Source organism: Neltuma alba, unplaced genomic scaffold, assembly GCF_004799145.2.
Source record: "Neltuma alba isolate B1F8T4 unplaced genomic scaffold, ASM479914v2 tig00002446_pilon, whole genome shotgun sequence".
Lineage (NCBI taxonomy): Eukaryota > Viridiplantae > Streptophyta > Magnoliopsida > Fabales > Fabaceae > Neltuma > Neltuma alba.
The window spans coordinates 310,341-372,636 of NW_021632864.1; the positions used below are offsets into that span (position 1 = coordinate 310,341).

Below are 62,296 nucleotides of genomic sequence, written 5' to 3' on the forward strand. Positions count from 1 at the left end.
AGTAAGTTAAGTTGGTTATTTATAATAAATAAGTGTTGTTATTCCTAAAATATCCTTGCTAATTAAGTAAATTGGCTAAAACTATCATTATTAGAAGGATTATCTTGGAAAAAAATGCATAAATATAAGAGAGAAAATGGATTGGGTCTTATAATTAGGACCAAATAAAAAGTCAAATTGGGTCTTATAATAAGGACCGGAGGAGTATATCATTTGGACTTTAATTAATCTTCATATCACTAAATAAGTTCGATTCATTGCATAGTTCATAAAGAAAGAATATTAGTAATAAATTTAGGTACAAGTGTTCGGCTTTGTTGGAACCTCCAAATCATATTTCTGTGGGCGTGTGGCAGAAGGACGAGATACGCAATCATCTGGCGATGAATACTACTCTAAATTCTTAATATAAGATTTAGTTTATAATTTAATTAAAAATAAGAGGTAGTGTATTATATAACTTTTTTTTTTCCGAACCTTTTTAATTTACAGCAGCCTTTAGAAAATTGTTTTATTCTTTTTAGAGGAGATTTTACATGTTTTTTGTAAGTACTGAATACTTATTTTTTTCCTAAATATCTTTAATCATGTAAAGAAAAATAAGATTACATCGATTGAATAAATTTCATTGAGAAAGAGTAATTTTCGAAAATGATTAAAAATATGAACATATTTAGTGAGAATAATTAAGAACTTGTTTGATTCTGCTATTTATTTTTATAATTGTAGAATAAATCTGTAGAGTAAATTTTTTTCCAGAATAAATTTCACTATGAAAAAACATAACAGCAGTAGTTATTCTGCTGTACTTGTAGAGGTTATTATTATAGCCGATATGCATAGCGCTTCTGACAAACGCTATTAATACGATCCTGATAAATGGTTCTGTAGAGATTATAATTATGGATTTATTTTGAGTCCTCTTCTTGTGAAAAAAGAAAAATTAAATGGAGTGGCATTTGGGGCGCATTTGGCACAAATGGAAATTTTGTGGATATTTTACTTCTGTTAGCTCAATGATTTTTTTTTTTTTACATGCATAGGTATCTTTTAAATATTGTCAGACACTAAATATAGTACTTTTCTCCTGAGCTAACCCTATTGGTTGTTGACCCAATAAATTCTAACACAATGAGATGATGGATCTCAATTTAATGGCCTAAGAAAAAAAACATGGAATTAAAAATCGGACTGGCCGGTTCAGATTGACCGAAAATTAGCGACCGGTCCAGTTCTTTTCCTAAACTGGTGAAACTTTGAACCGGTGCAAACCGTTTTAGACCAGCGTGGCTTGGATATAACTTGGGGCAACCTGCTGGGTTGGGCAGGCCATCGGGTTAAACTCTTTTCCCCTTTCCAATCCAAGCACCACGCCATTGTAGGGACGGAAAAAAAAAAAAACAAACTTAAAAAAAACTGAGAGAACAAACTTAAGGAAAAAGAAAGAAAGAGGAAGAAAAATGAAAGAAATTACCAAGTAATATAGTCGTTAATGGAAAGTAAAATGAGAAACTAATTAGCTGAGAGGAAAAAGGAAAAAGACACCGCTGACCTGAAAAAGATGGAAGAACAAGAAGATGAAGAAAGGGGAAAGGAAAGCAAGGGTGAATAAAGGACCTTGTGTGTGGGAAGACGAAGAATGCTAATGTTAGCGTCAAGCATTGGGAAAAGACAAAACTGAAAAAGTCACATGAAAAAATTAAATGCGAACAAGAAAAATAATTTACTTTGTTTATAATTATATTTAATGCATAGACATATGAGTCTAATAGATATCGACAAAGGACACATGTCTAACCCCAAAAAAAAAAAAATCTAATTTTCAATAGTTTATTTTTATGAGAAAAAATTTATATATATGATATTTTTTTTTTTAAATCACAAGACTGTGAGGTTGTTCATTTTTATTAATAAAAAATTTAAAAATTCATTAACTTTAGTGTGATTATATTAATATATCTTGCCTCTTATTTTTATTATTATTTAAAAATTTTATATTATTATTTTATCTAAGATATTTAACATATAATTAAAAATTATATTATTTTAGTTATGGCTGGTCTGACTCTAATCTGACCCACTAATTTTTAACCTACTGTTTGATCAGTTTATTCAACAGTCCGGTTTTTAATACCTTAGAAAAAGAACAAGACACTGAATGGATAGACAGTAGAATTGGGTTGGGTCGGCCCAATTCAGAGGCCCATTTTAAGCACACAAAGGAGCACCTGGACAAATCAGCCCAATTCAGAGGCTCCATGCATTGGAGTAAAATGCTTTGGGACGCTGGAACAGCCCGTCAAATCCATTTTGGATGAAAGCCCCGTGATTGCCTAAGAAAACTGCACTCTGGTGCTGGCCCAAATTTTTTTTAATAAAAATTTAAAGACAAATCTAACCTATATCTTTAAATTTTAATAATAATATTATCATCAATGTGAGATATGAGATGTACAGAGGGCCACATTTTTACATTTTATAAATAATGCTACTTCACTTTTTTAGTGTTTTCCCCTATTCTTTGAATATTTGTTTACATTTTTCCTTTGAGTTTTGTTCAACTTTGTTTTGATTTTTTTAGTATGTATTCATATATTACAAAAGAATTTACATGTTAAATAGATAACAACAAATTAAAAAATATATTAATTTAAATAGTTCTCTTGAAAGTCAAAGCGAATTAAGAAAAAAAAAACAATATAAACGAAGATGTAAGCAGGGAAACATGTATCATGGACGCCGCAGGATCTTAGATGAAGAGACAGTGGCCGTTGATCAAATAACCGCAGATAAATAAAGAAGGAAATAACGAAAATATAGTATCGTTTCCGATCTTTCTGCCGCCAACGGGACGACCATAGTCCACACTCCACAAGCAAGCGAAGAATAAGAAGAAGACGGAGCTGCAGAGATAATTGGGTGAGCCATAATGGCACTACCAATTTCATCGATGAAATCCCAATACTTTTCCCAAATATGCCCTCACCTCAAGCAGCCATTACTCTTCTCTCCGGCTTCAATCTCATATCCGACTCCTAATTTCAATTCGAGCAGAGTTCGGGTTATCATATGCTGTGCCTCCAAGTCGCAGACCGAACCGGTGAAGAAGCGTTCTTCTTCGGCGGGCAGTAGGAGGAAGAAGAAGAAGAAGGGCAAGGATGGGGCTGATAATTCTCGGGCGTTGGACTTGAGTGATGATGAAATTGTGGATGATTTTAGCGTCGTTGAACACGGGCCTTCTAGTTCCAGTTCCAGTCCCAGTTCCAGTTCCAATTCCAATTCCAATGCTTCTTTTGCTTACCATCCTACTTCACTGCCGAAACCACCAGCTGGCTTTGTTGTAGACGATCAAGGCAAGGTTCTCCTGGCTTCCAACAAGCGACTTGCGACTTTGGTAAGTTTTAATTTTTAATATGATTTGCTATATTTCGCGTTGAATTATTGTTTTCTTTTAGGAATCTAGCTTACCATTTTCTATGTGCGAGTACAAGTAGTTTGCCTTATGCTAAATAGTCCGAGAGGAAGTAAGTAGGGGCAAATAACATATATGTGGCTGTGTCGTGACGCCGAATTCTCATCACAATAAATTGATAGTTAATGACTCTGTCATGCCCCAAAAAGAATAAAAAAGAAATCTAGTTTGGCGAAAGCATTCGATTTCAAAAACCAGACAAAGAACCTTAACATTAAGTTCGTGTCATAGCATTAGTGCCCCTAGTACTTATTACTAGTCAATGTAGTTGGCACTTTGCTAACGGTTGAAAGTTGTCTTTTAATTTTTTGGGCTGGGGTTTCACTGCACTCCTTATATTACATATAAAATTTTTCAATGACAGGTTGATCCTGCAAACAACTTTCCCTTAGAGTGTGTCATAAGAAGAGTGTTCCGAAGCTCTCAGGATGATGAATGTATGTTGCTCTGTCCTGTTGATACGTAAGTGGGGGGAAAAAATTCCAAGCGGATATCTGGACTTGTATGACTTATCTAACATTTCCTTCTACTAATTTCTTCATATTGGGCTATGCATATTTACCGCAGGCCTGTTCAAATACTAAAAAGCACAAATGGTGAGGGATGGTCAGCGGTAAGTTTGTATTCTGCGGTCAAAGTCTTAATTTTTGTGTATATTTATCTGATGTTCCTATTATTCAGTACTGCTAACTCAAATTTGTTGTGTATGATTCCTTTTCTCGTTTTTCTTGGCGAAACATTTTATAACAATTCATATTGTGCTCGTGTATTTTTAGATCAGTGATGAGGAAGTTGAATCTATTCTTCCTGCTGCAGCTTATGCACTAGCTAAGATAAACCTGTATCTAGTTTATAGCGGGTACGTTTGTATATTACCATCATCTAGAAAGCCATGAAATTAATTAGGGTGTTTGATTGGTAAAAATTTCTGTTTTGTCTTCATCAGATTTTGTTATACAGCACGTGGTGGTTTTTGCTACTCTGAAGAGGACATATTTGACTTTCACACAGGCAATGCCCTTTTCCCTAAGTTACTTCCGCAATGACACCTAATATTTGTGTAATCTGTATAATCTTAGGAGTCTGAGAAACAAAGTTATATTCAGTTTATTACCGAGAAACAAAAGTTGTATTTCATGATTCTGATTTTGACAAGGAGACCTAAAAGCCTGTAACTACTAATCATCGCCCCTCACTTTTCACTTATCCCATCGCCATGCATGTCTATTTAACAGAAGACTAAATTAATATGTTCTTAGCTATTATTGAGTTATTGCCTAATTTTGTCTTTCCTTGAGCCGTTGAGGATGGTGATCTCCTCAATTTCATTAGTCAGTTGCTGCTAAAGGGGCAATCTGTTGCAGAACTAATTTTGATGCTTGGCTAAGAATTAATGCAGGGTGTTTATTTCGCAGATGATGGTAAAGAAGTGGATGGCTTGCCAACAGAAGGTGTTGAAATTACTTGGTTCAATATGGTAACTTGACCAGACCACCTTAAATTACTCAAATATGTGATCGTGTTTTCTTTTTCTCTTTATGCATGATTCTATTTTCTTTTTCTCTTTTGCTTATTAGCATGGTGGCAAAGGTGCCTTGCTCTTGCTTGCCTTTCCAGAATCTAGAGATGTTTAACTTGTTATAGTTATGCATGATAACTTTTTTTTTTTTTTTTTTGGGTGTGCTAGTGTAAACGCAATGTAGAGCAGCATTCTAAATCATTATGTATTTTTTTCCCCTAAAGAGAGCGTTGCTAACGCCTCTAGAAGCAGGAAGAATGAATAAACTTATGAAATGAACATACAGATGCATGCAGTAATTTATGAGCATTTAACATGATACTGCTTGTTGCTACCCATGCAAAGGCTTCTCTTGGTTTCCAATCAGCTAGCCTCTTGTGATTTGTTTAATGTTTTTGCCCGAATGCTGAGTTTATTTGATCATGCATGACTTATGCATTGCTTTTATCGATAAGAATCACGCCTTTGTTATAAATAAGATTCATTTAATGTGCTTTTGTTCATTTACTTATCAATAATTGCTGAAGCAATCTTTGGCCTGATTTAGTTATTAGAGCTAAGAAATAAGTTATCACGTTTTTCGCTTGTTGACTTGTAGTCCTTTGGTTGCAGGATGGTGCGCACTACATGATCTATACACCATCTGATCCACTTCTTTTTGTTGCTGTGAAGGTGAGCTTCTGTGCTTGAGAGTTTTTGAATAACTTCTCCACTGTTTCAAAAGCAGCTGCATTCAATCTTATTTGTGATAGTTGTTCTCTTTATAAAAAGAAATTGAGTGTTTCCCTAGAACTATCGTCAATATGCTGCTAAAGGTTTCTGGATTGCCAGAAGAAATCTGATTGGCAGGAGAACATGCCTTTTGAAAGCATAACCAATTGAATTTTATTCTTCTTTGTACAGGACAAGAATGGGATGTTGCAAATTGCTGATGATGTAAGTGGATATATACATTGAACTATGCAACTTGGTCATTGCTTTATTTCTCAAATTCGATTTTATGTTCTATATGTTGGAAGTTCTCGAAAGGTTAGAACGCCACATCGAGGGATTGTTTTAAGATCTTGTCTTTGATGTTTCCTATAATTTTATCTGCGGTTTCAACTCTAATAATATCATGTCCATTCTCATCCTCTTCCAAATAATCTTGCTTGAATATGCTTACATGTGGAGTCATAATCTGAAATTTATTATTTTCCTTCCCATCATTTAAGGGTTTAGTGTTTAATGTGAGTGCAAAGCATGAGATATAAGTTTTGTTTTTCGTAAATGCTAGAAGTTTCTAACATCAAAATCTGAGAACAGGAACTGCTTGAGGACCCAGCCATCATTAGCGCTATAGATGAGGAAACTGAGTTCAATGCCTTGGTGGTATGTGATTTATTCTTCCATACCATCATTGTCTTTGGCAAACCTTGAGTTTGACCTTTTAATTTCTCTGTTTGGTGTTGCCATACTAACAGGAGGAAGAAGCTGCCCTTCTTGATTCGCTGATAGGAAAAAGATAACCAGGCAGGCTTTGGCAGTCAAAGCTGTGTCAATGCTTATAAAGTATTTTTCCTCTGAATAGCCTCATCCTCATCTAACAGAAAAATTTCTGGGGACTGAATGGCCCCTTTTCTAGATATGATAAATTTTGTTTGTGTGATGCTAGTTGCTGAGGACGCCATCTATTTAATGTTGTATGTTAATTGGTTATTCAAATAATCATATGATCAAGTAATATAAGCGCTAGTTTTGCATTTAATTTAATCCTAAATATAAGATTTCAATTCACTTTGTTTTTCATATTTCTCTTTTTTTTTTTTTAAAGTAGTCTTTGTAATAGTTGTATATATATATTAAATGTTTCTATCCAATAATAGTTTTAGTTGATACTTATGATTAGTAAAGGTATTTTAGGAAAGATAATAAGTATTATTACAAATAACTAGCTTAACAATTTTTTTTAATCTACTCAAATTAGTCAATTAGCTCTTATATTAATGATTAGAGATAAGATATTTGTATATGCTCTTATTATCATTTCATTCATGTGCGTATGCTAGAAAGGAAAATGCAGCTATATTTGTATCGTCTCTTTTAATCCATGAGAGTTATACTCCCTATTAGTCATATGATTTGGGTGCATGAGATTGAGGAGACTCTAAGCATTTGGTATTGATATCTTACATTTTGTGTAGTGTGGATATTTGAATTTGATGTCTACGGTAGGCCCTGATAATTTTTTCCCCCAAGAGGAGAAAAAAGGAAAATTCCATTAGAGTTTTTATTACAAGACTCTATTCATTATGAAGGATCATGAAAGTTATAAATGAGACGAAGGATTTTTAAGGATTAATTGACTTATACTGGAAACTACAATTACCCTTTTTTTTTGGCAACAAAAAAAAAAAAACAATTACCGCGAGGCAAATTGAATCTGAGATTCATTGGGAAAATATGAGCATATGGCCAGTCTTATTTTGTACAGGAGAGGTGGAGGGTTTTACCTCCAGAGGGCCAGTTTGGCCTCCTTTCCAATTCAAAAACAAAAAAATTCAATGAATGTTATGATAATTTGATCATCACAAACAACTATATTAGATCAATTCATGCTCTTGGACGAGACTTTTGTAAATGGAAATTATTTACAACTACACAGTTCATGGAAACGAAATAAGATCAAAAACACAAAAAGCGAAGTGTTTTTAAAACTCTTTCATATGCTTACCTTTAAAATAATTTTAAAAAGCTAATTCAAACACTCTCAATTTAAATTATTCACTTAAATTTGACATGTTGGTGATGGCTTAATTAATTTAACAGAAAAAAAACCTCTACCTCCAAACCTGGCCATACATGCTCTCGCCCAGTTGCTCGCTCTTTTTCCCTTTCTTTTCTTTAATTCCCCCCCTTTTTTTCCATTCATAAATAAGGGACTATTCATTGAGCCCAAATAAAAGCCCAAAATTCATAAGGAACCCAGATTAGCAGCCTTCGCATTACAAGTGCCAAGCTAGTTGAGCTCTGCTTCCCCTGCCTTCACTATCGGCACATAGCCACATTTGTTCATTTCCTACTTTCTTGGTCTTCAATTCATTGCTATGTTCTTCAGCTGCCTAGCACCCCGATGAGAAACTTCAATCTCCATCTTCTCCTCCTTCTCCTCCTCGGTTTGCATCTGAGCTCCGGCCTCGCATGGAAAAAGGATGAGTTTAGAAACTGTAACCAGACCCCATTTTGCAAGCGAGCTCGAGCCCGCAAGCCGGGTTCCTGCTCTCTTGTCGCCCGCGACGTTTCCATTTCCGATGGCGACCTCGTCGCCAAGCTTGTTTCCATAAACCCAGAAATTGTTGAAGGTCAAAGTGAAACCAAGCCCTTGATTCTCACCCTTTCTGTGTACCAAGATGGGATAATGCGGCTCAAGATTGACGAGGATCATTCTCTGGGGACACCAAAGAAGCGCTTCGAGGTTCCCGACGTGGTTGTGTCTGAATTTTCGAGCAAGAAGCTTTGGCTCCAGAGGCTTTCAACAGAGACAATCGGTGCAGATCCTAGTCCTTCTTCAATTGTGTATTTATCGGACGGCCATGAAGCGGTCCTTCGTCCCGATCCATTTGAGGTTTACGTGCGTGATGGAGCTGGTAATCGAGTGGCTTCCTTGAATTCTCATGGATTATTTGATTTTGAGCAGCTGAGAGAGAAAAAGGAAGAGGATGATTGGGAAGAGAGATTCCGATCGCATACAGATACTAGGCCGTATGGCCCTCAATCGATAAGTTTTGATGTCTCCTTTTATGGGGCTGATTTTGTGTATGGAATCCCCGAGCATGCTACCAGCTTTGCTTTAAAGCCCACGAGAGGTCCTCAGGTCGAGGAATCAGAACCCTATCGATTGTTTAATTTGGATGTTTTTGAGTATCTTCATGATTCGCCATTTGGACTTTATGGGTCGATACCTTATATGATTTCACATGGCAAGTCTGGGAGAACATCGGGGTTCTTTTGGTTGAATGCAGCTGAAATGCAGATTGATGTTCTGGGAACTGGGTGGGATGCAGAGTCCGGGATTACCCTTCCTTCGTCCCAAAGCAGGGTCGATACCTTTTGGATGAGTGAGGCTGGTATTGTGGATGCATTCTTCTTTATTGGTCCTGAGCCCAAGGATGTGATGCGACAGTATATATCTGTGACCGGTGCTCCAGCGATGCCACAGCTATTCTCAACAGCATATCATCAATGCAGGTGGAACTATCGGGATGAAGAGGACGTTGAGAATGTTGATTCAAATTTTGATGAACATGACATTCCTTATGATGTTTTGTGGCTTGACATTGAGCACACAGATGGGAAGAAGTATTTTACCTGGGATAGTGTTCTTTTCCCACATCCTGAAGAGATGCAGAGAAAGTTGGCTGCGAAAGGTAGGCACATGGTTACCATTGTGGATCCTCACATTAAGCGAGACGAGTCATTTCATTTGCACAAGGAGGCCACCCAGAAAGGGTATTATGTAAAGGATGCAAGAGGCAATGACTACGATGGTTGGTGCTGGCCTGGTTCATCATCATACCCTGACACATTAAATCCGGAGATACGGTCATGGTGGGCTGATAAGTTCTCTTTGCAAAATTATGTTGGCTCAACTCCTTCACTATATATATGGAATGACATGAATGAACCCTCCGTCTTCAATGGTCCAGAGGTATGTAAATGACTTCAAAGATGCAATTTTTTTACGGCTTCATCATTTCATGCTTCTTATCATAGTATACGTTTACAAGCTGCTTTTGCAATGTTTTCCAAGATAAATGCATCGTTATTTGCTTCATTCTTAATTAGCATAGAGACATTCTTCTTTTTTTTTTCGTTTTATAAACTGAAAACATGAAGCAAAGGTATCTAATATATAATATCGATGCACATAGTAATTATAAATAAAATTGCATCATGGTCTTGAGTTTTAGGTTGGGATTTCGTCAATGAAGTGTTGTGCTGGCATGAAAAATCCCATCTCTTAACATGTGATGAAAATTAATATCTCTCATGATCCTACAGGTCTGATGAACGCCAGCATAATACTGTAGTCATTTTCTTCTTTTCTTAATAATACTGTAATTTTTAGTGATCCCAATTCTGGTTAATTCCTGACCTTTAACTAGGAAATGCCATATGCTATGCTAGCATAAGCTTCATGCTGTTCTTAAATTTCTAATCTCTAATCTCAAACAATAACAGTTGGATAGTATCTCCATGCAATTCTGTAAGTTCTTATTTTGATGTCTGTTCTGTCTGATTAAACTCTTGGATGATGTATGTACTTCTGAACATTGAATCATTAACGCGTATAGTATTGCTTCTACTGAATGTCGGCTTTAAGGTTATATGACAATCTGGATGCGGATAGCAACTTTTGGTTTATTTGTAATACGCACAAGGGAAGAGGGCTTATCTAATTTCCGAATCTTGAGCATGTCACTTAAATGTTATCTCCACTTCTAGATCAGAAAACCAAATATATGCTTTGCTTCTTGACTTGTATCCAGGTGACGATGCCTAGAGATTGTTTACACTATGGAGGTGTGGAACACCGTGAACTGCATAATGCCTATGGTTACTACTTCCACATGGCAACATCTGAAGGGTTAGTGAAACGTGGGGAGGGGAAGGACAGGCCATTTGTTTTGTCAAGGGCATTCTTTGCTGGAACTCAAAGGTATGGAGCAGTCTGGACTGGGGATAACTCAGCTGATTGGGATCACCTTCGAGTTTCTGTTCCAATGATATTAACCCTTGGACTTACTGGACTGCCAATCTCAGGTTGGGATTTATAGTCAATGTGCTCTTGCAGTTGCCGGCGTTCTTTTTTTTTTTTTTTTAAATTATTATTATTATTATTTTGAATTTTTATTTTTACTACATGCTTATATCTCATTTACATCTTTCAGGTGCTGATGTTGGGGGCTTTTTTGGGAATCCTGAAACTGAGTTATTGGTTCGCTGGTATCAATTAGGAGCTTTCTATCCTTTCTTCAGGGCCCATGCCCATCATGACACTACAAGACGAGAACCATGGCTGTTTGGGTAGGATATGTATTACTTTAAGATTTATTCCCTGGTACCAACCCAAAATTTCCATTTCTGACTTTTTATTATACTCTTCTATTTTTTTATTTGTTCAAAGAAGCTACAAACGTTTAGTACCCTTTTCTTTCCCTTATCAAAACCTGACTGCCCTATCTTATGAACTACCTTTTAGGCAACTGTTGTCATGATCTTCTTCTTCCCCTTTCCAGGATATATTGAAGATTTTATTAAAATAATTAAGATTAAGATTACTTGTGAAAAAGACATGATATTGTAAGTCAGCACATTCTGAAATAGGTAAACCTGTCCCCTGATGTGCTATACCAATTTCTGGTGTAAATTTATTGCTGTGTCTCCACTCTTGGAGCTATTTTCTATCTAAAACATAGGTGCTAGATGGCTGAAATCCATTATTTGCCACCCCTGCGGCCCTGCCACATTAATAATTGACAGAAGTTGAATTGCATGTCCCAATATTTACCTTTTCATCTCTTGATTTTGAAATTTAGCCTAGTCATGCTAGTCTTTTTGTGAAGATTGTTCACTAATGGTCCCTGTGTTACTGCAGAGAACAAAATACAGAAGTTATAAGGGATTCAATACATGTTCGTTATGCCTTGCTTCCATATTTCTACACTTTATTCAGAGAGGCTAACTTGACTGGTACTCCAGTCCTAAGACCATTGTGGATGGAATTCCCGTCTGATGAGGCTACTTTTAGCAATGATGAGGCTTTTATGGTTGGAAACAGCCTTTTAGTGCAAGGAATTTATACTGAGGTGCTCTAGTCATTCACTGACTACTTCTTTAATTTCTTTCAGTTGTTTGCATATCCTTTTCATTTCATTTATTCTCGTCAGCAGCTCTTGAATTAAGTTTTATGTTTCTTCCTTCCTTCCAGCGAGCTAAACATGTATCAGTTTATTTACCTGGAAAGCAATCATGGTATGATCTAAGAACTGGAACTGTGTACAAGGGAGGATTGACCCACAAGTTGAAGGCTACTGAGGAGAGTATCCCTGCTTTCCAGAGGGCTGGAACCATTATACCAAGAAAAGACCGATTCCGAAGAAGTTCCACACAGATGATAAATGATCCTTATACTCTGGTATGTGTTCCTGATTTGCTGCAAACCTTACGCATGAATGGGTGGGAGTCACATGTCTAACTTCATCTCTGAAATTATTTTGTCTTACCCTTTTCTGTTTATATATAGGAGGTCTTGGACTTTTGGCTTTTCATTTAAACTCTGCATTCATATATAGGTTACCATGGAGTTTGGTCCTGTTAATTACCTACCACTTTTGAACACTCAGGAATGTTTGCAAAAAATGTTTGTTGTTGTGTTATATTTCTGTCGCCACCTGACCACAGTAGAATTATGCTGATGAACAAGGATGTGCGCAAGTGTATGGTTTGTGTATTTTGTTGTAGAATTAATGGGATAAGGAGCATGAAGAATTTGTATTACTTAATGTACTGCATGCCTATTCATATAATTTCGTCATTTAAGTATTGAGCAACTTAAGTGGACTTTGATCTTATTTTTTTTATCTCATTTGAGTTTGTCAGACAAACCTGAGTAGCTTGTTTATTAAATCCTTCGAGCTTGAGTTCCTTGGCTTCTCTTGTCTTATTTATACTCCTTTGCCAGTACCTTAAGGAGACTGCTGTCATGGAAATTAGACTGTTTGTTTGCATCATGATAGTTGGTGACATTATTGTTGTCACTTCACTTTGATAGGTCATAGCTCTGAACAGTTCTCAAGCAGCAGAAGGTGAACTCTATATTGATGACGGCAGCAGCTTTAATTTCCTGCAAGGGGCCTATATCCACCGCCGTTTTGTTTTCGCTGATGGAAAGCTTACCTCTGTGAATCTTGCACCTGCTTCCCAGGGCAGTGCTCGATATCATACAAACGCTCTCATTGAGAGGATTATCCTCTTAGGATACTCCTCACGCTCAAAGAATGCACTGATTGAACCATCCAATGAAAAGGTTGAGATTGAGAATTCCCCTCTTTGGATTCAAAGGTCTCATGGGCCACTTGCTATGACCATCCGGAAGCCTAATGTTGGCGTTGCAGATGATTGGACGGTGAAAATTTTGTAAAGCAATCCAATTTCTGCCTTGAGGAGGAAATATAGTCTTCAAAGCCACTGGTAGGTGAATTGACATGAGGTTCAAGCAAATAGAGTTGGGGCAAGAAAAGCATCTGTAGGAAGACTTGAATGTGGTTTGAGCTGATTGTTTCACGCTAGGATTTTGGAAATTGTAACTCTGCCTACGGCAATTTATAATGATGAGGATAATTTTGTATCATCTAGATGGTATCTTTTTGTTGTGTTAATTGAAGAGAATAACTTGCTATGAAATACCTTATTAAAGGAATGCAAAAGGACAAACATGGTAAACCATTTTCAAATTGACTGCACAACTACTGTTCTTCTGGAATTAAATCTTTAAGCGTTGGGTACAACTGGATTTAGATTTAGTTGAGACTTGAAAGTCGTTAAAGAGAAGTCATGAACCCGCGGGGGATGTGGTTGAGCGGTGAGGACTCATCTTCCCTTAACCAAGTGTCGAGGGTTTGATCCTTGTCTTGGGCATGGAAAAGTTTTAAAATCCTGGGCCAATTGTCCCATCCATTAAGGTGCCTACAAGCTAGTGAAGGGATTAGTCACCGGGTCTGTCGGTGGATATCCTGATGTTTCATCAAAAAAAAAAAGAGAAGTCATGAAAGCATTATGTTTCGAGTCCAGGCAAAAGCATATAAAAACGATTGGGTGTAATTGGGTGGATTCTTGTTATAATTCATGCAAAGCCACTTTTTCAAATAGTGAGCTGTGATTTAAAACAGTTAGTCAGTTGGATATATTTTTGAGAAAAAAAGTCAAATTAACAAACTAAATTGTTTAAGCGGTTTAGACATAAAATAACTAAAAAGATGAGTTTTATTAAAATACATATATATAATGAGTAATTTGATAACTTTGAGAGAAATATTAAAATTAAAATTATAAAAATAAAAAGAGTTTATGTATTGTTGAAAAAATGTAAATACTAAAAAGAATATTTGGCTTTTATAATTTGTCTTCATTTTGGTTATAGTCCCTCTAATTTCAAGTTATAGGTTTTAGTTTTTCAAATTTTATTCTATTTACAACGTTAGTCCCTGTAGTTTAATAAGGACTTGGACTCAAATTTAACCGTGTTAAATTTGTTATGTTACAAACGCCATTTATTTTGTTGACATGACGTGCTGATTGTGCATGTGATTTTAATTACTAAAAAACATCATCTTCTTTGTAAAGTTACTGTAAATTCCCAAATTCCTCAAGTGAATCATCTTATCTTGATTGTAAATTTTCATATTTTACCAACTCCCTGATTTATTGTGGATGTTGACTTCACTTATAAATGGCTTCACTCCAGATGTAAACAGTCTTAAGTCCTCTTGTGAATTTATTTTTTTGTTTTGTTTACCTCTTTGCAAGAGTATTATTGTCTTTACATCCACAAAATGTAATTTCCTTTTGACCCAAGAAATGAGGTGAAATTCTAGGATTTTGTGGGGTCGGTTGGAAAATAAGTTTATTCTGTGGCAGCTATTTCTCGAAAAATTGATCGAGACTGTTGCGGATAAATTCTCCCGAGTAGTTGATCCGCAGTTTGACTTCTGGCTTTCAATGGCTTCACCAAGCGATCTATTTATAAAGTCAGAGTTAGTTTCATGCAAGGAAAGTCAGGAATGAATGTTTTTAGTTATCTACTAGTTATTCTCTCAACGTAAGAAAACAATTGTTTTGAGTTTTGACCGAGCATCACAATATTTAGGACTATTAAATAAAATGACTTAAATCCGATTAAATTTTCATTTTGGTGAGTTGAGACTTTTTTCCCTACAAGTATATTCGACTCATTATTTTAATCCTCAAGTTAAACAAGTCAACTGAAAACGTTAGGTATATTTTGACAAGTCATCGTAACACATTATAACAGAAAAATTGTGAAAATTGTTCTAATTAAAAGATAACTCCGGCCAGTATATCTCTTCTTGCTCTTTCCCGATCCTAGTCAGATTCTGACCTAACCAATCTTCCAACCCACACGTAAAAATTCTCCTTGTCTCTCCCAAGTCACTAGTTTTTTCCACAGATTCTTAGCAACTCGACAGTCCCGCAACACATGTATATGAGATTCTTCTGCTAGCTTGCAGACAGTACAGTAACCTCGTCCTCCATCCCAACGACTAGTTACTTGCTTCGTTGGAAGTCTGTTGTGTTTTGTTTGTCACACGAACAGTTTGACTCTTTCAGGTACTTGTAACTTCCACAATTTAATCCACTGTTTCAAGCACTGGCTTCCATCTCTTCGCTGTAGAAACTTACAAGCAGAAGCAGCGGTACAGTCTCCATCCTTAGTCCTTTTCCATTTCACAATATCTTCTCCATCCCTTGGAATTTTTCCTGCCAATGAATGCAGGTTCCATACTCCTCTTTCGTCTACAAGCTCGTACACTTTTAGGTCCTGATCAAATGGTCCCTCTTGCAACCTAGCTATAGTTCTTCAGCTGTTCTTCCTCAACACTCCATCGATCTCGCCAGACATCAGTGTCTCTACCATTCTTCACTTCTTTTCTAATGCTAAGTAAGTACTGCTCTTGTCCTTTAACTAAGGCTTTCCATAATGTTGAATCAGTGCTTTTGGCTATTATCTCCATATTTCCATCCCCGTCGCATCTGTAATATTGCCCCATTAGCACTTTCACCCACAAATCTTCTGGGTTCTTCTTATTCTCCACAGCAGCTTCGTTAAAAATGCCTCATTCATTGTTTCCAGCGATTTCATCATTTCATCCCCACTCCCCCTTCAGCCTTGGTTTAACATAACATATCCCAAGCTACAGCGTGCCATTTCCTCCTTCCGTCTTGTTCTCCCCGAATAAATTTCCTTCGTTCGGTCTCCACAACTCCTTTCGGTACTTTATCACGTTGCATTTTATAAAAGAGAACTCGCGGGTTGTGCATTTAAGGAGGTCGCAGACGTGGTCTCCTGAGGTTTTTTTTTTTTTTAAGCCTCTTAAAATTAGTCATTCTATACCATAAAATTTCCTAATGTACTCTTTCTTGATCTATAAGAATTGAAGAGATAAATCATCATTTTAAAGATTTGAAAATATCTAACATATCACAAAAATAAGGAAAGACAATATTAGCACTTAAAGCTCAATAATCTCATAATTGATTCTAAATTATATTCTTTCATAAAATTCGCTGTTGCTCTAAATATTATTTGATAAACTCAAATTAGCCTAGAATTATTATTATTTTTATTATAATAATAATAATAATAATAATAATAATAATATAATTGTGTTTTATCAGTGGACCAAAATGAAGTCAAATTTCATAAACTAAAAGTACTACCAAGATCAAATTTTAGAGACTAAAGATAATATTGACCTTATAACTATAATAGATTATGGATAGATGGAGAATAGGCAATAGGGATAATATATTACCTTTGGTCCTTAATACTCTTCCGATCCTTAATATAGGACTCAATTCTTGAGTTAGTTTTGGTCATAAATATAAGATTCATTTATCATATTTATTAATTTTCTCTAAATTACCCCTATAGATACTCCCTCAACCATAATTAAGTAGAAGAGGGAGAGGGGGTATTAAGAAAGATGATTATGGTATTTTAGGAAAAATGTGTCACTTTTCTTATAATTAACTAACTTACCTAACTTTCTTAATCTAATCAAATTATTTAAATGGGTCTTATATTAAGGACCGGAGGAGTATAAGATATTGTTTGACTTTTATTTTGAACTTAAATATAAGACTCTAATCCACTTTGTCTTTCATATTTATGTATTTTTTTCTGAAGTAATCCTTCTAATAATAGTAGTTCTAGTCAATAAACTTGATTAGTAAGGATATTTTAGGAAAGATAATAGTTATTTATTATAAATAACTAACTTAACTTATTTTCTTAATCTTCTCAAATTAATCAACTAGTTCTTATAATTAGACCTAGAAGTAATTTATTATAATCATCATCTTTCACCTGCCGAGTTGATTCGCTTCTTTTTAATACACGTCTCCTCCATTTATATATGTTATATATATTCTCTTTTATACTAAATCTTATATTTCCGGCAAAAATAAGAAGATACGAGGAGATTTTTTTTTTGCGAAATTTTCTTTTTAATTTTGTATCTTATAATTGATTTTTTTTTTAACAACCGTGGATTTAAAAGAAGGAAATGTATGAAAACCTATTTAATTAGGAAATATATAGTTATAGCCCTACGTTGCCGCCAGCGCAATCATCATTTTAAATTTCTTAATATGCTCTTTCTTAACTTATAAGAATTAATGAGGTAAGTCATCATTTTAAAGATTTGAAAATATTTAACATATCACAAAAGAAGGAAATACAATATAAGCAATTAAAGCTCAATAAACTCATAATTGATTCAAAATTATACTCTTTTCCAACATTATCTGTTATTCTAAAATTATGTAATAAACCCAAATTAGCCTAAGATTATGATAAAAATATATGAATAAGATGAGATAAATATATATATATATATATATATAAATTGTGTTTTATTAGGGGAACAAAACGAAGTAAAATTTCAGAAATCAAAATTGTTGTTTTTAAACTTTAGGGGTTAAAATTAAGAGGAGATCAAATATTAGAGACTTAAAGTAGTATTAACCTTATAAATATAATAGATAAATACATAGATGGAAAATTAGAGAAGAGATATAATATTATTATAATCATAATCTTTCACTTGGCAGTGATTCACTTCTTTTTAATACATACATCATCTCCTCCACACACATATATATAGTTTTATTTTATGCTTTGCGATCTCATCACTATATATATATATATATATATATATATATATATATTCTTCTATATGTCCTGCAAAATAAGAGTAGACGACCTTTGTAAATGCATATTGAACCTTAGGATAGCTGATGCTAGGAAAGAATGGGCCTAGCTTTTCTCACTTACTCTTTGCAAATGGCCTTTTATTGTTCGCTCAGGCCTCTAAAGAGCAGATGACAGAATTCCTAGTATCAGCTACACACTGCCTCCACTGCCAGTTTCCTAATTCACCCAGCAGAACACAAGTTTTTCTTGAAATTCTCTTCATTCAATTTTATGACACACTCCTTTTTGTTCAAGCATGCCTGCAAAAGCAATAAAACATATAAAAATAAAATAAAATCTTTTAAAACAGGGGAAAAAAAAGAGAATAAAGCAAGCATGATTACAAGTTAATATTTCATCCCTTCACATCCCAATAAATAATCAATAGGCAGATAGCAGAGTTAAAGTTTCAAATCATGTAACACTACAGAAATTATTATCAGTTCACCAACTGATTTGATAAATGCACACATCAAGTTATCTTAGTAGATGATGCCTAACAGAACTAGTTGTATATTCAACCTCAAACCAATAAAATCCTTGACATTCTTAATTGTGCAAGTAGCTTTAGAACTGAAGATGTCATCAGATGTCTGAAGAGAATGACTTACCCTACATTTGGCATGAGAGAATGATTTAATAAGCTCAATTTAAAAAATTAGAGAAGCAAGGTTTTAAAATTTTAATAAAAAGATGTAAAATAAAAGAGTAATAAAAATTAATTAGAAGCTTTTAACTTTACTTTTTTCATTTTTTTGAATCAATCTCATTAAAAAAATTTCTCCTCTCCATTTCCTTCATACCAAATGGACAATGTAAGGAACAAATTCCAGAAATTGATACCTTTTCAACAAGTATACTGGAATTTGGATCATGGCAATCTCCTATGCTGTAGGATCCGCATGTTCCTGAAGGAGTTCCAAAGCTAGCAAATTTGATAGCAGATATGCGAGTATCTTTGGGGCATGCTAAACGGGCAAAAGGTGTGTTTTTGTAATTCTCAAGTTTATTTTCACCGTCAAGATCAAGTCCAAGGGAAGGGTAATCCTCTGCCACAAGGGCACACGCACCAGAAACTTTGCGTCTTAAGAAATTAATTCTTGTTGGATCACCACCCGTCTCTTCAAAAATAACAAGAACATTTCCAGATGGCTTGAACCAAGATCTTGGAACATGATACCTGATACATAGAAAAAAAAAAAACACAATATTTTATGAGAAGAAGAAACAGATGATAACTGAGTCTGTATAAGCTACAATAAGCACATAATATGTTAGCAATTTGTAATGGATGATTTCTAATCTAAACCACTTGTAAGATTAGGATAGTTAAAACACCACACTAGTAACTAAATCTATGAGACTATACCTATCATATAAATTGTTCATGGCTGCTGAGGAAAAGGCAAAGCTTCCCAAAAAACCTGACCACAACGTACAAAATTTAGTCAGTTTTCAATCGTTTCCTCTTATATCTACTATTCATGAATAGTATTTTCGCTTTTTGATCAATTATAGAATCTGTTAAGGATTTCAGTTGCTTTGTGACCTAGACCAACTTATACACAAGCGGAAGTTTTATTACGGTACTCTTCCAGGCCATACTAGTGTTGTGCAGTTTGGCAAGAAACTTTACTCCAGCCACTTGTAGTTACTACATCTCTAAAGTAAGAGAAGTCAAGGAAAAAAATTGAAGAGAGGTTACTACATGTCTAATTCCTCAGCTTCGATTAAACCATTAGCTCACAGTTTTACCATTTCTGGGTGGGTTCTCCACAGCCAGTATCACATTTGTCCTGATTGAATGGTCCTCTGTAGTCGCATTTTTTAACACACTCTTGATCTAAATTTTTCCTAGGCCAATGTCTTCCAATTTCTTCTCCATTTAACCAGGCTAGACCTTTTCCCATATGTAACATATCCAGTCCAACAGGTTCATTCCCTGGAGGAGCATCGACAATTACCTGCATGATCAAGAACTTCCTTTTTAAGATTTTCCACCACACAGCAGGAGACCAACAACACGCTATTTGTTAGAGAAATCTCATTCAGCCTTATAAATGCTTTGAAATCTCATTACTAATTCCTTGTTACTTCCAGAACGCAGGCCCATAAACTTTAAGCAGGAGACCAACAACACGCTTCTAGACAAGCCATTCAATAAGGCTGAATGTTCTAGACAGAGTAACACACTCACTGGGAGGCCAACAGTCATGCTCAATAAATGTGTATGATGAATTGGTACCATCTCCAGTTGCAGAACCTATAAAACAAGAAGTTAAGAAACTGAAATTGAAAAGTAGAGAAAACAAGAAAACATTTGTAATAGAATATTAAAATGTCTGCATCACCAATCACCAAGAAATAATAACATCTGTATGCATGTAAATCACAGAGAAACTAACATAACTATAAACATTGAGTGTTTCATCCATGATGATTAAAGAGAACAACAGAAGGAAAGTTGCTACAGCTAAGCAGTTTCATGAGTTATTATACATGATCAAATGTTTCATTCAATAAACTGAGAATCAAAGCACATAACATGATTGTAGCCGATGTCCAAAAGAAGATGGAAAGTGCGCGTAATTTAATGAAATAGCATGAAGTCACTTTTACTGCTGGATGAGAAGGAAAATATGTTGCTGAACCACATTATATTTTGTTTACAGGTTTGCATATCAGATGTTTGATAAATAAACAAATCCATGAGATCAAAAATTCAGAATAGAAGGGTAGGTAACCTTGGTATTCCTGATTCAAAAAAGCATGGAGTGCATGACCTTGGGATTCTATCAGAAGAACTGGTTTACTTCCCTTCTTTAAGAACTCTTCATTTTCACCAACAAATACACTGCCATAAATTAAAAAAAGAACAAAAAAAGTTTAAGACAATATTTTAACTGCACATCTATAATTTATGCATGTTTCAATTTCTTATACATTTCCCTTCCATCAAATGTAATGGAGCTTATAATAATCTATGGAGTTTGTAAAATGACTAGGAAGCGGCTTGATAGGCTGTAGCAAATGCCCGAAACTTAAAGCATGGCAACCCAACAAGGTCCTTCGATATGCATTGAACTCAAATTATAGAATATATAAGAATCGAGCACTTCAGCTATAATGATAAAACAATATTTTAACTACTTACTGCTTTATTGTTACAGCAGATAATGTTAAGTTATCTTAGTAGCTGCTAATCAAACAAAAGAAAAAATATGCAAATGATTCTACTTCTCATGTCAAGAATAGTAAACTACGTGCGTGTTTCACTGTTTATTATTTCTAGATGCTACAGGAGGAGAGAATAATATACTGAAACAGTAAAAGGTCCATTTCGATTGATCATACACTCTTTAACAATTTTTTATTGAAACAAACCTTGTTGTATGCCACAGATAGTCTGTGGTATCTTTAGTGGTGTTAATGTGATCAACAAAGCCATGCTTCACTAAGTCTGCATTTCCCCATGTCCCTGCATTCTCTTTAAATATGTCCCACTTTAAAGTCTTTACACTTTCATGTGACTGTTGTAATTTCTCTGGAACCATTTCAACAATGTGTGTATAAGTGTTAACCTGTTGCATATCACATGTCTAAGTGAAGGGTCCAGAAGAAAGAATTTCACAAAAGATCAATAGCATTTGTAATTATATTGACAATTATATCAGTACTTTAAGAGTAGCACATAGTTGTAACTACAGGAAATTTTTTTAAAGAAAAAAATTAAATTAACACATTGAGTGCAAAGAGACTTCTGTCAATCAATTCAAGTGTATGATGCATTTCTCACAATAAAACCATTCGTGCATTGGCTCTGCCGCAGACGTCTCAGTTACAGCAGGTTGACATTCACACACAGCAAAAGCTAAGATTTTTAGAGGCAAAATTAAGTGGCTAATATAATTTTGGCTTCAAATATTAGAATATGGACATTACTCTGAAGGTAGCAATAAATTAAGTTTGCAGTGTTAAAGACTACATTCTTGCAATCAGGCAGAATGCTCACTGACCATGCTGGTAGGTGATATGATGCATTCCGAAATTCGACTGTCTCATCATTTTTATCATCAACATTAGCAATAAAAGCAGCACACGCTCCTGATGAATCAGTATATACATCTGCCTGAAATTTTACACATATATGGGCTTGTCTAATCCCGTACAATTACTCATATTAAACACCTTTTTAATAAAATTTTACACTTTTAATCTCAATCCCTATCCTTTATTTTTAATGCCAAACAAGACCTAAGGATCCCATAAAATAGAGAATAAGTTTAGGGACTTGATCCAAAATGGAACAATATTATAAGGACCTGCATATTAGTTTTCGCAATTTTAGGAACTAAAAGCAAAACCAGATTAAATTCTAGAAACTAAAGATAGTATTAACCTTATAAATATAAATAGATTGATGGGGAATAGATAACAGATATAATATTATTATAATCATAATCTTTCACTTGCCAAGGTGATTCACTTCTTTTTAATACATCTCCTCCATATACATATATATGTGTGTGTACACACACGAGTATAATTTTATTTTATGCGTTGCGATCTCATCACTATAAATATATATATTCTTTTATATTTCCTGCAAAATAAGAAGATTCGAGTAGATATTTTTGCGAATTCTCTTTTTAATTTTGTATCTTATAATTGATTTTTTTAAAAAGGAAATATATAAAAACCTATGTAATTAGGAAATATATACTTATAGCCCCTCGTTCCCGCCAGCACAATCAAAATTGGTTTGTTCTGTGTCGTCTTCTCCCTTTCTCGCTGCCACTGATCTCTCGGTCACAACTTTCTAACCAGTACGCCTTGTTCATACTATGGGGATTGTAAAGATAACGTTCCTTGATTTCTAAAATAATTTATGAAAATAACTTGATCTTCTGTTTTCGGTTAGGTTTTCAGTCATGAATCCTGATACAAGTTCGCTTCAATGGCTTCTTACTCCCATTGATGTGAGTGCTTAATTATTAGCTCGAACTTTGAATAGTCCGTCTTTTTTGTTCTTCTTTGTAAAGAAGATGCAATTGATTTGTAGAGATTATCGTCAAAGGAAATATTTATGAAGGTCTATTTGTTTTTTGTTTTCAAATGTGAAGATCGCCGATGATGCTACCATTCTAGCCGTCAGCCATCGGTTCTCCGGTTTGTATGGGAAGTTCTTCAGGTAGGTACTGATATCTCATATTTATTTATTTAGACACGAGTCTGTTTTTGAACATTATTTTCGTTCATAATTTCAACATTTGTGTTACAACATCTCAACCTGTGAAGAAAATTATTGAAATTAATCAATATACGCTTGTCACAGTGTCTGGAGGAGTTACTGGAGGAGTTGCAAGAGATCTCTATGACAAGGTAATGAATGCAATCTCATATTAAACTTTTTTGTATTTGTCTGTCTTGCCCTTTTTTGACGTATTTTCATGAATAGCTTTCTTAGTTCAGTCATTTTATTTTAGTGCCGGCAGTATGAATTGAAAAATAAGAGAAGGATTTCAATTAAAGTAGCTTCAAAACTACTTGCACAAATTTCATACTCCTATGGTGAAATGGGGTTGCTTGTTGTGACCATCATTGCGGGATGGGATGAGACGGTAAATCATATATTCTAGGTGCTAAATACTACTTCCCGTCCTTGTTTACAGATTGTAAATGAGGTCTTATAATTAAGACAAGAAGTAGCATAAAATATCACTTCTCTGACTAGGTAACATCATTTTTCAGGGTCTCGGTCTTCATCATGTCGACAACAGGGTGTATGGAACGATGACGGGCACCCGTTTCGGTGTTGGATCCACGTCACCGCCTACGTATGGTGTAGTAGACAGGGGGTTAGTTGAGCTTTTCACCATAACTATGTAGCTCTGTTGTTGAATTTGTTGACATGTTTCTTTCGGTTCTAGGTACTGCTACTCCATGTCAGAGGAATACTACCAGCAGTGCATCAAGAAATTATTTGACAGCTTTGGTTATGCTAGCCTAAAAAAAGAAATCTGGTCCGGAGACGAATAATCACTGTGTCCTTTCAGTATATGGTTAGCCTTGTTCATGGACTATGGGCATTGTAAAGATAGCATTTCCCAATTTCTAAAATAATTTACGAAAATAACTTGAGCCTCTTTGTCTGGTTAGGTTTTTAGCCATAAATCATGATCATATTCCTACCCCGATCAATGCGAGTGCTTCAATTATTAGCTTGAACTTGAATACTTCCTCCTTTTAGTTCTTGTTTGCAAAGAGGTTTCGATATTCATTTGTAGAGATTACTGTCAAAGGAAAGCTCTGATACCGATACAGTGCAAACTCATAAAAAAAATCAATTTAAAATATACTCACCCAAGAAAGCTAAGCAAAAAACAGAGATATGACTTGAGTTTAGAATTAACACTCTGATACCAAAATAGTACGAATCCACAAGAAAAAAATCCTACAAATTCGGAATCAATCTAAAACACACTCACCCCTTCTTTCTTGTCACTTTAAACTCAATAACTCTCATCGCTCATAACCCTGCTTTGAATCCGGATTTAGATTCCCCTAACAACCTGAGTCACGAGTTTGCTCAGTTCGGAGCTGGTTCTTCTGGCAGTGGAGCCCCACTTTCAACAACTCGCTAGTGTTGTTAAGATTGAAGTTAGATACTCTCAAGGTTATATTCCTAATCCGAACTACATGTTAGTGCACTCTGGAACCACTAACCATGTGGAGGTTGTTTGGGTCCAGTTTGACCCACAAGTATGTTCCTAGCTGATCTTCTCTCCTGCTTTTGGTCTTGTCACGATTTCGTCCCTCTCATTAGTTTGATTGAGTCATTTGGTTCAAAATGTTGTTCTTTTTTAATAACTAGATCTCACTATATTTTCTTCATTGACTTGATTTTTTAAACCTTTTGACCTTGTATCAATTATAATTCTATACTATTGATATTGATTGTAGGGGATTGCTGTGGAAACACAATATAGATCAGGAATATACTACCATAATGAAACACAGGCTAATTTACCAAAAGAATTAAAGAAATCTAAAGAGAGAGAAGTAAATAGGAAGGTAGCAACAGATATTCTTCCGGTAAAGAGATTTTTCATGGCAGAGGAATACTACCAGCAGTGCATCAAGAAATTATTTGGCAGCTTTGGCTATGCTAGCCTAAAAAAAGAAATCTGGTCCGGAGACGAATAATCACTGCGTCCTTTCAGTATATGGTTGGCCTTGTTCGTGGACTATGGGCATTGTAAAGATAGCATTTCCCAATTTCTAAAATAATTTACGAAAATAACTTGAGTCTCTTTGTCTGGTTAGGTTTTTAGCCATGAATCATGATCATATTCCTACCCCGATCAATGCGAGTGCTTCAATTATTAGCTCGAACTTGAATACTTCCTCTTTTTAGTTCTTGTTTGCAAAGAGGTTTCGATATTCATTTGTAGAGATTAGTGTCAAAGGAAAGATTTATTTATAGATTTTGCAACGACTTTGAATCATCCATCAGGCTAGGCTTTTTATGAAGGTATAATTGTTTTCTTGTGTTATTTTGAAGCCCACCAAGGATACTACCTTCCTTGCTTTTATAATTAAGGAGGGCATCATAGTAGCCACCCGTACTCCTGTTAGTTGTGTGGGCAAGTACTGAGCTCCTATTGAAATTATTTTCATTTATAATTTTAACATTTGCATTATAGAATTTCAATCCGCGAAGAAAATTCTGGAAATCAATCAATATAATCAGCACATTAAGCACATGCCTTCAGCTCATGTTTTTCTTTCATCATTCTCACAATCTAGGGTCTGAAATTAGTGATTTTGTGTTCTTTGAAATGATTAAAGCACAAAATACAACTTTTCATTTCTCAAATTAAATATGAACACATGAGGGATCAAAGTATTTTAATGAGGGATCAAAATATAGTTATCTCAAGAAAGCTAAACAAACAACAGAAAGATATTATCTAAATTTAGAACTGAAGCTCTGATACCAATATAGTGCAAACTAATAAAAAAAACTAATTTAAAATATACTTACCCAAAGAAAGCTAAGCAAAAAACAAAGAGTTATGACTTAAGTTTAGAACTAACACTCTAATACCAAAATAGTACGAACTCACAAGGAAAATATCTTACAAATACAGAAACAATCTAAAACATACTCACTACTTCTTCCCTGTCACTCTGAACTCAATGACTCTCACCGCTCATAACCCTACTTTGGATTCGGATTTAGATTCCCCTGACAACCTGACCCATTAGTTCGCTCAGCTCGAAGCTGATTCCTTTTAAGGAGTAGAGTCCCACTTTCAACAACTCGCTAGTGTTGTTAAGATCGAAGTTGGATACTCTTAAGGTCATATTCCCAATCTGGACTATATGTCGGTGCGCTCAGGAACCACTAACCACGTAGAGGTTGTTTGGGTCCAGTTTAACCCACAAGTGTGTTCCTATGCTGATCTTCTCTCCTGCTTTTGGTCTTATTACAATCTCATACCTGTCAATCACCAGGTACTCTCCTCTTTTTGCGTTCCTCTCATTAATCTGATTGAGTCCTTTGGTTCTAAAATGTCTTCTTCTTTTTTATAACTGGATCTCATTAGATTTTTTTTTACTGACTTGACTTTTTAAACCTCTTGACTTTGTATCAATTATAATTCTATACAATTGATATTGATTGTAAGGGCTTGTTATGGAAACACAATTTAGATCAAGAATATACTACTATAATGAAACAAAAGTTGATTTAGCAAAGGAATCAAGAGAATCTAAACAGAGAGAAGTGAATGGGAAGGTAATGACAGAGAATCTTCTAATAAAGAGATTTTACATAGTAGAAGAATACCACTAGCAATGTATCAAAAAATTATTTGACAGCTTTGATGGTATTGGCCTCATAAGTTTCTTTCAAGTAGAAACTATAAAAATTCTGATTGAGATTATTTTAAAACAAGCAGAAAGATAGGATCTTAAACTATAAAAATAATCTACTAAACATCAGAAAACACAAAAAAAACTGGTCGAGTAAAACAATTAGAGATGCTTAGAAATGAAAAAGATAAATAGACACAAAAAAGGCAAAAAACACAAAAAAAAAAACAAAGAATAGAAGGATATGACTTGAGCTTAGAATTGAAGCTCTGATATCAAGATATTACAAACCAGTAAGGAAAAGATCCCATAAACCTACAACCAATCTAAAATGTACTCATCCCAAAAAAGCTAAAGAAACAACAGAAAGATATGTCCTGAGTTTAGAACTCAATCTTTGATACCAAGAAAGTGTGAATACACAAGAAAAAAAATCTCACAAACCTACAACCAATCTAAAATATACTCACTCTAAAAAAACTAAACAAATAACAGAAGGATGTGACCTGAGTTTAGAACTGAAGTTCTAATACCAAGATAGTACGAACCCACAAAGAAAAGATCCCACAAACCTACAATCAGTCTAAAAATAAACAACATAAGGATATGACCTGAGTTTAGAATTAAAGTTTTGATATCAAAATAGTGCAAACCCATAAGAAAAAGATTACACAAACCAACAACCAATTTAAAATATACTCACCTCAAAAAAGCTAAACAACAAATAAAAGGATATGACCTGAGTTTAGAATCGAAACTCTGATACCAAGATAATGCGAATCCATAAGGAAAAGATCCCACAAATCTATAATCAATTTAAATATACTCACTCCAGGAAAGCTAAACAAACAATAGAATGATATGATCTAAGTTTAAAAGTAAAGCTTTGATACCAAGATAGTACAAATCCATAAGAAAAAAACCAATCTAAATTTCTATATGCAAAAAATTGTTCATTGTATACATATTCATTTTCTATCTGCAATTTTACTTGTTGTCATCAAATATGTCCAGAGGACTACGTAGAGAAGAACAACAAAGAAAAAGAACTGCAAACTACTGGAATTCTTCGTGGCTGCGTTGAGAATAAATCAAAGCCTTGAGATTATACTTGCCTGGGCTAAGATGATTGGGCCACCTTGTGAGGCAAAAAGTTTCTCTTGTTTCATAAGGTCCACAATATATGTTGTAAATTTCTGCATATGATACTGGACACGAAGGACAACCAAACTAAGTCAGTGATGGTAGTTATTATACTTCAACCAAATTCATGAAATAGATATTTGAACCTTAATATGATAAAATCGACAATCCCCCTTACATACCATAAATGACGTACTGTTAGTCCGAAATACAGTACCCGGAATATAATGCAACCATACTGGTACCCCACTGTCACATACAGCAATGTTTAGACTTCTGAAGCCATAATTGAGTTTGAAAGAGCCCTTAGTATCAATTGATTTTTCTGTTGTATATACAATAACAACCAATGTTAATTGTTGAACCCAAATTAGCTGGTGTCCTGAGCACAAAACTTGTAGCAAGCATAATAACTCATACCTTCCATTCTGCAGCAACAAATGGACCAATCCGAAGAATCAGGAACATCCCAGCCTACTGAACAATCTTTACAAACTTCACCAGATCGAATCAACCACCAAAGTAATACTGCCAGATAACAAATCTTCAGTGGAAATTGAGCTTTAAAAAAGGAAAAATTAGGGAGAGGGACCTAGTGGCAACGATATTTATGAAGAAAGATCTTAAAAACTGTATTTATTTGGAAAGACCAGTACTAAAATATAAATTTAAAATTACCAATTTGCCCTTAACAAATATCTCTCACCACATCCTTTAATTTTTTTTAAAAAAAATAATTAAATTTTATTCAAATTAATTCAAACTAATTAGAATTACAAAGTTACGAAACAACTCTAAATAATTTATTTATTTATTTATTCATCCATCATTTTAAAAAAAAATAAAACTCTTTTTTTGGGCTTCCTGAATAATAAGCCGATCAAAATCATATAGTTGAATTTAAAATTAAAAAAAGTGATAAAATAATAAATAATATATAACTTATCTACAATTAATGAGATGAGAATACAAAATCATGTAGGTTTAAGCTTAAATTTTCTTACTCAAACTATTATAACTACTTTTATTATGAAAAATATTTATTGATATAATAATTTTTATGTCATTTTTTTATTTTAAGTTTTAAATTTTATTAAGTAAAAAGGATTCAACTTGTTCAAATAAAATAATAGCATGAAATGGCTATAGAGCAACTTTTTTTTTTTATTTTGCTGCCCTGCTCATTTTTCAGAAAGCCTATAAGAAATTATTAATTAAAAATAATAGAAAAATAAATTAACTAATGTTGGTGATTAATTTAATTAATTAGAATTAGTATCTGACTTTAAAATTTAAATTAGTTTGAATTAATTCAAAAAAATTGTAATTATTCTACTAAATGATAGAGGTCTGGTGTGAATAAGGGTGATTTGAGTCTTTTTAAATTTATATTTTAATATCTGGTCCTTCTAAATAATTAAGGTTTTTAAGATCCTTTTTAATAAATATTATTTCCACTTGGTCCCTTTTTCTAATTTTCCCTTTAAAAAATCATATCTGACAACACATTCTGATATGCTTTAGGTGTATGTATCTTAAAATTACCAAATCTAGATAACTTTTTACAACTCTCATTTCCTGGAGAAAGCTCATGCCCATTCCAGAAAACATAGGTTTCGATTACATCAACGCCTCCCTCCTTCGCTGTTTGAACCAGGCCTGGCCACATCTACCACGCAGCATATGATTCAAAGATATTAACTTTTAGGCATCAAAATACAAAATGCTCAACTGACACCAATCAATAACAATCTGAATGCAAATGCAGAGCCAACTACAGGAAGAGAGGAAATAAATTAGATTGAAATTTATCCAAAAGAGTAAAGCCCCGTTGCATAAAGACTTGGTTTGGTAGTGGGAAACATTTCTGGAAAGTAGAATTAGTATAATGATAAAAACTAAGCTACACATGGACAGGGTTGGGTCCTTGCCTGATCCGCAACCCAAAAGATGAGCAGGCTGTATAAGTAGAATTAGTAGAATGATAAAGCCCCACAATGCTTACTCCAGCTTACTGTTTGGTACAGACTAAAATAGAAACAAGACCTCTTCTCTCCCTTTTAGAAGAAATCAAAAGTAAAGTTCAAACAAGTTAGAAGTTGCTGTGGGAGTTGTCTCACCGCAGGAACGCTTCGAGGATAGTGAATGGCAGCAGAGATAAGGAGCTTTCGCTGGCCATTGATGATAAGAGAGCGATGATCGTATGTTACATTGCCAGCCAAAACCAATGAAAACGAACAAGATAGAAGGAATAAAACGAAAAGCACAATGGATAGGAAGGGTAGCTTCATCTTGCTTTCAATACAGCTTTGAGCTTTCAGAAAGCTCTTGTTCGCCCAGTCTGAAGCGCAGACTTATAACGGAGGAAGATGTCAGAGTGAGAAACACGCTAATGATTTATTTTATCCGTATTTTTTTTATACGAGTAATTTTATAATGAGCAGTTTCCCGTCATTAGTTCATAGTTACAGATTTACACTGCTAGTTTTTATACGCATATTTTATTTTTGATGAACTGAGATAAAATTTTTTTTTATATTTATCTTATATTTAGTAAATCATAATTAAAAAGTTAACTATAAATCATTTTAAATTGGTCCATAATACACTATTTTCAGTCATAAATGTAAGATCTCGTTTATAGTTTAATTTACACTACAAATTAGTTTTTATATTTAGGATAGGATGGAGTAGTTATATAGATTTTTTTTGCCAAAATTATTAATAATTAAAAATTTTCTTAATTTTTAATAAATTAGAAATAATATTTTTAAAACATTATATTATATATTAATTTATAAGTTATACAAATTAGTTTAGAAAAGTTAAATATTTCAAGTTATATATTATTAAATAAATTAAGTTATATCAATATGCAATACATCTCGTTTTTTTCCTTGACCAAGACGTGAAGGAGTGGGTTGGGAAAAATATCACCAACACATCTTGTTTTTACCTTGACCAAGACGTGAAGGAGTATTTTCAGTCATAAATGTAAGATCTAGTTTGTAGCATAATTTACACTACAAACTAGTTTTTATATTTAGGATAGGAATTGAAGGAGTAGTTATATAGATTTTTTGCCAAAGTTATTAATAATTAAACAATTTCTTAATTTTTAATAAATTAGAAATAATATTTTTAAAAACATCATATTATATATTAATTTATAAGTTATACAGATTAGTTTAGAAAAATTAAGTATTTCAAGTTATATGTTATTAAATAAATTAAGTTATATCAATATGTAATACGTCTCGTTTTTCCCTTGACCAAGACGTGAAGTAGTGGGTTAGGAAAAATATCACTAATACATCTCGTTTTTTCCTTGACCAAGACGTGAAGGAGTATTTTCAGTCATACTACACTATTTCCAGTCATAAATGTAAGAAAGAAAAGAAAATATAAATCCTGGCAGGCTAGTGAATTCTGCCAACTCGTAAAAAAAAAGCTTTTTAAGCCCGCACTGTGTAGCTTGCGGCTCATCACGGGCTAACCCGCAACCTACAGGTTGGCCTATTACCAGCTCTCATTCATTCATCTAATCCTAGAAATTCTTTTTTTTTTGGCCCCACCTGTTCTCTTACTACTAAAGATATGTTCGTGATACTCCTCCGGCCCTTATTATAAGACCCAATTTGATTTTTTATTTGGTCCTAATTATAAGACCCAATCCATTTTGTCTCTTATATTTATGCATTTTTTTTCAAGATAATCCTTCTAATAATGATAGTTTTAGCCAATATACTTAATTAGCAAGGATATTTTAGGAATGACAACACTTATTTATTATAAATAACCAACTTAACTTACTTCCTTAATCTCCTCAAATAAGTCAAATGGGCCTTATAATTAGGACCGGAGGAGTACTATATATAGAGTATTAAATATAAATATATAAAATTTAATTCATCACATTACTAGGAATTAATTCTTTTAGCTAAACCTAACATCATATATATAAGACAATATTTATATCAAATTTTTTTTATTTATTATGTCAAATTGTCCAATCACCCGTGACCATGTTTTATTTTTTTAATGTTAGTATTTAATGATATTTAATTATAAATTCACATAAAATAAAAAAAAAGATATATGATCATGTGTAATTGGAGAATATCATATATTTATGTATATGATGCTTCTACTTTTAATTGATATTTTTTATTTTTATTATTATCTCTCGCACGTCGCACGATACCAGGAAAAGGCCCTACATTAAATTCCCGCCTAATGCGGCGTATCTCTGTTGTTTAAGAACCTGACGACCATTTACCCTCCTCGATCATAATAACATTAACCTTATAAATATAGATAGATATTTTAGAGGCCAAAGATAGTATTAACCTTATAAATATAGATAGATTGATGGGGAATAGATAACAGATATAATATTATTATAATCATAATCTTTCACTTGCCAAGATTATTCACTTCTTTTTAATGCACATCTCCTCCATATATATATACGAGTATAATTTTATTTTATGTGTTGCGATCTCATCACTATAAATATATATATTCTTCTATATTTCCTGCAAAATAAGAAGATTCGAGTAGATATTTTTTGCGAATTCTCCTTTTAATTTTGTATCTTATAATTGATTTTTTAAAAGAAGTAAATATATAAAAACCTATTTAATTTGGAAATATATACTCATAGCCCTCGTTCTCGCCAGCACAATCAAAATCGGTTTGTTCTGCGTCGTCTTCTCCCTTTCTCGCTGCCACTGATCTCTCGGTCACAACTTTCTAACCAGTACGCCTTGTTTAAAGACTATGGGGCTTCTTACTCCCATTGACGTGAGTGCTTGATTATTAGCTCGAACTTTTAATAGTCCATCTTTTTAGTTTTTCTTTGTAAAGAGGATGCAATTGATTTGTAGCGATTATCGTCAAAGGAAAGATTTATGAAGGTCTTTTTGTTTTTTGTTTTCAAATGGTGAAGATCGCCGATGATGCTACCATTCTTGCCCTTATTATTAAAGAAGGGATCATAGTAGCCGCCGGTTCTCCGGTTTGTATGGGAAGTTCTTCAGGTAGGTACTGATATCTCATATTTATTTTTTTAGATACGAGTCTGTTTTTGAACATTATTTTCGTTCATAATTTCAACATTTGTGTTACAGCATCTCAACCTGTGAAGAAAATTATCGAAATTAATCAATATACGCTTGTCACTATGTCTGGAGGAGTTACTGGAGGAGTTGCAAGAGATCTCTATGACAAGGTAATGAATGCAATCTTATATTAAACTTTTTTATATTTGTCTGTCTTCACCTTGTTTTATGTATTTTCATGAATGGTTTTCTTAGTTCAGTCATTTTATTTTAGTGCCGGCAGTATGAATTGGAAAATAAGAGGAGGATTTCAATTGAAGTAGCGTCAGAATTACTTGCACAAATTTCATACTCCTATGGTGAAATGGGGTTACCTATTGCGACCATCATTGCGGGATGGGATGAGATGGTAAATCACATATTCTAGGTGCTAAATACTACTTCCGGTCCTTGTTTATAGACCGTAAATGAGGTCTTATAATTAGGACAAGAAGTAGCATAGAATATCACTTCTCTGACTAGGGAAGAACATTTTTCAGGGTCCTGGTCTTTATCATGTCGACAACAGGGTGTATGGAACAATGACGGGGACCCGTTTCTGTGTTGGATCCGGGTCACCGCCTGCTTATGGTGAAGTGGACAGGGGGTTAGTTGAGCTTTTCACCATAACTATGCAGCTCTGTTGTTGAATTGGTTACATGTCAATTGATGAAGCTACAAAATTGGCCCGACGAGCAATTTATCATGCAACATGTCGTGATGGGGCTGCTGGCGGAGATACTAGCGGTATTTTATCTTACTCTTCCTTTGATCCACTTTCATTGGTATGCAGACTTCCCTAACATTCCCCCTGCTCAAAAGCCCCAGCAACCCAAAAAAAAAGGACTTATACATGCACATGCTTTCGGCTCATGTTTCCCTTTCTTCATTCTTATAATCTCGTGACTGTAATTATTGTTCTGTGAAATCAGTAGGGTGCGAGCTTTCCAGTTCACATAATAATAGTAGTGTGTTTAATTACTAACTATTATCCACCGACAATGCATAAATAAGCTTTGCTGACCTATGACTTCCATATGATTTCAGTTTATTATGTGGGACCAAATGGATGGGAGAAATTGTCCGGTGATGATATTGTGGAACGTCAAAACCACTCCTTCCCCATCACTCTGAACTCAATGACTCCTACTGCTCACAACCCTGCTTTAGATCCAGATTCAGATTCCCCTGACAACCCGAACCACGAGTTTGCTCAATTCGGAGCTGGTCCCTTTTGGGGAGCGGAGCCCCGCTTTCAACGACTGGCTGGTGTCATTAAAACCGAAGTTGGATACTCTCAAGGTCATGTTCCGGATCCGGACTACGTGTTGGTACACTCTGGGACCACTAACCACGTAGAGATTGTTCGGGTCCAGTTTGACCCACAAGTGTGTTCCTACACAGATCTTCTCTCCTGCTTTTGGTCTTGCCACGATTCCACACCCGTCAATTACCAAGTACTCTCCTCTCTCTGCGTTCCTCTCGTTAGTTTGATTGAGTTCTTTGGTTTTAAAATGTCTTTTTTTTTAAATAACTGGATTTCACTAGATTTTCTTTATTGACTTGATTTTTTGAACCTCTTGACTTTGTATCAATTATAATTCTATACTATTGATATTGATTGTAGGGAATTGCTGTGAAAACACAATATAGATCAGGGATATACTACTATAATGAAACACAGGCTGATTTAGCAAAGGAATTAAAGGAATCTAAAGAGAGAGAAGTAAATAAAAAGGTAGCGACGGAGATTCTTCCAGCAAAGAGATTTTTCATGGCAGAGGAATACCACCAGCAATGCATCAAGAAATTATTTAGCGGCTTTGGCGGTGCTAGCCTCAAAAAAATATGGTCCGGAGATGCATAATCAATGTTCTTTCAATATATGGTTGGCCTTCTTTGTGGAACTCATTGACTGTATCTTGCCATCCACCGTCATTGATCAGAAACTTTGGTGAACAACCTCCTTGTTTGGAAAACGATATGTATGCAAATGATTCTACTTCTCATGTCAAGAATAATAAACTATGCACGTCTCATTGTTTAGTACTTTTAGATGCTACCGGCGAGAATAATATACTGAAACAGTAAAAGATCTATTTCTAATTTCGATTAATCATATGCTCTTAACAATTTTTTATATTGAAACAAACCTTGTTGTATGCCGCAGATAAGCAAAAGGTTTATCAGAAGATTGGTATTTTAAGTTTATATATTAACAGATAAAATATAAAATATGTAGGTTATCGGACTTCTTAGGAAATTCAGTGTTTCAGATTATTCAGATTATATAATAGTCTCAAATATCTTGACAGAGTACCAATATTTTTCAATTTGTATTTCATATTTTGATTAAGCTTATCCATAAGAGATTCCGATTGTTTTCTTGCAATTTAATATTTTCATTTTATTTTGAAATTTTAATTCTAAATGCAAGAAACAAAATAATATAGAGTTTGAATTGCTATTCAAAATAATTCATAAATAAATAATTGAGCAATTCTTTACCACCCCAGGGGAATGCCGCTAAGATCATTCACGGCCTTGGGTTTCTGGTCTCTTGCTTTGGGTCAGCTTTATATTTATTTCTGTTTAACGAATCATTTATATATTTAGTATAGATTAATTAAATTTGATATTTCTATTTAACAAATTATTTTCTGTAAATTAAATTAACTTCCTCTGTGATAAGTACCATTCAGTCAAAATTATTTAATTCTTTTAACCAATATATCTAAAATAAAATTGCAGTCACGTGTTAAATTCAACACTAATGTAATTTATTTTAAGTTAGTATTATATAAAAATTAGATTTATTTCCTCTTTATATTAAAAATGATTCAGGCAGCGAAGATATTAATTCAATTTTATGTAAAAATAGAGAATGATAGTTAACATGTACACCCCATTTTGCTGGGGCTCACAGATAAATAATAAATCTAATAAATAAAAAATAACAAAAAAGATAATAGAAGAAAAATATTCCTTGATTCTTCCTTAAAAGTCAGGTTTAAAAACTTCCTTTTATGGTAAATAAAGAAAAAAAATCAAGTAAAAATATCCTTGTCGCAATAAATGGCAATAAGAGAAAATCTTATTTATGATGGGATTGAACGATGATTCATCTCCGGTTTAGGAAAAGTGATAGGGAGTCATTAAAAAAAATAAAAATTAAAAATAAAATCTCACTTAAGATGGGTCCACAAAAATTGATTTACTTTTTACTTAGAAGAAAAGTTGACAATCAATATAAAAATTTATGATGTCAACTCATTTCACATGAGATGAGTTTAGTCTTGGTAAGCAAAACTATTTTTCATGATATATTTTCATATTTTTATTTTTATTTTTAAAAAAAACCAATCTAGATTTAATCCCGACGAGATAGTCCAATTATGAATCATAACCTAGCACGATTCAATATCCGAGAAGAACTTTACTCATTTCCTTCTCGCAACAAGAACCAAAATTATTATTAATAATTGGGGAAAAGAGGGAAGAGTCTAAATTGCTGACAAGATAGGCAAAACCCTCTTGTAGTTGCATCTCTTGTTCAACTAGGGTTCAACAAATGGTGTAATGCAATAGCTCTTCAGAATTCTTAGTATTAGCTGCACACTGTCTCCACTGCCAGTTTCCTAGTTAACCCAGAAGAACACAAGTTGTTCTTGAAATTCTCTTCACTCAATTTTATGACACACTCCTTTTTGTTCAAGCATGCCTGCAAAATCAACAAAACATATAAAAATAAAATAAAATATTTTAAAACAAAAAGAAGAAGAATAAAACAAGCATGATTACAAGTTAATATATCATCCCTTCACACCCCAATAAATAATCAGTAGGCAAATGGCAGAGTTAAAGCTTCAAATCATTCAACACTACAGAAATTATAACTTCACCAACTGATTTGATAAAAGCGCACATCACGTTATCTTAGTAGATTACGCCTAACAAGACAAGTTGTTTGTTCAACCTCAAACCAATAAAAACCTTGACATGTCTTAACTGTGCAAGTAGCTTCAGAACGCATCTCCTACTCACATTCATATAGTTGATTATCCACCATCTATCATTAAGTGTAAGTGTAACTTATATATAAGACTATGTCTATAAATATGGCATATCATTGTGTTGTAATGGAAATGAAGCAAGTGAAGGAATACAATATAATTCTCTCATTTCTTGACTTCATCTCATCTCTATTATACTTTCTTTATCATTTCATAACATGTATCATTTATTCAATTTGTGTGTTAAATTCGATATGTTTTGTTTGATACTTCTGTTTAACAAATTCCTTTCCGTAAATGAAATTAAGTTTCTCTGTGATAAGTACCATTCAGTCAAAATTATTTAATTCTTTTAACCAATATATCTAAAATAAAATTGCATTCGTGTGTTAAATTTCAACACTAATTTAATTTATTTTAAACTAGTGTTATATAAAAATTAGATTTCCTCTTTATATGAAAAATGATTCAGACAGTGAATATATTAATTCAATTTTATGTAAAAATAGAGAATTATGGTTAGCACCCTATCTTGTTGGGCTCACAAATAAATAATAAAACTAATAAATAAAAAATAACAAAAAGATAATAGAAGAAAAATCCTCCTTGATTCTTCTTTGAAAGTCAAGTTTGAAAACCACCCTTTATGGTAAATAAATAAGAAAAATCAAGTAAAAATATCCTTGTAAGTTGTAACAATAAATGGTAATAAGATAAAATCTCATTTATGATGGGATTGAACGGTGATTCGCCTTCGGTTTAGGAAAAGTGATAGGGAGTCATTAAAGAAAAATAAGAAAAGTTAAAAATAAAATCTCACTTGTAAGATGGATCCACAAAAATTTGATTTACTTTTTCCTTGGAAGTAAAGTTGACAATCAACGTAAAAATTTATGATGTCGACTCATTTCACATGAGTTTAGTCTTGGTAAACCATTTTCAAATTTACTGCATAATTACTGTTTATCTGCAGTTAATTCTTTAAGCGTTGGGTGCAACTCCTTAGATTTAGTTAAGACTTGAGAGTCGTTACAGAAAATTCATGAAAGCATTATGTTTCGAGTCCAGGCAAAAGCATAAAACAGATTGGATCTAGTTGGATGAGTTCTTAGAGGATCGAGTTATAATTCATGCAAAGGCGCTTCTTCAAATAGTGAGTTGAGCTTTAAAATAATTAAGGTTTGTTTAGAATGATTTATAAGTAGTTTTTTAATATTAACAAAATACAAGACAACTAGGTGAGAAAAATTTTATCTCGACTCATGTAAAATATGCTTATAAGTTATTTCAAACGCTAAGTCAAATAAGGTCTTAGTATGAGTAGTATTTTGTTGTGAAATTGAAGCGGTTGCATCCACTTTTCAGAGGTCGCAAGCATGGTCTCTTGAGGGAATTTTTTTTTTTTATAGGTAGGGACGTAGGGTTTCTAAGTATTACCTCTAATCTTAATAATAAGTCCTCATTTGCAGACCACAAACAAAGTTTTATAATTAGAACCGGAGATAGTACTTGATTTGAGCCTGTCATGATTAAATGTCATTGGATTGTTCTCAAACTCTTAGGAGTTATTCTCTGCCATAAAATTTCCTAATCTACTATTCCTTGACCTATAAGAATTAATGAGGTAAGTCATTATTTTAAAGATATTGGAAACAAATCACAAAACAAGGAAGTACAATATTAGCAATTAAAGCTCAATAACCTCACAATTCATTCAAAATTATATTCTTTCCCAAAATTTCCTATTTTTCTAAAATTATCTAATAAACCTAAATTAGCCTAAAATTATAATAAAAATATATGATTAAGATGGGATAAATATTTTAAAAAATTGTGTTTTACTAGGTCAAAATGAAGTCAAATTTCAGAAATTAAAATTGTTGGTTTTAAATCTTAGGGATCAAAATCAAAATAAGATCAAATTTTAGAAATAAAAGATAGTATTAACCTTATAAATATAATAGATAAATAGATAGATGGAAAATAGATAATAGATATAATATATATTATAATCATCATATTTCACTTGCGAAGGCGATTCACTTCTTTTTAATACACATTTCCTCCAAATATATATATATATATATATATTTTTGTACCAGCATATATTATTTATTTTATGCTTTGCCATCTTATCACTTTATATATACATACACACACACACATTCTTTTCTACTAAATCTTATATTTCCTGCAATATAGGAAGATACGAGTAGATTTTTTTTTTTGGCGAAATTCTCTTTTTGGCTTTGTATCTTATAATTGATTTTTTTCTAAAAGAAGGAAATATATAAATACCTATTTAATTAGTAAATAAATACTACCTTCTCGAGGTAGTATATACTTATGGCCCCTCGTTCCTGCCAGCTCAATCAAAATCGGTTTGTTTTGTCTTGTCTTCTCCCTTTCTTGCTGCCGTAGACCTCTCAATCACAAGTTTGTACCCTGTACGGGCTTTTTCGCTCATACTGCAAACAGTGAAAAAAGTTCCCCGGATCCCATCCAATCAAAAATATTTATCAAGATGCTGCATTTAAAATCATTCAGTTTGAAGTTTCAAACTGGTCATTCTTAATGAGATTGAGTTTACTTTAAGACATCAGGAAAAATGGGATTCAGCTTCTCTCCTTTACCTTTTCCCTCCGCTGCCTGTCCGCTGCCAAGAAACGACACCGTACGCGAGGGAATAAATGGCCGAATGATGAAATGAGGAGGTGATGCGTATTGTAATATAAATAGTTATCAAAAATTATCAACAGTGACTCTTTGCACAGGTTCAAATTTTTATAAAATCACAAAAAATTTAAAAAAATTAACTGATTAAAAAAATTTGGGTTAAGTAATCTCCCAAAATACTTTTTAGTAGTACTCAGAATCTTAAAATTATTTTTAATATAGCTAGCATCTTGAAATATTTTTTAAATAGTACTCAATAGTCTAAAGTAATTTTTTGTGTATTTAGAATTCTAAAATATTTTACAAGAAGTAATCAATATTATAAAGTAATTTTTATGCATTTAAAACTCTAAAATAGCTTTTTAGTAACGCCCAGAATTTAAAAGTAATTTGGTCTAATTTTTCTCCTATAGTATTTTTCCAGTAACAATGGGAACTCTAAACTTGAGATACTAATTTGACCCCCAAAAAAAAACTAAGATACTAAGAAATTTTACAGAAAATACTACATTTGGTCCATATATAAGAGCTAGCTAACTTATTAGAGTGAATTAAGAAAGTTTGTTAAGTTAGTTATTTATAATAAATAATTGTTATCTTAGAACTACTATTTGATAAAATCTTTAACATGTATAACTACTACAAGGGTTTCTTAAAAAAAAAAAAATAAATATAAAAAACAAAATGAATTAGAGTCTTATATTTAAGATCAAATTAAAAGTTAAATTAGTTTTTATGTTGAGGATCGAGATAGTATTTTAGGACGTTCAATACACAAAAAATTACTTTACACCACCAAGTATTATTTAAAAAATATTTTAAGATGCTAGATATATTAAAAATTATTTTAAGATATTGAGTATTATTAAAAAACATTTTAGGATACCCAAATTTTTTTAAAATTTTTTTCTGATTTTATAAAAATTTGAACCTGTGCAAAGAGTCACTGTTGATAATTTTTAATAATTATTTATATTCTAATATGCCTGACCTCCTCATTTCCGCGACACAGGGCGTCTCATTTCAAGAAAAATGAACTCATTCTCACAGAGAACGACTTCATCTCTAACACGCAAGTACAATATTAAAAAAAAATTTCTTAAATAAATGGGAGGAGTGTCAAACTGTCAATGGAGAGTAGGGGTGTGCAATCCATTGTTCGGTTCGTCTCAGTTCGGTCTGGAAACTGAATTAACCGATAACCAAACTGATCTTCTCTTAATAATCTAATGAAACCTAACTGAAATATGTCGGTTTGGTTTTGGTTAGTTCAATCAGTAAATAGGAATATTGGTTTTTCTCCGATTTAAACCTGCCATGCAGTCACAAATGTATTTGTTTGATGTTGAACAAGGACGGTGACTTGGCAAATGAGAGAATGAGAGAGATAAAACATGAACGACAACTTAGCAAGTGTGTGTGTTTGTGTTTGATGCCAAACAACGAGGAGAAGAAGAAAAGCATGGATGAAGTAATAAGCACAAACATTGTGTTGGAAAAGAGAGCAAAAGCATCAATATGAGGAGAGAGAAGAAGGCAACACTGTGATGGTAAAGAATATCAGTAAGAGAACGTGAAGGAGAGAGCATTAGAGCAAGTTGAGGCTGATGATGCTCTAAGATAGGTTGGCAAGAAGAAGGTGACGCTTTTGAAATTGTGCGGTGGGGAGGCAGAGGCCGCGCGGCAGATGGGAATATGGGATGAGGAGGTTGTGATGGGAGAAAAGAAAAAATAATAAGTTGTCTTGCTTTGGGGTTTAGATATATTGAGGTGGGTTTAGAAATATACTTGGGCCTATTAGCTTTTAGCTAGCTTAGTTTCTTATTTTATATATATATATATATATATATGTATATAATATTATATATACTCATATTTTGGTTTTTCAGTTTTAAACCAAATTTTTTTTTAATGACCGAACCAAAAACCGATCACCAAATTTAAGAAAAATAAAACCGAAACCGAAATAAACAAATCGAAAAACTGAAAATATATTAGATTTGGTTTGATAATCAGTTACGGTTCAGTATTGTTCACCCCTAATGGGAAGAGAGAGAGTGGATGGGCGCCGCGGGCATGTGGCTACGTGTATGGTATATGGGGTGTGTTCTTCTAAAGTACCTGATCCATTCCCTTCATATCTTGATTCTCTGTGCCAAAATTGTGCCTTTGTGCCAAATAAGAAATTTATTAATAAATAAGCATTATAAATTTACAAAAATATATTCAAGATTTTTTAGACTTAGTTATAATTTTTTATGAATGTTAAAAGACCATATTATCTTAGCTTAATACTCATTTGATCTTATTTATAGAGTAGAAAGAGACTAAAATTTTTTGTCTTATTTATGGAGCAGAGAGAAAATTTTAGTCAATAACTGTGAACTAAATTCAATTCTCACCTTGTTGAAGAAGACTCTTGGTGATTCACTTTTTTTTAATACTCATCTCCTCCATATATATATAATTTTTTTACTAGCATATATAATTTTATTTTATGCTTTGCGATCCCATCACTTTATATATATATATATATATATATATATTCTTTTCTACTAAATCTTAAATTTCTTGCAATATAAGAAGATACGACTAGATTTTTTTGGGTTGCAAAATAACACGAATTGCAAGAGAGAGAAGGTAAACTGAATCTTATTTCTTAAAAATAATAATGGAATACACCAGTGTTTTTATAAAGCAAGTTAACATAAATAAATATACAGTTGTCATCCAACTAAACTCTAACTAAAACAGTTATTTAACCCTAATACCCCCCTCAAGCTGGAGAATGGATATCTATCATTCCCAGCTTGGAAATGAGAGTACAAAATGGAGTAGAAGACAATGGTTTTGTAAAAAGATCTGCTAGTTGATCTTGTGACTTGATAGGAAGTAAATGGACTAAACCAGTCTGAATCTTCTCACGAATGATGTGACAATCTATTTCAATATGTTTGATGTGTTCATGGAATGTGGGATTGGCTGCAATATATCTGGCAGACTGACTATCACAATATAAAGCCGCTGGAGAAGGATAAGGAATACAGAAGCCCTGAAGCAAATAACAAAGCCATTGTATTTCACAAGTTGTGGCTGCAAGGGCCCTATATTCAACCTCTGAAGAAGAGCGTGAGACTATCTACTACTTCTTAGACCTCCATGTTACCAAAGCTTTATCTAGAAAACCACAAAAACCAGTGATTGATCTCCTTGTGTCAGCACAACCTGCCCAATCAAAGTCACTAAAAGCCTTCATCTTCATATATGATTGAGTAGGGAAAAACAGCCCACAACCTGGAGACCCTTTAATATAACGTAACACCCTGTGAGCTGCCTGAAGATGAAGAAATATCTGGCCTTGTGTTGGTGAGGTACAACAGTTTTCCAACTAAAGTTCTATAAGAAGTACTATCATCCAGAGGTTTACCAACATCTTTAGACAACTTAAGATCCTTGTCCATTGGTGTTTTTACTAGTTTGGAATCAGTAAAACCATTATCGGATAAAATGTCCAAAGCAAATTTCCTTTGACATAGAGAAATTCTTTTGGAGCTTCTAGCAATTTCTAGACCAAGGAAATATTTAAGATCCCTAAGATCCTTGATCTTAAATGATGAATCTAGAAAGATCTTAATACGATTGATTTCATCTAAATCATTCCCACTCACAATTATGTCATCCACATAGACCAGTAAGGCAGTAAAAGAAACACCAGTTTTATGAATGAATAAAGAATGATATGCTTGTGAATGTTGATAACCACAAGAAAGAAGAGCTTCGAAAAGTTTAAAAAACCATTGACGACTGGCTTGCTTGAGCCTATAAAGTGACCTTTGTAGCTTGCACACCTGAGTTGGAGAAGAAACAGGAAGACCAGGAGGTGGTAGCATGTAAGCTTCCTCATTAAGGTCTCCATGCAGAAAAGCATTATTGACATCTAATTATTTAAGATGCCAATTATGAGCAGCAGCAAGAGCAAGCAATAATCAAGTAGTGGTTAACTTAGCTACAGGAGAAAAGGTATCAGTATAATCAACACCTTCAATTTATGTATAACCTTGAGCTACTAAATGCCCTTTATATCTGTTCAAACTACCATTTGAATTATATTTCTTAGCAAAGACCCACTTACAACCTATAGGTCGTTTTCCAGGAGGTAAATCAGTTAACACCCAGGTTTTATTTTGTTGAAAAGCATCAAGTTCAGCTTCTATAGCTTTTCGCCAACTCTCATGTTTCATAACTTAAGAATAGGTACGAGGGATATCATCAATAGAAATAGAAAAAAACAAAATTTCTATATGTAGGAGAAAGCTTTTGATAAGAAAGAACAGAAGAAAGATGATGATAACTACCTACCTCCATAGAATCTGGTACAACCAATGTACATTGAAGAGCATGATGGTAATCTTGCAGATAAGAAGGAAGTCTTTTTGGTCTAGTGGAACGTCTTGGAGACATAGCTGGTTGGGATAAAGAAGAAGATAAAGAGGTATTGGAAGGATCAAGTGGAGCAGAAATATTGGTAGCAGAATGGGAATCATTAACAAAATCTAAAGGAGGAAACCCTTGTGGCAAAAGAATGGAATTTGGTAAAGTAGGAGTGTCAGAATTACAAAATAGGAAAATAAACTCAGAAATAAACATTTCTAGCAACAAAAGTCTAATGTGTATGAAGATTTAAGATAATAAAAACTTTAGTACCCTGTCTAAAACCAAGAAAAAATACATTTGGATGCACGTTTATCAAATTACATTTTTGTGTTAAAGTAGATGCAAAGCAGAGACAACAAAAAACTTTAAGATTGCTAAAATCAGGAGATTGTTGGTATAAAATTTCAAATGGACTCTTACTATCCAAAATTGGTGTGGGAAGACGATTTATAAGATAAATGGCATGGGAAATAGCATAGGACCAGTAAACTTTAGAAAGGTTAGATGAAATAATAGAGCTCTCACCACATTTAAAATATGTTGGTGCTTTCTTTCAACTTTGCTATTTTGTTCTGGTGTTTCTACACAAGTAGTGTGATGAATAATGCCTTTAGATCCATAAAAATCTGATAAATTGAATTCAGGACCATTGTCAGATCGTATGATTTGAACAGAGGTGCCAAACTGTGTTTCAACTGGGTTAACAAAATTTTTAATTGTGTAGGAACCTTAGACTTTGCTTGAGAAGATAAATCCAAGTGTAACATGTGAAATCATCTACTATAGTTAAAAAATATTTGTGACCATGTATGAATGATAAGGACCCCATATATCAAAGTGGAGTAAACTGAAAACTTTATTAGACCTTATATTGCTTACAGGAAAAGGAAGTTTGCGTTGCTTAGCATAGTGACAAACATCACAACAAGAAAATGAAGAATCACAAGTAATACAAGGAAATTGTTAATTCAAAGTATGTAGAGTATTCTTGGACAGATGTCCTAACCAAAAATGCCAAAGATCGAATGGTGTAGTTGAAGTAGAATAAGTAGAAATGGTACTAATCAGGTGTGATGATGAATCTGCAATGTGCTTCATGATGTATAACCCTTCAATCACATCAGCTGAACCAATCATCTTCTATGATGGTAGGAGTCTTATTAGGCAAAGTGACTTCTAAAAAGAAATATCATAGGAAAGAGAAGAAGTGAGTTTTGAAACTGAAATGAGATTAAAACAAAATTCTGGCACATATAGAACATCCGTAATATGAAAGGAATTAGAAAAGATAATTGTGCCATGATAAGCAGTAGTAACTCGAGATCCATTAGGGAGATTAACAAGAATGGGAGGTATATGAGTAAATGAAGAAAACAAAGATAAAGAGAAACACACATGATCTGTGGCTCCTGAATCAATAATCCAAGAGTTAGAAAAAGAATTAACAAAAGAATGAGAATTACCATGAGCAGAAACATGGTTAATAGAAGCTGAGGGTTGAGAAGTTAATTTGTCAGCTTGAACAAGAGCTAGCAATTTATGATATTGTTCTAGAGTGAAAATTGTATGATTGATTGACAACCTTAGGAGGATCAGTAGAATTTTTGCCAGATAAAGATGTATCAGATGAAATAGCATTAACAGAAGAGTTTCTGAACTTAAAACCAGGAGGAAACCCATGCTTTCGGTAACATGTAGCTTCAGTATGCTTAGATTTTCCATAATAGGTAAACAGCTTGAGTGTAGAAGATCCCGGTTTATTTGGACCAGCAAAATGAGATCAAGGGGCCTTACTTAATAAGGTTGTAGCCTCAGTAGTCTGGAAGCCTAACTCCCTTTCTTGTTGAGTAACAAGAGAAAATACACGATTAAGACTAGGTAATGGTTCAATCAACATAATTTGTGACTTGATAGCAGAAAATCTATCACTTAACCCTTTCAAGAAACGAATAACACAATCTTTGCTCCATGTGTTTCTTGAATGCACCAGCAGCACCACATGCACATTTGGGAGAACAAGAACACGGTATAATAGGACACACAGTGAGAAATTCCTCCCAAAGGATTTTTAGTTTGGTGAAATAATCACTAACAGACAAGTCACCTTGCTTTAAATTATAAATTTCCTTGTGCAGATCAGCCGTTCAAAATATATCATTCTGAGAAAATCTATCACAAAGATCTTCCTATACATTGCAGGCTCGGTCAATCCATAGAATGCTCTGTGCGATTATAAGTAAGAGAGATCAGGTGAGCCAAGATAAAACCATCATATTGCATCTCTCCCAAGTTGGAAAAATCACATCAGTAGTAGCCGGCACAGGAATCAAACGATCAATGAATTGAACCTTGTTCTTCAACATGAGTGCCATTCTCATTGCCATTGCCCACAAATGGTAATTAGGACCAAAAAGAACCAGTGAAACCAAAACGTGAGACGGATTTTCGTTCGAATGAAGAAAATATGGACTTGCTACATTCTGAGTAGCATCCAAGAGGGAAGAAGATCCTCCTGAAGAAATTCAAGCAGATGAAGAAAGAGAGGCAAAGGAAGAATCGTTAGCCATGGAAACTAGAAAATAAAAGAGAAAAGAAGTGAATCAAAAGAAGGAAGAAAGGTTTTAGAGACTGGAAAAGACGAGATTCGAGCTCTAATACCATAACACGAATGACAGGAGAGAGAATGTATACTGAATCTTATTTCTTAAAAATAATAATGGAATACACCAATGCTTTTATAAAGCAAGTTAACATAAATAAATGTACAGTTATCATCTAACTAAACTCTAACTAAAACAGTTATTTAACCATAATACAAAATTCTCTTTTTAATTTTGTATCTTATAATTGATTATTTTCCCAACTGTGGATTTAAAAGAAGGAAATAGATAAAAACCTATTTAATTAGTAAATAAATATATGCTTATAGCCCCTCGTTCCCGACAGCTGATTCAAAGTCAATTTGTTTTGCGTCGTCGTCTCCCTTTCTCGCAGCCGCAGATCTCTCAGTCATAAGTTTCCACCCGCTACGCCTTGTTCATAGATTATGGGCATTGTAAAGATAACATTTGCCAATTTGTAAAATAATTTACGAAAATAACTTCATCTTCTTTGTTTAGTTAGGTTTTTAGCCATAAATCATAATCATATTCCTATCCTAATCAATATGAATGCTTCAATTATTAGCTCAAACTTGAATACTTCCTCTTTTTAGTTCATGTTTACAAAGAGGTTGCGATATTCATTTGTAGAGATTACTATCAAAGTATAGATTTATTTATAGATTTTGCAACCACTTTGAATCATCCATCAGGCTAGGCTTTTTATGAAGGTCTACTTGTTTTCTTGTGTTATTTTGAAACCCACTGAAAATGCTACCTTCATTGCTTTTATAATTAAGGAGGGGATCCTAGTAGCCGCCCATTCTCTAATTAGTTGTGTGGGCAAGTATTGAGCTCCTATCGAAATTATTTTCATTTATAATTTTAACATTTGCGTTACAGAATTTCAATCTGTGAAGAAAATTTTGGAAATCAATCAATATATGCTTGCCACAATGGCCGGTGGAGCTGCATTCTGGATTAAGGTAATGAATAATGCAATCTTATATCAAAATGTTCTATGTTCATGAATAGTTTTCCTAATTTAGTCATTTTATTGTAGTTTCAGTAGGATGAATTGGGATATGATAAAACAATTTCGGTTAAAAGAGTCTTAGAAATACTTGGAGATATCTCAAACTCAATGAGGCTATCCGTTGCAAACCTCATCACAGGATGGGATAAGACAGTAAGGCACATGTTCCATTTGCTAAATAGTAAGTAGGGAATATCACATGTCTGACTAGGGAACATCATTTTTCAGGGTCTTGCTCTTTTTCACAACTGGAAAAATGAAAGGCACCCGTTTCTCTATTGGAATTGGGTCACGAGATGCTAATGGAAGCACATGCCTTCGGCTCATGTTTCCCTTTCTTCATTCTTACAATCTAGTGCTTGAAATTAGTGATTTCGTGTTCTTTGAAATGATTAAAGTACAAATGCAACTTTTCATTTCTCCAAATTAAATATGAATACCAAATGAGGGGTCAAAGCACTGTCGTCAAACTCACGAGTTGACTCTCCGAGTTTAACGTTTTTACGTTTTCAGCTAACAAAATCGTGTCGACTCGTTCTTAAACTTGTGATAACTATAAACTCGGTTGAACTTACGAGTTCATTTACCGAGTTTACCGTTTTTACGTTTTTAGCTTACAAAATCGTGTCAACTCGTTCTTAAATTTGTGCTAAATTTTTGAATTTGATTATGTTTAGTGACTATATATATGATTTTTATAGAAATTTTTTTATTGAAATGATACATTATAAACATTGATAGATATAATTTCAATTATTTAAATTTAAAATATATTTAAATGAAATTGTTCTCATTTTTTATATATTAATTATTTGGTTATATACTTTTAATATCAGTTTATTAATAAAAGTAAACTCTTACGAGTTTACGATTCGAGTTTACAATCCGAATTTACATCATTATCACGAGTTTGTTTAAACTCATGAGTTTGACAACCTTGGGTCAAAGTATTTTAAAGAGGTACATTCAAATCTGACCCAAAAAACATTTAATGCAACCTAGAGACTCAAAATATTGAATAAAAACTTAAAAGAAATTACAAAGACTTAATACAACTCATTTGGGAATTCAAAAGTCAAATTCACCAACTAATTTTTAATTTTTGCATAAATACATCTAACAAAATATAATCAGCACATTAAGCCCAAAATATTATTATTTGGGCCCAAATGAGTTTTGTCACACCTTACTTATATAGTACCTTAGCAGTCATTTAGAACCATTCCAAACCACTTTGGATGGTCTTAAACTTGAAATTTTCAATTCGGACGTTAATTTTTGAAAAATTACTGTTCACTGTCTAGTTTTCAGATTACAGGTCCAACTTTAAAAAATCATAACTAATTCTAGAAAAATCATATGGAGGTGTTCCAAAATTCTACGGAAAGATCTTTCAATACTCTTTAAGGAAAAATATTCAACTGAACTCATCCTCATTGAAAACGTACAGTTTATTGGATTAAGATTACTATTCGTTTGGTAAAATCTGGACTTTCCAGATTCTGCGCCTTAACTTTGAAAATTCATATCTTTTCGTATACACATCCAAATGAGGTGATTTACCACTAATTTTAAAGTTTGGGATATGTACTATAATTATACCAAATTTCGTAGCTTAACTCATTTATATGATAGGCCAAACTGAAGCTTGAAACTAACTGCTCCATGACCTACGTTTTATCCCTTAACATCTCTTTACTTTAATTCTTTTTATTTCTTTGGCATACCTAACATGGGCTTACTTTTTCCCATTCATGCTCATACATTCCTATACACACCATAAGCTTTATAATTAAATACATGGCATTCACAACATAAGTCATAACATAGGAGAATTATACATTGAATAATAATATCAATCATTAGCATCAATAACTCTCCACTTCTCCTCCTTGCTTCTCATGCCATTAGTGCCCACCATTGAGTGACCTAAATGGTTGGTTAGGGAGGGGGTGAGATTCGGGGGAATCTCAGTAGCAAACAATACCATATTAATCATGCTAAATGGATGCTCATGCACTACACGCAACTTATTTATTCTCTTATTAATTAGTGACATACTAGCATGCTCAAAGCTAACTTCTTGATGCATGGCCATAGAGACATAATCTACTCATCATGAATAGCAATTACAGCAGCTAAAACATGTCACAATAACATTCAATAACATGTACACGGCAACACACAAGCATACCACATCAAGCAATGACAATAGGTAAGTTCATTACCTTGCACCTCAAGCCTTCCTCTTGCTTTTCCTTTGACTCCCTTGACTTTCCAACCATGTTAGCTTTCAGTCAACATCATCAAACATCCTCTTGGATGTTCCAAAGGTCCTAAACATAGTCATAATGATCATACAATCTATTAGGACCACTAGATTACATAAAGTTCAAAGCTAGCTCTCTTGAACCTCAACCCTTTCTCTTAGTCTTAGGGTTTTCTTTCTAGCTTTTCTAACATAAATCTTATCATTTCCCATCCTTATGATCTATTTCTTGTCAATTAGGACCACTTTAGATGGCCTTAGATTCAAGAAGATCAAATCTGGAAATTTTGATTCGCGGGTACTGTTCACGCAGAATCTCTAGAATTTTTGCTCAAATTTGAAAATTCATAATTAATTCTAGAAAAATCAAAATTGAGTGATTCCAAGTCTCACTGAAAGATCCTTAAGTTAAATTTGAACAAAAATAGTTTCAGAACCAATTCTACGTTGAACAGCACCGGAATTGTACGGAACTCGACACTCTTTTAAAAGTTCAACACTGTTTCCAGATTTCAATCTCTAACTTTGAAAAATCACCATAAATCGTACACATATCCAAATGGAGTGTTCTACCCATGAATTTAAAGCTCACAGAATGTACTTTAAGAATGCAAACTTTCAGAATCAGATATGAATAGTAACTAATTCGAAATAGGTATCAAATCAGATGCTACAGCCACCACATACCTTGATCTTGAAGCTTGAACTTAGGTGGACTTTCTCTCACTAAAAATAGCTCTTTCTTTCTCTAGATGCAAGAGTGGCAGAGTTTCCCCTATAGATCCTTGCTTGGCTGAAAATGAAGGGGAGGGAATGCCTATTTATAGCCAAAAATTTGACTTGAATGGACCAAAATACCCTTGGTGACTAATAGAAAGGGTAAGGGCAATTTTGGAACTTCAAGTTGACTTTTACATCATCCTTGCATCATCTTCTTGCATCATGCTTATCTCAACCTTCTAGAAGATGCCAAGTGTCATAAAACTGGCAGAGGAGATGGGAGATTAGATCCTAGCCGTTGGATCAAACTTAATTCCTTCGAATTTACTTGACCCACGTTTCTCCGGCTTCCTTTATGGCCTTCCGGAGCTTAGAAAATTGTTCTGTCTGCTTTATAAATTCCCTTTAATTCTAGAGAATATCTATAAATTTTCTTAGGCCATAACACTTCCTTTAAACCTTGCATAAAAATTCATTTACCAAAATACCCTTTTATCGGCAAAACCGGCTCTTTAATTTATTAAAGCCACTCCACTGGCCTTTTGGTTGCAGAACTAATTTTATAAATTATTACAACCTTTCAACCATTTAACCTTATTTTTGTATATATTGTTGAGGTCTCTTGCTATTTTAAATAATTACCTCACATGGTATACTTTTTACTGGTAATAACCTCATAAATTCCGTTGAAGCTGCCTCAGGGGTATTTTCATCTTTTCTCTTAACAGAAGAGCCTTAGAATATTATTTCCCATTTTCTCAGATTTTCTTGGAATTCTCTGCGTACTCTTCCATTTTTACCCCTGTTGGTCATAACTTTCTGAATTTACAGTTTAATCCCTTCTTGGACTTAGCTTCATATAATCTTCTCTTTGAGGCTTCTAGCTTAACCTTTGGCCTGTATCTAGTCTCTTTTCTCTCTCTGGGCCTTCGAGACTTTACTGGAGCCTCTAACTTTGATTACACTTTAGCCCCTTAAAACTTTTACTTTGCAGTTTAGTCCCTGAAACTGCTTTGTCTTCCTTTCTCATCTTTGGGACTTCTGCTTAAAAGGGGTCTAGTAGCCTATCCAATTTAGGCTATTTCTAGTACTTCTAGGCCCAAAAGTTTGGATGTTACAAGTCTTCTCATGTATAACACTTGGTTGAAGCATTTCAATTTGAAGTCTTTGAACCCAAAATATGTTCAATAATGCCATTTTCAGCCCAATAAAGTTAATGAAGTCCTCATCATTTTCAATCTGATTTAATGATCCAATTGCCACTTGCTTTACCAAAGTGTCTTGTACTAGCGCATTTGATACTTCTTTCATTATTTTAGCTCTTGCTCTTATGATTGGTCCGCTTGAAATTTGTAAAGGATCATTTGAAGATAAAAAATCAGCTTGATTTATCACATTATTCCCTCTCTCCTTAAAAGGATTCGTCCTCGAATCTTCACCTACATCAAAAGGAGATAACCAGCCACATTAAAAGTAGCAATAACATTATACTCATCAGGTATATCAATCTTGTAAGCATTATCATTGATTCTTTTAAGCATTTAAAATGGACTATATCCTCTTAGAGCTAAATTTGACTTTATTTGAGCTGAAAATCTTTTTTTCCTCATATGTACCCACACCCAATCACCAAGTTTAAGAAGAACACGTCTTCTTCCTTTATTAGCCTTAGATGCATGTTGATCATTTTTGTTTTCAATTTGTTATTTCACACACTCATGGAGTTGATTCACTATTTTAGCTTTCTTTTTCCCCATCAAAACTTGCTATCACAATAGTAGGCAATGGTAATAAATCCAAAGGAGTTAGTGAATCAAAACCATACATTATTTCAAAAGGAGAATAATCAATAAATGAATGCACACTCCTATTATATGCAAATTCAATTAATTACAAGCAATCTTCTTAATTTTTCAAATTCTTTTGGATCACAATCCTAAGCAATTGAGACAAAGCTCTATTAACAATTTCAGTTTATTCATCAGTTTGTGAATGACAAGCAGTAGAAAATAACAATTTAGGGCCAAGTTTTCCCTACAAAACTCTTTAAAAATCTATCAAGTGGCCTTATAGGAAACAAATCTCCTAAAACCTGCAACACAATAGATTCACAAGGAAAAGAATGATAAACATCATTAGTAATCAAAGAAGTATCCTTGCAATCACTTTTATCCACACTTTTCTCACAACTCTTTTCTTTCTTTTTACTCAAATCAACACTGATTTTGTCCCTCTTTGTTTTCATCTTCTTTTTTACTCAAATCAATGCTCTCATTTTTACTCTATTTTGAAAACACTCTATACTCTGAATCTCTTTTTCTCTTTCCAACTCAATTTTTCTCTCTAAAACAGTTTCACTAAAGTGAGTCTCACACATGTTCTCACTTTACTTTTCATGAGTGAGTGGACTTTCTTCAACAACAAGATTGGTACTTAGATGAAAAAAAATTTTCTTCCGCATATTTGCGAGCACAATTTTCAACATTCAATTTTTCTTCCTCTTTGATTGGCTCTAACTCTTGCTCATTATTAGGGATAGTAACAACCGTAGTTTCAACTTGATTTAAATTAAAGCTACTTTTTGAGTTTCTCTTTGGCTTGATGAAATCTTGCTCGTATTCAGCAACAAAGGGAGCCAGATGTTTAATCTCTATGAAGCTATTCATCCTCGCAACAAAAGTGATGATGCCTCTGTCGTTAAAGCACTCAATTAAACTAGGTCCCAACTAATTTGTAGTTTAGGGTCAACCTAGGTCATTACTTCCAAGGAGCAAGTTATGGGTTTCTTTAGGTAAAAATTCAGGTGATAAAAAAATGCAATAAATTGGACCTAAACTAAAATACAAAATTCTAACTCTAAATGCAAGATGCAGATGTCCTAAAATCTATATGAAAATTAAATTAAACTAAATAAATGCAATGCAATTTTTGGGGGGTTTTTTGAAGGAAAATAAAAATAATGAATAAAGAAAATTAATCAGAAAGAAAAGAAAATTAAGAAGTGAAAATTGAGAAGTTCTCTTCAGGTAAGGTAAAGGGGACAACTCAGGATTCGCATGGATTTAACTTTCATAACCTTAATCAGTTAATTAGACCAAAGGGAAGTGATAAGAGTGTGGAATTAATAAACTTAATTACCTACTTGAAACAAAGGAAACCCTCAATTTCAAAAGCCCTTAAACTATTAGAGAACTCATAACAGTATAAGGTTGGTTGATTAAGCTTATTAAAACCAATGAAAAATTAACTCAATTAATTTTGAAAATTATGTTTGAAATTATCCAATTAAACAATTAGACAATTAACCAACTTAATTAAACAATTAAGAGGCAAAAGAACCCAAATTTTGCAATTCAAACCACATTGATAATTAAACTCATAATGAAAACTCAATTATAAATTCAATTAACAATGCAAAGGTTCTAAACATAAATTCCAACAAGTGTCTCAACACAAATAAAATCCAAATATCAATCCAATCCAAGAATAAAAGTGACAACCTAGAACTAAATTGTCTCACAAAATTACAATTTAAAATTATCTAAAACTAAATAATTTCAAGTCCTTTAATTAAAAAGATAAATGGAACATCACTCCCTTGTGGTCTTCAAGTGCTAGCCCAAGGCTCTAGTCTCCTCCATGCTCCTCCCAAATTGCCTCCCTGTAAACTTAAGCTTCCATCAAATTGTCTCCTCCTCCAAGCTCCTTAGTGCAATTCATGGTTGTGTGACGCAATGAATAGTGAAAGTGATGTTGGGTGGATAATTGAGAAGTGGCGTGACTGGAGGGATGGAGAACAATGAATATTTATTGGTAAGAGATGGAGTAGGTGTTGAGTTCTTCCGTGGGTGTGTATGGAGAAGGAAAGAGTGTGATCTTTAGGCGTGCCTCCCTCCTCTAAAAATAAGGAAAATAGTATAATGAGGGAAAAGGAAATTTTTGCGGATCCAAAGCTCAAGCCCATTAGTAATTAATTGATCCACTTGATATTAGTCATTGGATTGTGCTTAGATTCCAAGAAATAATCTTGCACCATTGGATTTCCTATGTGCTCCTTTCTTGACCTACAAGAATTTAAGTGCATCCATTAATGTAGATTATATCCAAATATAATCAAAAATTAAATATTAAATCTGCATAAAAATTAGGCAAGAAAATGCAAAACTTTCTAAAAATAATCTTTCTAAAAATATGAGACTTGTTTCCAAAGAAATAGAAAAATTAATTCCAAGTCAAAAATAGGAAATCACAAAATATTTATATTTTTAATCCAAAAATCAGAATTTTTATGCAAAATCCAAAAATCAACCAATTAATCCAATAATGCATAAAAAGTTCATTTAAGCTCAAAATTATCATTTAAATCCTGAATTAATGTGGGATAAAATATATAAAAATTGGGCTTTATCAAAAAGCTAATTCATGCTTAAGACCACATATAAAATAGTTCACAGTAGCTTTTTTAGTTTGCTTTGTATTAGCTCTAATCATAGCTAACTCCACCTTATGGTAATATTCTTCAACACTTACAAAGTCTTGTTTTAACTCGTAATTTTCTATAGAATTCTCTTTTTAACTTGAAGTTTTGTCTAGACATCCATTGATCATGTTTAGCACGTAGCTTGTCAACTCTTCTTTGAAGGAATTGGAGACCCTTATCAAAATCTCTATCATGATGCATATTGATACCTGAAAAGTTAGAAATAGAGAAAATGGGACCTCAACACTCTATTCACGTGTTCACTCAAATAAATTTTTAATGTCACTCAGTACTAGTGTTTCACACTATTATTGGCTTATTACATGATAATGTTCTCACACGCTCTTCATATTCCTATTCAAGCTCTTTAAATAACTAAGCAATTTAACCAAAACTATCACAACTTGCAAAATCAGCATAATACTTAGAAATTTAGAGATATCAAAGTGGGTATTGAAAATGAAGTTTAAAGGGCAACAAGAGTTCAATCAAGATAAAGATTGTAGAGGCTAAATCAAATTTTGGATATGAACATGAATATTAGCATCAACATAATTTCAAAACAATAAATGCTATTTTCTTCTTCTCCTTTTTTTAAAAATTTTTTTCACATTTTTCTCCTCTGTTTTTGTTGCTCTTTTTTGTATTTTTTTGGTCTGTTTTTCCCAACAGAAGGACAAAGAAACCACAAACAGAGCAAAACAAGCAAATTGAACCCTAGAATTTCAAAAGGGTTATGTCCTGGAAGTTTTTGCTGAGAACTTGTGGATATTTTGAAATTTTTTTTAGAGCAATGTCATCTCAAAAGTTGCAAGATCGTAGCAATGTCGACCTGCATGGAGTGGAAACCTAACATTTTTTATTAAGTGACAACGTGCTACTCCAAAATGCAACTCTGACAACCACGTGGCAAGCACTTGAATGAGGAATGTGAAGGTAGCAAAGACGCATACAATAAGGTGGCAAGATGTAAAAAAGGCATCCTAAAAGAAAATCGTAGACAACATCATTATCATCTTCTCCTCCGACGAGCTTCCCTCCACCATCCATCACTGTTTTCTTCTTCTCTGGAAAAGCCCACCTATTCAATTACTTATGGTTCTTTGGTTCCCAAACTCCAAGTCTCAAAAGGTCACAGTAAGAAGAAAAATAACTTTCCCACTTATTCATCAACAAAATCAAAACAGAGTGGAATAACCAAACCATGTCTAAAATTAGGAGAGAAAAAAAGATATGGAAACCAAAAAACTTAGATTTAAAGGGAAGAGGATGAGCACAAGATCTGGGCGAAGATAGCACATTGGTTCTCTGAAATTATAAGCCTTCAAAAACACTTTCCTCACAACTTTGCTTTTTCAGATCTGATTCAAAATTCAGAACTTGATAAAGAAATCAAGAGCCTAGTACGCTATGTGAATGCCTTAGATATCTTTGTTGACTTTATTCTCTTGCTCTAATTTCTAATCACTTAGATAAATCCTACATTCACTCATCATAATAATACCTTTGGGATTGTAAGTTTTATAGGAAGATGGGAAAGCTTTTTCTAATAGTATATTGTAGAAAGCTATAAATTTATCATTAAAAAAGTACAAAAGAAAGATAGCATAACATGCATCTTGACATTTTTAAAGAATAAAGAAGACCTAGAGCTGAAGCCATAGGAGGAGGAGATGGAGGCGGCGATAGCGCTAAGCCATGCAGGCCAATCGGTGGTGAGTTGCTCTCCTTCCACATACCTTTGTAGATTTCCCAATTCAAATATCAAAGATTCTTCTCTAATTTGAACTTTTTTCAGAGTCGCACATTGACTCATTCAGACTCATACTCCATAACTTTTTTTGAGAGGTAAGAATGAGATGGATAAGAAGACAAGAGGAAGAATGGTGGTGGTCGAGATCTTTAAGGTTGGAAGAGGAGCGGCAGTGACTGAGACGGTGTTGGGCAGGTGACATACGATTAAGAGAATGAGTAAACTAAATCGTGAGAGAATAAATGCATTTTTTAAATTTTTTTTATAACTTGTGAATATGAGCTAGAAAAAGAAAAGTGAGATGGATGCCACATAGCCCAAGTCAATTAACAGTTGACTATTTGAGTTTGTTAGGATAGGTTGATATTGCTACAATTCCGACACTTTCAGAGCAACATTACTCCAAACAAAACTTTCAAATACCCACAACTCCTTCGCAAAAACTTCCAAGTAAAAATGTAGTTTAACCCATTTCAAAAATGCATATTTTTTTTCAAACAGGTGAAACATGCTATAGAAACCTCTGATTGAGATAATTTTAAAACGAGCAGAATAATAGGATATTAAACTATGAAAATAACCTACTAAACATCAGAAAATACAAGGAAAAACTGATCAAGCAAAACAATTAGATATGCACAAAAATGAAACAGATGAACATACACAAAAAAGGCACAAAAAAATGAAAACAAAGAATAAAAGGATACCACTTAAGTTTAAAACCGATACTCTGATACCAAGATAGTACGAACCCATAAAAAAAAGATCCTACAAACCCATAACCAATCTAAAATATATTCATCCCAAGAAAGCTAAACAAACAATAGAAGAATATGACATGAGTTTAGAACTGAAGCTCTGATAACAAGATATTATGAATCCACCCTAAAAATATCCCACAAATCTATAACCAATCTAAGATATATTTACGCCAAGAAAGCTAAACAAACAATAGAAGGATATGATTTGAGTTTAGAAATGAAATTCTGATACCAATACAGTGTAAACTTATAAAAAAAATCAATTTAAAATATACTAACCTAAAGAAAGTTAAGAAAAAAACAAAGAGTGTTAGAACTAACACTCTGATACCAAAATACTACGAATCCACAAGAAAAAGATTCTACAAATCTAGAATCAATCTAAAACACACTCACTACTTCTTTCCAGTCACCTTAAACTCAATAACTCTCACCACTCATAACCCTGCTTTGGATTCAAATTTAGATTGCCCTGGTTTGGTTCTAAATGTTGTTCTTTTTTAATAATTAGATCTTACTATATTTTCTTTATTGACTTGATTTTTTGAACCTTTGACTATACTATTGATATTGATTGTAGGGGATTGCTGTGGAAACACAATATAAATCAGTAATATACTGCTATAATGAAACAAAGGCTAATTTACCAAAGGAATTAAAGGAATCTAAAGAAAGAGAAGTAAATAGGATGGTAGCGACAGATATTCTTCCGACAAAGAGATTTTTCATGACAGAAGAATACTACCAGCAATGCATCAAGAAATTATGTTGGTGTAGATCTAACTTGTGTTGTTGTATCTTAGCAAGTGTGATGAACAAAACTCCCTTCCCCTTTTAATATCGATCAAGACGAGTGCTTCAATTATTAGCTCAAACTTGAATACTTCCTCTTTTTAGTTCTTGTTTGCAAAGATGTTGTAATATTTATTTGTAAAGATTACTATCAAAAGAAAGCTCTGATACCGATACAGTGCAAACCCATAAAAAATCAATTTAAAATATACTCACCCAAAGAAAGCTAAGCAAAAAACAGAGATATGACTTGAGTTTAGAACAAACACTCTAATACCAAAATAGTACGAACCTACAAAGAAAAGATCCTACAAATCCAGAATCAATCTAAAACACACTCACAACTTCTTTCATGTCACTTTAAACTCAATAACTCTCACCGCTCATAACCCTGCTTTGGATCCAGATTTAGATTCCCCTGACAACCTAACCCAAGAGTTTGCTCAGTTCGGAGCTAGTTCCTTCTGGCGAGTGGAGCCCCACTTTCAACGACTCGCTAGTGTCATTAATACCGAAGTTGGATACTATCAAGGTCATATTTCTAATCCGAACTACATGTTGGTGCACTCTAGAACCACTAACCACGTGGAGGTTGTTTGGGTCCAGTTTTACCCACAAGTGTGTTCTTATGCATATCTTCTCTCCTGCTTTTGGTCTTACCATGATTTCGTCCCTCTCGTTAGTTTGATTGAATCCTTTGGTTCTAAATGTTGTTCTTTTTTAATAACTGGATCTCACTTGGGGCCAATTTCAAAATTAAACCAAGGATTGTACTATAGGCACAACCTCGGGTCGTTTCACTTGTGGAGCCGAAATTATGATCCTAGATTAACTAAATGCCATGGTAATGCAAATTGAGATGGAAAAGGTTCGGGGTTTTCATTGAGACTTGTAATTAAGATAAAATGCAATAGATTGTAAATATATTTTTGGATTTTTGGGAGATTAAGATGAAATGGATGGAAATCAAGTATTGAATCAATTGATAAAACCTCTTGAAAATGGATTCTTGGCAATCATAGTTCTCTTAAGATTTGGGAGTTTTATAAATTTATTAGGTTTTCTTGATAACAACCTCAATAACTTATTGAGTCCAAAGCTTACATTAATAAACTCATTAATGAAAACATTGTTAAGCTTCCCTAATGCGTAATTAAGAATGATTAATGCAAATGATTCGATGCAACAGAAAATCAACTCATCATCAAAACATGACCATGTAAGATGAAGAGAATCAAGAGAGCTACAAAGAACATATATGTGACCACATATATTGAAGCATGAAATTCAACATTAACCAATCCAACTGCAAATGTAAATCATCAACTAATGATTACAGATTAATCAAAGTCTTTCACTAACGATTTACAAACCATAGACCTAGGAATTCATAAATACATAGCTAGAACTAAGATGAAACTGAAACTCCCCTTTTTAAGCTCTTAGAACTCATGCCAACCATCCATCTTCAAGAGCTGGAAGAAGCCTAGCCACGCATGGTATACTGAAGCATCTCCAATGAAACTGACTCAGTGTTTCCCATGGTGAAGGTGACAGTGGAAGATGGAAGAATTAGGGTTTGGTAAGAGAATGATAGAAGATGAAGAGAAAACATGGATGGTGGCTAGATGTCAATGTGTGACCACATTCATACTAAAAATAGGGTTTCTAACGTGAATATGATGTGTCTGGGTCGGCTCATGGAAGTAGGCAGATCAATTTTTTTCCAAAATGGTCGGGTCTGGATATGCTGACACGAGGAGTTCGCCGTGGCGAAGGCAGAAGTGTGCCGCGGCAAACCATGGCATAGGCTCCTCTTTTGCTCTATGTGCCTTGAGTCTTCAACCTTGGCTCCAATCTCAAGTGTCCTACACTAAAAAGTAACAATTTAAGGCATCAATTGTCCTAGAAATTAATTGAATACAATGAATATCTAATTATGACGATTTTACCCTCAAAAAGACACTAACTCAATGCATAGCCTCTTAATCTAAAATAAGCTCAATTATAGCCAAAAGAGCCAGAAAATGCAACAAAATCATCGATGATGTAATCAAAAGATAAGAATAATTTGAGCTCAATCACTAATCTAAAAATAAAGCTGGTCAGGAGACGAATAATCACTGCGTCCTTTCAATATATGGTTGGCCTTGCTCATGGACTATGGGCATTGTAAAGATAGTATTTCCCAATTTCTAAAATAATTTATGAAAATAACTTGAGCCTCTTTATTTGGTTAGATTTTCAGCCATGAATCATGATCATATTCCTACCCCGATCAATACGGGTGCTTTAATTATTAGCTCAAACTTTAATACTTCTTCTTTTTAGTTCTTGTTTGTAAAGAGGTTGCAATATTTATTTGCAAAGATTACTGTCAAAGAAAAAGCTCTGATACCGATACAGTACAAACTCGTAAAAAAATCAATTTAAAATATACTCACCCAAAGAAAGCTAAGCAAAAAATAGAGATATGATTTGAGTTTAAAACTAACACTCTGATACCAAAAAAGTACGAACCCATAGAGAAAAGATCCTATAAATCCAGAATTAATCTAAAACGCACTCATCACTTCTTCCCTATCACTTTAAACTCAATAACTCTCACCGCTCATAACCCTGCTTTGGATCCACATTTAGATTTCCCCTGACAACCTGACCCATGAGTTCACTCAGTTCGAAGCTGGTTCCTTCTGGGAAGTAGAGCCCCACTTTCAACGACTCGCTAGTGTCGTTAAGACCGAAGTTGGATACTCTCAAGGTCATATTCCTAGTCCGAACTATATGTTGGTGCACTCTGGAACCACTAACCATGTGGAGGTTGTTGGGATCCAGTTTGACCCACAAGTGTGTTCCTGTGCTGATCTTCTCTCCCGCTTTTTGTCTTACCACGATTTCGTCCCTTTCGTTAGTTTGATTGAGTCCTTTGATTCTAAATGTTGTTCTTTTTTAATAATAGTAAGGTGCAAGCTTTCCAGTTCACAAAATAATAGCGGTGTGTTTAATTACTGACTACTATCCACTAACTAAATGCACAGATAAGCCTTGCTGACCTATGACTTCTGTATGATTTCAGTTTATTATGTGGGACCAAATAGATGGGAGAAATTGTCCAGTGATAATATTGTGGAACGTCAAAACCAGTTCTTTCCCATCACTTTGAACTCAATAACTCCTACCGTTCACAACCCTGCTTTGGATCCGGATTCAGATTCCCCTAACAACCCAAACCACGAGTTCACTCAGTTCAGAGCTTGTCCCTTTTGGGAAGCGGAGCCCTGATTTCAACGACTTGCTGGTGTCGTTAAGACTGAAGTTGGATACTCTCAGGGTCATGTTCCGGATCCGGACTACATGTTGGTGCACTCTAGGACCACTAACCATGTAGAGGTTGTTCGAGTTCAGTTTGACCCGCAAGTGTGTCCCTACACAGAGCTTCTCTCCTGCTTTTGGTCTTGCCATGATTCCGACCAGTCAATTACCAAGTACTCTCCTCTTTCTGCCTTCCTCTCGTTAGTTTGATTGAGTCCTTTGGTTCTAAATGTTGTTTTTTTTTAATAACTAGATATCACTATATTTTCTTCATTGACTTGATTTTTTGAACCTTTTG

General features: G+C 33.6%; 2 protein-coding genes and 2 pseudogenes across 2 annotated transcripts; 3 read left to right on the forward strand and 1 right to left on the reverse strand.

Annotated features, from left to right (window-relative positions):
• Positions 1-2,870: 2,870 nt before the first annotated feature.
• On the forward strand, positions 2,871-6,719 carry LOC114728365 (uncharacterized). The gene is made up of 10 exons (XM_028915259.1): positions 2,871-3,394; positions 3,837-3,934; positions 4,040-4,085; positions 4,249-4,331; positions 4,419-4,483; positions 4,888-4,949; positions 5,604-5,663; positions 5,895-5,927; positions 6,297-6,362; positions 6,455-6,719. The coding sequence occupies exons 1-10, from the start codon at positions 2,930-2,932 to the stop codon at positions 6,497-6,499; spliced, it is 1,023 nt and encodes a 340-aa protein (XP_028771092.1). The 5' UTR covers positions 2,871-2,929; the 3' UTR covers positions 6,500-6,719.
• A 1,266-nt stretch (positions 6,720-7,985) lies between these two features.
• On the forward strand, positions 7,986-13,492 carry LOC114728064 (probable glucan 1,3-alpha-glucosidase). Its single transcript, XM_028914888.1, has 6 exons — positions 7,986-9,678; positions 10,520-10,793; positions 10,922-11,057; positions 11,629-11,839; positions 11,962-12,168; positions 12,805-13,492. Exons 1-6 carry the CDS (start codon positions 8,104-8,106, stop codon positions 13,171-13,173), a joined length of 2,772 nt encoding a protein of 923 aa, XP_028770721.1. The 5' UTR covers positions 7,986-8,103; the 3' UTR covers positions 13,174-13,492.
• A 4,536-nt stretch (positions 13,493-18,028) lies between these two features.
• LOC114728328 (beta-galactosidase 3-like) lies at positions 18,029-30,341 on the reverse strand (annotated as a pseudogene).
• Positions 30,342-32,832: 2,491 nt separating this feature from the next.
• On the forward strand, positions 32,833-35,019 carry LOC114728336 (uncharacterized; annotated as a pseudogene).
• Positions 35,020-62,296: the final 27,277 nt, after the last annotated feature.

Coding starts and splice junctions, on each gene's coding strand:
- LOC114728365 (XM_028915259.1), top strand. CDS start 2,930: ATGGCACTACCAATTTCATCGATGAAATCCCAATACTTTTCCCAAATA. Junction 3,935..4,039: donor TTGCTCTGTCCTGTTGATAC/GTAAGTGGGGGG, acceptor TATTTACCGCAG/GCCTGTTCAAATACTAAAAA. Junction 6,363..6,454: donor CTGAGTTCAATGCCTTGGTG/GTATGTGATTTA, acceptor CCATACTAACAG/GAGGAAGAAGCTGCCCTTCT.
- LOC114728064 (XM_028914888.1), top strand. CDS start 8,104: ATGAGAAACTTCAATCTCCATCTTCTCCTCCTTCTCCTCCTCGGTTTG. Junction 11,058..11,628: donor CGAGAACCATGGCTGTTTGG/GTAGGATATGTA, acceptor GTGTTACTGCAG/AGAACAAAATACAGAAGTTA. Junction 11,840..11,961: donor TGCAAGGAATTTATACTGAG/GTGCTCTAGTCA, acceptor CCTTCCTTCCAG/CGAGCTAAACATGTATCAGT.